General features: G+C 53.2%; 3 protein-coding genes and 3 pseudogenes across 3 annotated transcripts; 3 read left to right on the plus strand and 3 right to left on the minus strand.

Annotated features, from left to right (window-relative positions):
- The first annotated feature begins 19,210 nt into the window (after positions 1 to 19,210).
- LOC128069440 (melanoma-associated antigen 10-like) lies at positions 19,211 to 19,999 on the plus strand. The gene has a single exon (XM_052662640.1). It carries the CDS (start codon positions 19,211 to 19,213, stop codon positions 19,997 to 19,999), a length of 789 nt encoding a protein of 262 aa, XP_052518600.1.
- Positions 20,000 to 41,636: 21,637 nt separating this feature from the next.
- On the minus strand, positions 41,637 to 43,086 carry LOC128070586 (heat shock transcription factor, X-linked member 3-like; annotated as a pseudogene).
- A 15,220-nt stretch (positions 43,087 to 58,306) lies between these two features.
- LOC128069361 (melanoma-associated antigen 10-like) lies at positions 58,307 to 59,101 on the minus strand. The gene is given in 1 exon segment (XM_052662590.1): positions 58,307 to 59,101. A coding segment is annotated over 1 exon segment (795 nt).
- A 5,154-nt stretch (positions 59,102 to 64,255) lies between these two features.
- LOC128069441 (protein EOLA1-like) lies at positions 64,256 to 65,898 on the plus strand (annotated as a pseudogene).
- Positions 65,899 to 66,593: 695 nt separating this feature from the next.
- Positions 66,594 to 69,041, minus strand: LOC128069442 (heat shock transcription factor, X-linked member 3-like; annotated as a pseudogene).
- A 44-nt stretch (positions 69,042 to 69,085) lies between these two features.
- Positions 69,086 to 69,874, plus strand: LOC128069443 (melanoma-associated antigen 10-like). The gene has a single exon (XM_052662642.1). The coding sequence runs from the start codon at positions 69,086 to 69,088 to the stop codon at positions 69,872 to 69,874; it is 789 nt and encodes a 262-aa protein (XP_052518602.1).
- Positions 69,875 to 70,280: the final 406 nt, after the last annotated feature.

Here is a 70,280-nt window from a genome sequence, read left to right on the forward strand (position 1 = left end):
ATTAAGTCTGTGTCTCGGCAGGTGGAGGGCAGGCTGGTAGCCCTGGGTGTCCCTCCTGAGCCCAGCACCTTGCAGCCACAGGACGGCTTGTCACCCTGCCCTGAGGGTGCCCAGGAAACCGCGGGCCACCTGGAACTCGCCCCCACTACCCCCCTGGCTGGGACCTATGCCGCCCCTGCTGCTGGTCCGGGACAGAAGCCCTGAACCCCTTAATGGGTCCTGATGCCTGGCAGCCTGAGGGCACACAGGCTCCAGTTTCTCCTCCTCCTGTGGTGGTGGTTGGCCCCACCACTGTGCCCACCCAGATTTTCAGCCTGCTCCCTGGGCAGCTCCCAGTGGCCATGCTGGTGCCTCTGTGCACCATCTGGATTCCCAATCGTGGCTCAGGCCCTGAACCCCTTCTATTACTGCTTAGGCGGCCCCTCTTTCCCATAATCTCCAGCCATTCTTTCCAATAATCCCCACAGCCTTCAGGTGCGCCCCCAGAGGACCCCAAATATGCACCCTATTCAGACAGATAGAGGCAGTCCTGTGGTCAGAACACTGCATGGCAATAAGGAGCCTGAAACCATGAGGGATTTCCCGCCCGGCACACTTCTTCAGCGCCTCCATCCAGGGCCTGGCTGAGCATTTGAGTCCCATCAGGCAGCTGCTTGCTTGGGAAGGCAAGACAGATGGCCGCCTGCCTCCAGCACAAACAGGTACCTCGTACACACCCAGGGAAGCCCCTCAGATGCTTTGCACCCGCTCATTGGAAAGACCCATCAAGGGCTTGACAAGAGCCTGAAGGAGTGGCTTCATGGAAACACGGACACTGTCCAGCAGGCTCCTCACTTGACAGATGAGGAGAAATTAGGCCTCCCCTTGTCGGGGGCCCCAAAAGAGCCCTTCCTGTCCTGAGATGCACAGGGCTGGAGCCTGTGGTCCCTGCTCGAGGTCTGTGGGTGTTCAGTCTGGGGGCTCGCTGGTGTCTGGACAACAGGCCCGAGGACTGCCTTTTTTGCATGCCCCTGCCCTCAGCAAACCTGGGGATGCCCAAGTCTCATTCAGGCAGCACCTCCAGCCTCCGAGCAGTGCTTTGGGGGGTTCTAGGGGGGCTGGGAGCTGCCAGGCCATCATGGGGGCTGAGCTGGACTGCAGTGAGGCTGAGTCCTTGGCCCTCAGGGGCCCCAGGGGCAGGGCAGGTCAGCCACCCACCATCCTCCCGAATGTCTCTCCTTCCTGGTAGAAGAGTCTAAGGTCGCCCAACCAGTGAGGACTTAGAACCCAAAACAAAGGAGTTCTTGGCTTCCAAGAGCCCCTCTGACCACTCTGCACAAGAAGGGCCCGTGGAGGGGCATCCATGCAGAGAAGTGGAAGAGAGTCACCAGGAGACGACCCTGGAGATACCCCACAGAGGAGGAGTGTGAAGTCACTACGAGTGGCCAAGGCCATCTCCAAGCTGCTGAATTCTTGCTAACTCACCTGCCACTCCTCACCCTCTTTGGCTAAAACAACATCTTTAATGCAAAAGTTTACAAAGTCTGGTGACTGCTGAGGTGCCCCCATGGGAAGGTGAGTGGTTACCTGTGATCCCTGACTATCATGGGTGCAGAAGTCCCCCATCCAGCATCTGTGCTGGGACTGCAGCCTTCTCTCAAGGGTTAAGGAGGCCCCCTCCTGAGAGACGATGAGAGGGTCCAGGCACCCCGGAACATAGGGCCCCATAGAATACAACTCCACCCCTACTGGGCCTCCTGGGTGCCCCAGTCTGGGCTGTCAGGCTGAGACCCCAAAGCACCCTCACTTCCTCAGTGAATTCAGGGATTCAGAGGCTTGGTCTTTGGGGTGCAGTCTCAGGTGGGCAGAAGGAGGTGCCCATGTCCTGTGGGACCCTGAGGGTTCCCAGGGGATGCATGTGCGGCCCTCCCGACAGCCCTGGGGGACCCTGAGGCGTGGCATCCAGAGGTTATGTCACTGATCCCGATGGGAGTGAAGTGAGGGCCTGGGTCAGGTGCCCGGATTCAGGTCACCAGAGTGAAGGAGCCCAGCTGTGCTAGGAGTCAAGCTAGAACCCTGAGGGGGGCTCTGGGGTCCCAGGACAATCCAGGTCATCACTGCTCTCAGCCCTGGGAGACCCTGGCAGGGTTGGGGTAATGAGCCCCCTACTCCCGCTTGCCTCTCAGGGGTCCTGGCTAGGGAGGGCCTGATTTTAAGGGGAGAAAAGTCAGCATGAGAGGGTAGTACCCAGGCTTGCTGAGAGTCAAAGTGAAAAGCAGAAAGAAGGTTGAGGATGGCCAGGGGCATCGTCTCAGCTTGGGAAGCCCTGGGCTTGGAGCCCTGATGTCATGCCCACAGACTTCCCTTTGGGGTCTCAGTGAAGTGATGGCTTGGTGTGAGGGTCCCACCTCTGGTCAACACAAGGGGCATCCCTGGACCTGCCAGGGCTCAAGATGAGCACCTTGAGGGAGGACACAGGGAACCCCACAGGTCCAGGAACCTGCTGTCAAGCCCGGGGCGACTCTGGTGGCTGCGTGAGCACACGATCTCAGGGACATTGAAGACGTGATATAAGGGGCGGGGCCTCAGAGATTGGAGGGGAGACTCTTAGGTTCTGAAGGAGTTTAGGTGAGGACACTGATGGAGGACTGAGGGGACCCCTCAAGAGGAGACTTTTAAGTGGCCTATGTCAGACCATCCCAGGTACGATTCTCAGCCGAGGCCCGTGGTCCCCATCTGTCGCCTGCCTCACTCCTGTCTGTGGTTTGATCCCAGCCATCACGCTTGTGGTTGAGATGGGTGAGCTGAGCAAGCCAAGCAAGCACAAGGAAGACCTTCAGGACCCAGGCAAGGCCCAGGGTGTGGTGGAGGCGCAGCTCTCTGGGGCCAAGGTGGGGGAGGCTGCATCTCTCTAGGCCTCCTCTGCTCCTGGAGCGGGGGCAGCCACCCTGGCCACTATTAGTTCCTGTGGGGTCCCCGGGCCTATGGGGAGACCAGCAAGTGGCAAGTCATGGCGTTTGTACCCAGGGTCAACCACAAGGCTTTAAGGGCCTTCCTACCCCTGTCTGCAGAGGCTGCAAGGGAGGAGGAAGAGGGGGCCTGAGCCAGAGCAGCAGCCAAGTGATCCTTCCCTATGTGACTGAAGAGGGAGCAGTCAGCCTTCTCAGAAGTGAGGGCCCGGGCCAGCTGGGGGAACCGCTGTGTAGTATCTTTGTGTTCCTCTATCTACAATGACATGGAGATTCATCTCTGTTTTCTTTAGAAAAATTTCAAACTTTGATAGTTTAATAGAAGGCTGCTGCTACTGCTGTTGCTAAGTCACTTTAGTCATGTCTGACTCTGTGCGACCCCATAGATGGCAGCCCACCAGGCTTCCCTGTCCCTGGGATTCTCCAGGCAAGAACACTGGAGTGGGTTGCCATTTCCTTCTCCAATGCATGAAAGAGAAAAGTGAAAGTGAAGTCGCTCAGTCATGTCCGACTCTTCGTGACCCCATGGACTGCAGCCTACCAGGCTCCTCCATCCATGGGATTTTCCAGGCAAGAGTACTGGAGTGGGTTGCCATTGCCTTCTCTGAATAGAAGGCTAAATAACATTTAATGTCTTAGTTTGTGAGTGAGGATGATCAAAATGTTTGTAGTTACCCAGTTCAAGTACAAGAGAGTTTGCTCTTTTGTAAAAGAGATGGGGAAGTCTTCCATTTTGTTTTGTGACCCTGAAAGGGATACATTGGAACTACAACTGTTTTGGAAACGTGAGCTTACCTAGCAGCAATATTGATGGGGGAAGATTTAGATAATAATAAAGGTGATCATAGTGAATTCATGTTTCTGTCCTTTTGGGTTATCACTCTCAAAAACTAAGTTTTCTCTGTTTATTTGGATTTGTCTGGGTTATTTAAGGAAGTAGCAGACAATTAATCTGAGCCTTCCCCACTGGCTCATTTATTCTGAAAACCTTTAGAGCCTCTGCTCCCTGAAAGGCTGTGTTAGCAGTGAGGACACAAGAGGGAGCAGGACACACCCACACCTCAAGCGATGGTCTGAGCAAGAGCCACACAAGGAAGCTGGAGAGACGTCCCCTAGCCCCACAGAACAAGGCAACACAAGGTGGGGCTCCAGGAGGAGCACCCTGGGGTTGGTGCATGAACCAGGGTGCTTTGGGGCTTTGGGAAGTTGGGTTCTTTCTGTGAGAGGTGATTGTGATGAGGCTGCATGGTGGCACCCCTCAATATTGCATTGTGCCTTAGGGGTGATGGGAATGTCTGAAAGGGATCATTGCTGTAAGGTATCCTTTTGCATCTTGGATAAATCCCAAAGAGATCTCTTTCTGGGGCAGGAAGGAAAGGGGTCCTGGCTCTTGTCTGCTGGGGTCCAGCCCCGGTGGATCCAGGGAATTTGAAGGGTGGATGGAGTTGGTGAGGAAAAAACTTATTTATTTATTAATATAAGATTAGATTAGGAAGAAATAGTGTAGTAGGAAAATTAAGTGGAGGAAGAGGGCTGAATAACTTGGATTACACGGAAGACCAATAAAATTCCAGACAAGGAATTTGCACCATCTGCATTAGGCCACCAGCGCTCGCTTGAATATCTAAGGGTGCCTCGCCTTAGGCTCCCTTTTGCGCGGGTCTTAACAGCCAGGGCAAGTAAGTAGACTTGGTGAGCCTCCGCGCCCCAGATGGGAATTCAGCCTGAAATTAGAGTAAAGAGCAGAGGGAGGGAAAGGGAGAAAAGGAGAGAGAAAGAGACACAGGGGGGAGCCAGATTCCCAAGAAACTAGGCCGAGAGACTAGTCCGAGAAACTGGTCCAATCCTTTATTGTTCAGAAGGCTTTTTATATTTTTGATAAAACATGGGGATCAATGGGTAACACAAAGTTATGCAGCGTTAGCAGTCCAGACTCTTATCACAACCAGGCTTCTCTCTCTGCATACCTAATTGTATACACAAGTCTTAGGTGATTTACATCATCTTCTGGCTAAGAAGGGCCAATTAACATTTTACAGCCTTTTTTTCTGATAAGGGCTTGTTAACTAGAAGACTTATTTGTGTTGATCTTCCCAAAGTCTGGTGCCAATCTCAGAAAGCACTAAATAAAGTTACATTCTTACATAGCAAAGATACAGCAGTTTATAACAAGTGAAAGGAGTACAGTGATTTATAACAAAGGAAAAGTAATTAACTCAAAAGTCTAGTGTTGCTAACATCAAAATTACTATATTCCTTTTTCTATATCCCAATTACATTGATTAATATCCTTCAGGTGTTAAAAGATAAAGAATATGGAGGCCTGGCAACAATCATTGAGTCAACAGTGAAAACCCATCACCAATATGATTTTTAACTCTTTAGAAAAGGCTCTGTATCTTTAAGAGGCTTTTAAGCTTTGTGCCTCTGGCAGTTGGGGGTCTGTAAGCAATTCACAAGCTGTAAGAGGTCCGGGGAACCTGTTAGGCAAGCTAGAGAGCAATCAGAGGGGGTTTAACTGAAACATCCCTTTCAAATGCAGAAGACTAAAGCTCTGAGTTGACTTTTTTCCAGAGAATATCAGAAAAGTGGAAAAGCAGAGTACAAAGGCCGGCAGATTTTTGTTTTTTTTTTTTTTTTTTTTGGGGTACATGCTTAGGAATTTCCAGGGGGGCCCCTGACGTCTGATCACGCCTTGCGTATGTCAGCTTCCTTCCTCATGACCTTGCAATGGGCGGGATTCCTCACACTGGCTTCCAGCACTTGTCACATTGCTGTTGACCACAGGGGCAAAGGAGGTGTTTTCCACACCATATCTTCTAGGAATCCTGCAGAACTTTGGTCACACTCCCTTGGAGTGATGCCCAAAAAATCCATGGAACTACCCTCTCTTTCCTGGTACCGGGGATCCAGAACCCAAGGTGTTAATGAGCTTTAAAATACCTTCTTTTGTAATTGGCCATTAATCAAGGACTTGTGGGCCCAACAGAAGTAGAAGATATTGAGAAGAGGTGGCAAGAATACACAGAACTGTAAAAAAGGTCTTCACAACCCAGATAATCATGATGGTGTGATCACTCACCTAGAGCCAGACATCCTGGAATGTGAGGTCAAGTGGGCCTTAGGAAGCATCACTATGAACAAAGCTAGTGGAGGTGATGGAATTCCAGTTGAGCTATTTCAAATCCTACCAAATGATGCTGTGAAAGTGCTGCACTCAATATGCCAGCAAATTTGGAAAACTCAGCAGTGGCCACAGCACTGGAAAAGGTCAGTTTTCATCCCAATCCCAAAGAAAGGCAATGCCAAAGAATGCTCAAACTACCGCACAATTGCACTCATCTCACATGCTAGTAAAGTAATGCTCCAAATTCTCCAAGCCAGGCTTCAGCAATACGTGAACCGTGAACTTCCAGATGTTCAAGCTGGTTTTCGAAAAGGCAGAGGAACCAGAGATCAAATTGCCAACATCCACTGGATCATGGAAAAAGCAAGAGAGTTCCAGAAAAACATCTATTTCTGCTTTATTGACTATGCCAAAGCCTTTGAATGTGTGGATCACAATAAACTGTGGGAAAATTCTGAAAGAGATGGGAATGCCAGACCACCTGACCTGCCTCTTGAGAAACCTGTATGCAGGTCAGGAAGAAACATTTAGAACTGGACATGGAACAACAGACTGGTTCCAAATAGGAAAAGGAGTACCTCAAGGCTGTATATTGTCACCCTGCTTATTTAAATTATATGCAGAGTACATCATGAGAAACGCTGGACTGGAAGAGGCACAAGCTGGAATCAAGATTGCCAGGAGAAATACCAATCACCTCACATATGCAGATGACACCACCCTTATGGCAGAAAGCGAAGAGGAACTAAAAAGCCTCTTGATGAAAGCGAAAGAGGAGAGTGAAAAAGTTGGCTTAGCTCAACATTCAGAAAACTAAGATCATGTCATCTGGTCCCATCACTTCATGGCAAATAGATGGGGAAACAATGGAAACAGTGGCTAATTTTATTTTTCTGGGCTCCAAAATCACTGCAGATGGTGATTGCAGCCATGAAATTAAAAGACACTTGCTCCTTGGAAGAAAAGTTATGACCAACCTAGATAGCATATTCAAAAGCACTTTGCCAACAAAGGTCCATCTAGTCAAGGCTATGGTTTTTCCAGTAGTCATGTATGGATGTGAGAGTTGGACTATAAAGAAAGCTGAGCTCCGAAGAGTTGATGCTTTTGAACTGTGGTGTTGGAGAAGACTCTTGAGAGTCCCTTGGACTGCAAGGAGATCCAACCAGTCCATCCTAAAGGAGATCAGTCCTGGGTGTTCATTGGAGGGACTGGTGTTGAAGCAGAAACTCCAATACTTTGACCACCTGATGTGGAGAGCTGACTCATTTGAAAAGTCCCTGATGCTGGGAAAGATTGAGGGCAGGAGGAAAGGGGACTACAGAAGATGAGATGGTTGGATGGCATCACCGACTCAATGCACATGGGTTTGGGTGGACTCCAGGAGTTGATGATGTACAGGGAGCCCTGGTGTGCTGCGGTTCATGGGATCGCAAATTTTCGGACACGACTGAGTTTCTGAACTGAAGTGAGGATGTGGAATTCCTCAGTAGCAAACAGGATGTTTCATAAATACACTAAGAAAATTTTCAACTTATACTATAGGGTTAGTTCCTCAACCATGTCTGACTCTGTCACTCAATTGACTGTAGCTTGCCAGGCTACTCTGTCCACGGAATTCTCCAGGCAAGAATACTGGAGTCGGTTGCCATGTCCTTCTCCAGGGGGATCTTCCTGACCAGGGATTGAACTCGGGTCTCCCACTATGCAAGCAGATTCTTCATCATATGAACTACCTAGGAAGCTCCATTTCCAGTTAGAGCACCTGTGAAGTTTGGGTGTGGAGGAGTGTTCTAGCAGGACCCAAGTTGCTCCAGGAAATAGAAGCATGAACCACTCTTTGCCTGTGTCCCAGTTGGTCTTCCATCCCTACCCTTACTTTTCATCATTGCTCTACCAACAAAGTTTGAGTCTTTGATTTTAATGCCCAACTACAGTCAAGATAATTAAAAGCTACTTAACACCGATTTCTGGGCATCACTGCAAGGGTGTGTGACCTGAGTTCTGCAGGATGCCTAGCAGATATGGGATAGAAAACACCTACTCAATCCCTGCGGTCAGCAGCAATGCAACATGAGCCAGGACTTCTTCCATCCTACCCCAGAAAGAGATCTCTCTGGGGTTTATCCAAGATCCAAGAGGACACCTCACAGCAATGTCCCATTTCAGAGTTTCCCCTCACTCCCACAACACACCTCATGTGACTGTGCCTCCTAGATCATCGCTCCAGGTGTGGGGGTGTCCTGCTTCTCCCAGTGTCCCCACTGCTAACAAGGGCTTTTCATGGAGCAGAGGCTCTGTAAAGGTCTTTGGAATAAATGAGCTGGGGAGGAGTGGGCTGCTTGACTCAGATTAATTGCTACTTCCTTAGATAACCCAGGCGAATCCAAGCAAACCAAGATCCCTTAGCTGTACAAAATGACACACAAAAAGTAAAAGAAGAAAGAATTCACTCTCACTTTTTATTTTCTAATTCTTCCACCAACTATATCACTGCTAAATAAATTCACATTTCCAAAATCATTCTAACTCTAATTCCATGTTATTCTGTGCAGGACCACGAAATAAAATGAAAGCATTTCCAATTTCTTTTATAAAACAGGAAAATTCTTGTTCTTCAACTGGCAAAGTACACACACACTGTGATCAACGTCACTGACATAGTTAGAAACTGGAACACAGTGTCTTCTATCGAAAGGAATAACATTTGAAAAATTCCTAAAGAAAACAGAGATGAGTCTCCATGTCACTGTAGAGAACAGGAACACGAAGATGCCACACACTGGGTTCCCCCAACGGGCCCGGGCTCTCACTGCTGAGAAGGCTGACCGCTCCCTCTTCAATCACAGAGGGAAGGATCAGCTTCCCCTCCTGCCCCGCCGGACGAGGTGTTGGACGTGGGCCAGGAAGGAACCTCGCTGCTCCTCTGGCTCAGAGTCCCCCTTTCTCCTCCCTCACAGCCTCTGCAGAGGGGCTGGAAGGAGCTGGGACCCCTTCAACTGACTCTGTCCAGATACGTCAGGACTTTAAACTTGCCGGTCTCCGCATAGGCCCGGGGACCCCACAGGAACTCGTAGCGAGCAGAGTCACCGTCAAACACCTGCTGGCACTCCAGGTACACCTCCCGCACCCACACGTGGGTCAGCAGCTCCCTGGGCTCCCCATAGATGTAGTGCTCCCTCCCGGGACACACTCCCATCCTGCTGAGTGCTCCCCAGATTTCCTCTGTAGGGGCATGGTTGTCCTCCACAGTGATCAGGCACAGGATCACCACCAGGAGGCCGGCCTTGGGCAACCCCTGCCCATCCCTCGGCATCTCTTTGAGGGTGAGGCCCAGGGTGGGGACCAGGATATAGGTGTGCTCACTGGGGTCCACCTCCTTCACCTCCAAACCAAAGACCAGCTGCAGGTACTCTGAGGCTTGACTGGGGACCACAAGGAAGTAGTCCTGGTAATCTTGGAGGACACTCTTCAGCACTTCTGCCTTTGTGAGTGGCTCCTTGGCGAGATACCTGCTGAGCAGGAATCATACCAGCTCATTCTTCTTCATCCGTAGTGCATCTCGGACCAAGGGCCTGTCACCTCCCTGGTCACGTGAGCTTCCTGATACTTCAATTTGCCTACTGAGGCCATGGTCTTCAAATTGGCTCCCTAGAGTGGCAGCCGTGACAGTGGCAGAGGGCCAGACACCCAGAGGGCTCTGGGGGAGACTGGCTGTTGCAGCAGCAGCCACTTCCTCCAGGGTGCCCCAGACCAGGAGAGAGGAGGAGGGGGAAGCTGCATCTCCTTCCTCCACCTGCTCCTCCTCCTCGTCCTCCACCTGCTCCTCCTCCTCGTCCTCCACCTCCTCCTCCTCCTCACCCAAAATGAAGTGTGCCTGCATCAGACCCTCATCCCCTTTGGATCCTGAAAGAGTCTCTCAGGCTGGTGGAGCTCATGCAACCCAGGCACGATCACCGGGGTCGAACTGCAGATAGGAGTGAAGCAGGGGGACAGATGGGGACCATGGGCCTGCGGGAGAGGGGGGTTGTCAGTGGCCTCGGCTGAGAAACCCACCGTGGGTGGTCTGACTCAGGCCACTTATAGGTCTCCGCCTGAGGCGTGCTCTCGGACCTCATAGAGGAGTTCCTCCTGAGCACTCTGAACCCTGGCTACCCAAAGGAGGATGTGAGGTGGCTGCCCAGGGGGCAGCCAGCACAGCTTGAGGTTGAAGGGCTGGCACAGTTGGGGATTAGGGCCTTCTGGGGCCCCCTCTGTTCTGGGACGGGTAGTCACTGGTGCACACTCAGGGGAACCTACTCACCTTGACCCCTGGCACTGCCTGGACCTCCTCTGATTTCTGACCTGTGGACTCGGGCAAGTGTCAGAATTTTTTTTCCTCCTCTCTTAAGGGGCAGGAGGAAACAAACAACAAGTGTCAGGCTTTTTTTCCCTTCTATATACAAGAGTAAAAGGAGGATTCTTTTACAATTCCAGATTTCCATGATGATACCTGTTACCACCTGAACTTAACTTTTCTCAAACCTTTAGTTAAGCAATGTGTTTTTCCTATGGAAATATTTCTCTTAAGCAATGTTATTGAACTTATTTCATTATTTACTTTAAACTCTGTCTTTCTTCAAGTAGGTTCCACCCAAGACTCAGAGGGGATAATGGCTCAACAAACCAGTATGTTTTACTCATGGAAATGTTCACTTAAGCTATGTTAATGAAACTATGTATTTGTTTGGAAACCAGCCTTTCTTCAAGATTCATGTCAATTGTTTTATGGCCCAGGATGACTCACCTTGTGCCAATGCTATCTCCAAATGCATGTTGTGCCTGAGGGGCCTGGTGCCACTCTCTCAGTTTTGAGGCATTCCTGTCTCTAATGAGCAGCTTGCTGATAGGGCTTCCCTGATGGCTCAGAGGTAAAGCCTCTGCGTGCAATGTGGGAGACCCCGGCTTGAGCCCTGGGTCAGGAAGATCCCCTGGAGAAGGAAATGCCAACCCACTCCAGTACTCTTGCCTGGAAGATTCCCTGGGCTACAATCCATGGGGTCTCAGAGAGTCGGACATGACTGAGTGACTTCACTTTCACTTTTCACTTTTCAATAGGTATATAACTTCTTGCTATAAACTAACAAGAGTGTACTCTTTCTGCCCCCTTCTGATGTCTGTGTCAGAAGCTTTCTCTATCTCTTTCATACTTTAATAAAACTTTACTACACAGAAGCTCTGAGAGATCAAGCCTCCTCGCTGGCCCTGGATCGAATTCCTCTCTGCAGGCCAGGAATCCTGGTGTCATTCACGGCTCACAGGGACAAACTTTCAGTACTGGCTCAAGATGAAGCATTTTATGGCATGGCTGCAGTCAGGTCATCAGGCAGTCCGCCTTTTCCTTCTAGGGGTAGTTACAGTATCTGTAAAACTCAGAAATGTGGGACTTCCCTCATGATCCAGTGGTTAGGAATTTGCCTTCCAATACAGGGGACATGGGTTTGATTCCTGGTCAGGGAAGTGAGATTCCACAAGCTATACAGCAGCTAAGCCTGCATGTCACATCAAAAGATCACACATCCACAACAAAGAGCCCATGTGGCACAACTAAGACTTGATGCACTCAAGGAAATATTTTTCAAAAAGAAAAAAATTGAGGAAAAGGGAAAATGGTAGGGAGAGAGATGAAAAGAAATGGGTCATGAGTTAATAACTGATAAACTTCAGTGATGCGCATGTGAGTTTTATTATACTCTTTACTTCTGTGTATGCTTGATCAACTACCACAATCAAAAACTTAAAATATAAACTTAAAAAGACCAAAGGATAAGTTAACTGTAATGTCATCTAGCACAGCAGGCAGTCAGTAGAGAATGTCTAAAGTTGAGAACTACATAAAAAAGTTAATATAGATAGAAGCACAGTATCACAAAGGTTGAGGCAAACCATCAGACAAACTGAAACTAGAAACACTGAAAATGAGAAAGGGATGCTGATGGGAAGGGCATAGGACCTTTGATTTGTATTCTGTGCCTTTTATTCTCTCTGACTTCATTCCGGGTTGAATTGTGTCTGCCCACAACCCTCTGCCCCTAAAAAGAGTTGTTGAAGTCCTCATCCCTAATACTTCAACATGTGACCTTATCTGGAAATAGGGTCTTTACAGAGGTAATCAAGGTAAAATCAGGTCAGTAAGGTGGGATGTAACCTAATGTGACTGATGTCCTTATAAAAGGGGGAAATTTCCACACAGAAGGCAGGCACATACAGAAAGGAAATGTCCACCTGAAGGTGGAGGATTGGAATGATGCATCAACAAGACAATGAAGAGCAAAAATTGCCAGGAAACCATCAGCAGCTGGATGGGGTAAGGAAAGATCCTTCTCTTACTGGTTTCAGAAGGTGCGAAGCTCTGCGAATACCTTGATTTCAGACTTCCTGCTTCCATATAGTAAGAGAATACATTTTTGTTGTTCTAAGCCACCTAGTTTGTGGCATTTAGTCACAGTAGCCCTGAAAAGAAATACAACTTAAAAACATTTTAAAATGCAATGAGATTGATGAGCTATGCTGAAGGTAAGTTAAAATAGAAAATTTACTTGCACCAACTGGCATAATTCTATTGGTTTTGTTATTATTTTGCTGGGAAGTAGCAGCAGAAGGACAAGAGTGAGAGCGAATGCAGGGGACTCATGAGAGAGCAGTTTGGGTGACAGTGGTTAAGAGTGAGGGCATGAGAGAACTGATTTTAGTCAAAGTGGGATCCCAAAGTTTAAGATGTTTGAGGTGGAGCAGATCCTGAAAATGGAAAGTCTAGAATGTGGCCGTGCAGGTGGGGAGCTGAGGTGCAGAGAAGAGAGATTGTCAGAGGCAAGGAAGAAGTCAAGGAGCTATGAGTAGCATGAGCTGCCCAGGTAGACACTAAAATCACCCAGGATGATGGCAGGACTCATGACGCCAAGGACACCAGTGAGCCAGGTGCCTGAGTCTTCGATGAATGAAGAAGGACCAATAAGTGCTGTGTAACCACAGTCTCAGTGGCTGTAAAGACCACCCATTTATTAGCTCATAGCTTCTGGGTCAGAAGTCTGGGTGCAGCTTAACTGGGTCTTCTGCTCAGGGTTTCACAAAGCTGCCGTCGATGTGCTAGCCAGGGCTATGTTCTCATCTGAGGCCCTGGGTTCTCTTCCAACTTATTCATATTGTTGACAGAGTTCAGTTTCTTGGGGTATAGGACTGAGGTCCTCATTTTCTTGCTGGCCATCAGCCAAAGATTGCTCTCAGCTCCTAGATACCAGTTACAGTTCCTTGCCACACGGCCCTCTTACAGGTTCTCTCACATGGTAGTCTACTTCATCAAGGCCAGCAAGGGGAATCTCTCTAACTGCAGGGAAAGCCTGGCCCTCTTTTGTAAGATTCACCTGATGAGGTCAGAATCACCCAGGATAATCTCCATTTTGATTAAGTGAAAGTCATCTGATTAGGGACCTTAATCGTATCTGCAAAAATTCCTACACCTTCCCCACACACTATTGTTGACAAACAAGTAGTCCATTCCACCCATACAACATAGATTCAAGGAGAAGGGATTATACAAAGACGTATATACTGGGGGGGTAGAAAACTTGGAGGCCATATAGAATTCGACCTACCACAAACGAGCCCTATCTGGAACCTCGACTCCACCAGAGAACAGACATTTTAATTCCACATTGCTCCAGTTACTTCTTACTAATGACTAATGATTGCTATCCAGCAACTTGGGATTTCCTCCTCCTAGCAGGCTATCACCTAAATTCTGTCAGGCTCAGTTTCATGGCATCTGGAGAAACAGAGAATCTGGCCCCTGTCATTGGCCACTGTACACGCCAGCATCCACTGTACTGTGATGTAGCAGTGCATCCCACGTGGCCCTCAAAGACAGCACATCTTCATGCTGGCTTCCAATGGGGTGCCGTCATCCTAGCCTGGTTCCTAGCTACACCAGCCACAGCAACATCCTTTGGAGGGTGACTTTTTCTTTCTCTGCCACAATCACAACTTCTTCTTGGGGGCACAGGTAAATTCAGCTGCTTTCCTATGCTACTTTAGTGCCACAGGAAGCACAGGGGGCTGCCTCTGGCAATTCTGCAGCAGAGCCGTGCTGGTGGGAGAGGACTTCTAAGACTGAACACTGCCCAGGGTACAGTCCAGCAAGAGATCACAAGTTCTTCGGACCTGGGATTTCTATCATCCTCCCACCTTTGACCCTAACTCCTGGGGTGAGAGCAGAACACATGGGTCTGTTGGTCAACATCCCCAAATATCCTGCCACAGCAGAAGGATGAGGATTCGGGGAGAATTCAAGGCTTGTTTCAACCCGATCTGGAATCCTCAGATGGGCACTCCTTAAAGTCAGCCTCTGCCCCTTCCATTCACTGCTGTATGAGCAGGTCTGGCACAATTTGTTGGATTTCGAGGAATCACTGGGATGAGCAGCACAATCAGAAGTACTTGAGTGAGGAGGCAGAGCAGCCCAGGCTGTGCTCAGCGTGCTGCCAGTGAGGGCTCTCACCCTGCACAGAGCAGCAGGCAGCACCCTTGTCTCTGGGCATGTGAGCGGAATCTGAGGAGCCCGATGTGGACTGCAATTGCTACCACAAGTGCTGGGCACCGAGGGCCCCGTTCCAGGAAGTGGCTGTCTCAGGATGTGCTAGGCAGGTCTCTAACTGCCTGGGGAGTGGCTGGTGCACGGATCTGGATCTGGGCTGCCAGGAGGTGGATGATAGAGCAGGACTAGCCTGGTTTCTGCGGCTTCCCAGGTGGTGCTAGTGGTGAAGAACCCACCTGCCAATGCAGGAGACATGAGAGCGTCAAGTTTGTTCCCTGGGTCAGGAAGATCCCCCATTGTAGGAAATGGCAACTCACTCCAGTATTCTTGCCTGGAGAATCCCATGGACAGAGGAACCTGGTGGGCTACACAGTCCGTGGGGTCACAGAGTGTCAGACAGGACTGTAGAGACTTAGCACACACACAGCCTTGTTTCCAGATGCAGACTCCTGGAGGGAGTGAAAGTGAATTGAATTACAACCAGAACCTGATCCTGCTGAAGTAAAACCCAGTGGAACATGAGGGTGCAGAGGAAGGACTGGGCATCACTGCAGCCTTGACATTTTCTGAGCTTTGGGTTTCCCTGGTGAATTGATGCTTTTGAACTGTGGTGTTGGAGAAGACTCTTGAGAGTCCCTTGGTCTGCAAGGAGATCCAACCAGTCCATCCTAAGGGAGATCAGTCCTGAATGTTCATTGGTAGGACTGATGCTGAAGCTGAAACTCCAATACTTTGGCCACCTGATGCAAAGGACTGGCTTATTGGAAAAGACCTGAGGCTGGGAAAGATCGAAGGTGGGAGGACTAGGGGAAGACAGAGGATGAGGTGGTTGGATGGCATCACCAACTCAATGGACATGAATTTGAGTAAGCTCTGAGAGTTGGTGATGGACAAGGAGGCCTGGCGTGCTGCAGTCCATGTGGTCGCAGAGTTGGATACAACTGAGTGACTGAACTGAACTGAACTGATTCCTGAGTCTGTGCAAATAACTACCAGCCAGCAAAGGCCTGACCTTTCTTAAAAAAGTACTATCTCAACAGATACAAAGGAGAGACTAAATATAGGACGGGAGTATGAGATAGATGGAAGCATAGTAGCAGATACTCTGTAACAATTTAAGTATATATGTGGTGGCTCAATGGAAAAAGAATCTGCCTGCAATGCAGACGCTTGGCACGCTGCAGTCCATGGAGTTGCAAAGAGTTGGACACGATTGAGCGAATGAACAACAACCAACAGGTAATATTATCTAATCATCAAACCAACGGTTCCCCTAAATCACCTGCCATGATTCAGCCTCTTCACCTAAAACCAAATATTTTATACAGAATGTTTTCCAAGTACGGTGACTGCTGAGGGGCCCTCACGGGAAGATATGTGGTTCCCTGTGCTCCCCCATGGTCATGGGCACAGCAGGCCCCCATCCAGCATCTGTCCTGGGACTGCAGCCTTCTCTCGAGTGTTGAGGAGGCCCCCTGCTGAATGAGGATGAGGGGGTCCAGTCACCCCGGAACAGAGGTTCTCATAGACTACAACTCCACTCCTACTGGGACTCCTGGAGACTCTGGTCCGGGCTGTCAGGCCGAGCCCCACCTCCCCCACCACTTCCTCAGTGACTCAGGGAGTCAGAGTCGGTCTGAGGGCACAGTCTCATGTGGACAGAGGGAGGGGCCCACGTCTGGCAGAGACTCGAGGTGAGGACAGAGGGTCCCCAAGGGATACATGTGCGGCCCTCCCAACAGCCATGGGGGACCACAGGGTGTGGCATCCAGATGTGATGTCAATGACCCCGCTGGAGGGGGTGAAATGAGGGCCTGGGTCACAGAGCTTGTGTTTAGGTCAGCGGAGTGAAGGAGTCCAGCTCTGCTAGGAGTCAAGGTAGAACCCTGAGGGGGCCACTGGGAGCCCAGGACATACAGGTCGTCACTGCTTTTAGCCCTGCGAGACCCCGACAGGCTTGTGGGAACCAGCCCCCTCTCTTGCTTGCCTCTCAGGGGTCCTGGCTTGGGGGAATGCTGGCTCTAAGGCGAGCGAAGTTGGCAGCTGAGGGTGGTGCCTAGGTGAGCTGGGAGTCAAGGTGACAAAGAGAAAGAGGGTTGAGGAACCCCTGTGGGATCATCTCAGCTCTGGGAAGCCCTGGGCTTGGAGCCCTGATATCATGTCCACAGTCTCCTCCCGGGGTCTCAGGTCAGTGACGGCCTTGATGTGAGGGTCCTGCTTCCGGTCAACATAGGGACATCCCCGGACCTGCCAGGGCTCAAGATGAGGACGTTGAGGGAGGACACAGGTAACCCCACAGGTCCTGGCACCTGCTGTCAGCCCTGGGAGACCCTGGTGGCATCATGAGCACAGGGTCGCAGAGACACTGGAGACTGGATGTAAGGGGAGGGGCCTCAGAGGGTGAAGGGGAGGATCTTAGGTTCTGAAAGAGTCTGGGTGAGGACCCTGAGGGAGGACTGCGGGGACCCTGGGCCTGGGATAGGTTGAGCCCAACATGCGTGGTCTCACTTCCTGATATCCGGGTCTCAGCCTGGGCTCCTGAAACAAGGGGCAGACTTCCTGACATCCGGGTCTTGGAGACACTGGGCCCCCTGGTGTGAGGGGCCGGGGCTGCAGTTGGGGAGAGGCGAGAATCCCAGGTCCTGACTGGAGGCAAGGTGAGGTGCCTGAAGGAGGACTGAGGGGCCCCTGCGTGAGGACCGACGGAACCCCATAGATCCCCGCCCCGGTAGTTGGCCCTGGAGCCCTTGTGGTGAGAAGAGCGCACTAAGCCTGTCTGACTTCCTGACCTGCGGGTCTCAGAGAGACTGGGGACTTGGTGTGAGGAGCCGGGTCTCAGGTAGGGAGAGGACAGAGTCCAGGTCCTACCGGGAGTCAAGGTGAGGGAGGAGGGGAGCGCGACCCCAGAACAGAGGGGACCCTGGTAGTCCCCGGGCGGGATGACCATGTGCAGGGTTTCCTGACATGCGGGTCTCAGAGAGCCTGGGGCCCTGGTGAATGTGGCGGCGTTTCAACATGGCGGACGGGACAATCACGGGTCCTGCCTGGAGTCTAGGCTCCATGCGGTGAAGGACTGGGGAAGGACCCCTAAGGCAGGGAGGGATCCTTGCTCTTGGGCGGGGGGTGGGGGCGGTGGGGGCCGGTGGGGGGGGTGGGGGCGGTGGGGGCGGTGGGGGCGGGGGGGGCCGGTGGGGGCGGGGGGGGGACGGTGGGGGTGGGGGTGGGGGGGTGGGGGCGGTGGGGGTGGGGGTGGGGGGGGTGGGGGCGGTGGGGGTGGGGGTGGGGGGGGTGGGGGCGGTGGGGGTGGGGGTGGGGGTGGGGGCGGTGGGGGTGGGGGTGGGGGCGGTGGGGGCCGGTGGGGGGGTTGGGGGCCGGTGGGGGGGGTGGGGGCCGGTGGGGGGGGTGGGAGCGGTGGGGGGGGTGGGGGCCGGTGGGGGGGGTGGGGGCCGGTGGGGGGGGTGGGGGCGGTGGGGGCCGGTGGGGGCGGTGGGGGCCGGTGGGGGGGGTGGGGGCGATGGGGGGGTGGGAGCGATGGGGGGCGGTGGGGGCTGGTGGGGGGGTGGGGGCGGTGGGGGCCGGTGGGGGTGGGGGTGGGGATGGGGGCGGTGGGGGCCGGTGGCGGCGGTGGGGGTGGTGGGGGGGGTTGGGGGGGGTGGCGGTCTTGGAGGCCCCAGAGTGAGGTGAGCAGCTTATTAACCTCTTAGCGGGCTTAAGGTGAGGTGTTCTGGTAGAGGGTGGAGGCTTCGGGTCTGCAGAAGCTGGACTCCCCGGATACCGAGGGAAGACTGAGCAGACCCCGCCCCTCTGTTCACTGCTAGGAGACCAGGTAGGACGTGAGGAGAGGTGACCCAGCATCTCCCCAGCCTAGGACCCCTGGGAGGCCCTAGGCAGGTGCGGCCATATATGGGGCCCCTCAGCACTTTCTGTCCGGACTTGGCACTTGTTCTGAGTTTCCCTGCAGGCCCCCAAAGGGGGAAGGTCCAGGCCATTCCAGTGGAAAAGTGAGCACTACATGTGAGCCCCAATGGGACTAGCCACTCCAGATCTGGGGGGACCTCATAGAGTCAACCCCTCCTACCAGCACAGAAGGCCTAGGTCTGTGCCACAGTCTACCCCCGAGGTGCCCCCTCCATTTGTCCCATAGGGGCTCCAGGAACCAGGAGGCGACGGCGGAGATCTGAGGTCTGTGTTTGAGGTCACGGAAGTGCCAGGAGTCAAGGTGAGGCGGGTGTCCTGAGTGTGCACAGGGGCTCCCAATCCCAGAACAGAGGGGATCTCAAAAGGCCCTAAATCCCCCACCTCGTCGGCCCCAGAACCTTGGGCTGTACTGGCTGCACCCTGAGCCAGAATTTCTCTTCCTCACTTGACAGGGGACTGACCACCAAGGAGGAGCGCCCCTGTAACGCCCAAGAGCAGCCCTCAAGGAAGACCAGTAAGTGGCCTCAGTCAGAGCCACCCGTGGCGCATTTCAGAACTGAGACCATTTACACTCTCTTCTCTTTCCCAGGTCAGCGGTCTCCATTTTCCCTCTGCCACACCCCCACTGGGCACAAGACCCCAGTCATCATGCCTGTGGTCCCGACGAATGAGCTCTGCACTTCTGAGGAAGACCTTCAGGGCCAAATCCAGGCCCAGGGCGCAGTGGAGGCGCAGCTCCTGGGGGCTGAGGCAGAGGATGCCTCAACCCCTGTGGCCTCCTTCCCTCCAGACTCATCTTCCTCTGCCGCTGTGGATGCGGAGGTCTTGTTCAAGCAGGCTGTGAATGTGATGACGGCTGAACTACTGGAGTTCCTGCTCCTCAAGTATGGCACCAAGGAGCCGATTTTCCAGGCTGAAATGCTGAATAGGGTCCTCAGGGATAACCAGGCCCACTTCCCACTGGTCTTCCGTAAAGCCACACAGTGCCTGCAGCTGGCCTTTGGCGTGGATATGAAAGAGGTGGACGACAGAGAGCACATCTATGTCATGGTCCCCACCCTGGGTCTCACCCTCAATGAGATGCAGAGGGATGGGCAGAGCATACCAAAGGCTGGCCTCCTGGTGACGGTCCTGAGCCTGATTGTCGTAGCAGGGGACCAGCTCTGTGAGGAGAAGGTCTGGGGAGCACTCAGCATGATGGGGGTATTTGCTGGGATAGAGCACTGCATCTATGGGGAGCCCAAGGAGCTGCTGACCCAAGTGTGGGTGCAGGCAGGGTACCTGGAGTACCGTCAGGTGCCTTACAGCCGCCCTGCTCGTTACGAGTTCCTGTGGGGTCCCCGGGCCTATGCAGAGACCAGCAAGCAGCAAGTCAAGGACTATCTGCACAGGGTCAATGGAAGGCGTCCCAGGTTCTTCCCACCCCGGTGTGCATAGGTGTGAGGGAGGAGGAAGAGGGGCCCTGAGCCAGAGCAGCAGCCAGGCTCCTTTCAGGCCCGCATCCAGCAGCTTGTCCTGGGGTTAGGAAGGGAGGCTGATCCTTCCCTCTGTGTTGGAAGAGGGAACATTTAGCCTTCTCAGTCGTGACAGCCTGGGCCAGTTGAGGGAACAGGTGTGTAGCAGCTTTGGCTTCCTCTTCTCTACAATGACATGGAGATTCATTTCTGTTTCCTTTAGAATTGTTTCAAATATTATTCCTTTTAATAGGAGGCTTAATAAGCCTCAGTGTCTAACTATGTCAGTAACGTTGATCACAGTATGTTTGTGCTTACCCAGTTCAAGAACAAGAGTTTTGCTGTTTTGTAAAAGTGATTGCGAACACTTTCATTTTATTTTGTCACCCTGAATAAGATTACATGGACTTGGAATATAACTATTTTGGAAATATCATATTACTTAGTAAGAATTAAGAGACAAAATACATTTGAGGTCAGTTCCTCTGTACTTCTTGTCTGTCATTTTATACAGCTAAACTATCTCTGTTCAATTGGAGTTTTTCAAGTTATTATTTAAGAAAGTACAAGAAGCCTGAGTTGACTTAATGAGTGTTCCGCTCTGGCTCGTTTATTCCACAGACCTTCATGGAGCCTGTGCTCTGTGGAAGGCCCTGTGTTAACAGTGGGGACACTAGGAGAAGCAGGACACCCCAACACCTAGAGTGATGATCTGAGAGCTGCAGTCACATGAGGAAGGTGGACAGACATCCCCTAGTTCCACAGAACGAGACAACCAGGGGCAGGGTCCATGGGGAGCACTTGAGTGTCGGTGCCTGGTCCAGGGTGGTTTGGGGCTTTGGGAAGCTGGGTTCATTCTGTGGGAGGTGATGGTGATGAGGGTGAATGGTGGCAGCAGCCAGGTATACACAGTGTCTTATGGGTGAGAAGAAAATCTGAAATGGGACATACACATTAGAAGATCCGCTTCTGTCCTAGATAAATTTCCTGGGGCAGGAAGGGAAGTTACGCTGCGGTCAGGGAGAGTTAGACACCTGTTTATGCTGCTTGATCTAGGTGCACCAAAAATTTGCCAAATGGGGAGGGGTGAGTGGACTTTGGTTTGCTGCACAATCTACCGAGTCTTGGAGAATATAGTTGAAGACGTCTTGGTAAGCATCCCCAAACTTTTGGTAGGATTTTAATGGAGTGTCTTCTTTAAAACTGGTGGCTGTGCACTTAACCTAATGGATCAGTTTAACCAGGTGGTCAGACCCTAAAGCCATAGATGAGGAGGGATTACGGAAACCACAGTGGCAAAATCTGCACTGAACTTGAATTCACACACTTCAGAATTCTCCTTGGAGGTGGAAAGTGCGGCATTGTGCATATCCTAGCTAGAGTTTATGAATAAAACGCCCACTGCCCTTGTCCTCTCACTGTCGCTTGTCTGATACCTGCCCTCATGAAGCTCATGGCTGTCGGGAGCCTAAGGGCACCTGTGGAGGTGCGCAGGCAAGTCCCAGCGTGTGGAGGCAGCCGGGACTCCCGGGGGAGACTGTGCCTGGCATCAGGAGGCAGGGGCACAGCCTCAGCTCACTGGGACTGTGGGCAGCATCACTGCAGAGGGAAGGGCAGAACGAGCACGGGAGGGAGCCGGGGGACCCCTCCCTGACATTCCCAGGAGCCTTGAGGCTAAATCAGATCTTGCATTTGAAAGTGCCAGCACAGAGGGGTGACTAGAAATAGTTGGGGATTCAAGGCACTTTGGCTTTCTCAAAAACTCCTCAAACATGAAGGGAATCATCTTCATCACAAGCTACCCCTACAGGCTGCTGTCTGTTGAGCACGGAGCACACTGCAGGGCGGGGGAGAGACTCCAGGTCCTTGCTCACGTCTCTTCTCCTCTGCTTCCTGGAAGCTGCCTGCAGAGAACATGGGATCCTAGGTAAACCTCCAACAGTTTGGGAATAAATACATGATCAACTCACCAGTTTAAATACAAAGACAGAAAAAAATCTTTTCAGATAAAGAACAGTAGCACATTGTTTGGGGAAAAAGCATCCCATTTGTGCTGATATCTGGGGTGGTGTGGAAAGATATTCTGAAGGAAAGTTGTGCCACTTCCATGGGGCTGAGGTCCCAAGAAGCAGGAAAGGCTTCTTCCTGACTGACTGATGGAAGCTCTGGCCAGGCGCCGTCCATTCAGGGCCAAGGTGAAGACCTGGGCTCCTTCCAATGGCACTGATCTCGGGAGGCAGCAGGGAGCGGTTGAGTGAAGTGACATCTTAATTCCCTGCCCAGGAATTGAACCTGGGTACCCTGGATGAGAGCCCGGAATCCTAGCCAGGAGACTAGCAAGGGCTAGAGGCTGAATGCTATTGTTTCATGGATCATTGCCTCCAGTGAAAAGTGCATTTATCACAGAGGCAGAAACTGTAAATGCAGGTACAGACTTTATTATTAGAAACATAGCACAAGTGGGAGAGCACAGAAAGAAATGGTTCAGTTGAGACAGAAGCAAAGCAGAGATGCAATCCTGGAGAGAAAGTGTGTGGATGTCATCCCCGGTGAGCAGGAGCACAGTCAAGAGCTGGTCAAGTCATTTATATGAGGCAGTCCTTCTGGATTTTTGTCTTCCTTCAGGCCTATCAAATGGTTTCTTTTTCCACACCTGACCTCCCTGGGACACTCCCCTGGATTCATACACACATCCCTCAGCCAAGATGGATCTCAAAGTGAAGGTTTCCGTGAGGAGCAAGACAATTATGGTCTGGCATTATCCCTTGACTTTTGACCCACAAGGAGCCTTGCTTCACATGTCTGCTGTCTCCCTTGTCCCGAAAGATGCGGGAGTGGAGATCCCTTTATCCTTTACTCAAACGAGGTTTTGCCCCTCTTTGTCCTTGCCATGACGGTTACATTTAGGTATTTATAAGAGACAAACACTGGCTATTTATGCTGTCTCTATTGTTTTATTCATTTCAGAGAGCAAGCAGGAGGCTGATTGTAAGTGCCTCAACTGCAGCCAATATATCTCTTGGCACAGAGAATACTAACATTTGTAAGTACCCAGCCTGAAGCCCACTTCTTTGTGCCCTACGAAATGCACACAGGAGGCCAGGTGAAAATGTCTAACTTGGAGTCCATCCATCCATACTCCTCTGCCTTACTGTGTGATGCATAAATACTTTCTTTTTTTTAATTTTTTTTTAGCTGTATATAGTATACCATTTTATTTATTTATTTATTTTTACTTTACAATATTGTATTGGTTTTACCATACATCAACATGAATCCGCCACGGGTGTACTCATGTTCCCCATCCTGAACCCCCCTCCCACGTCCCTCCCGATACTATCCCTCTGAGTCATCCCAGTGGGAAATGCTTACTAATTCTGTTCCGTGTCTTCGCCGGGACAAGAAGATGATGTGACTTGCCAAAATAACCGTCAGGGCACAGAAGCCTTGAGATATATATAGCTTTGTGATTGAGTCCAACACAAATACTTGGAAGTCATACTCCTTGAACTTCAGACAGGGCACAGGTATCCCCCATGCCCATGACTTCAACCTCCAAAGGCTAAGTTTCTGTGTCTAACTTGCCTTTCATTCAGTTGTTCACTTCTGGTGCCATTTCAGAGCACGGTGGCTGTAGTAATTTTCAGAAGGCAGACATGAAAAGGGAAGACCCTGCAGAGATCAACCTAATCAAGGTGAGAGGGTCTGGCCACTGTATGCTCCCCACATTGATCCCATGAGTAGTCTCTCTCAATGAGCTTCCCCCAGGGAGGCAGCTCCTTCAGTGGAGGCCAATTCCAGAGAAGACTTTTGCTCTGAGTCCTCACCCACCAACACCTGTGGCCCTGGGCAAATGAGTGGGCTAGTGGCAAAGAGGAGATCTGGGTGGCACCACGGCATCCACTCTAATCCACCCCTCCCGACTTTGACATACGCTCCCTTATCTGGTGAGTGCGCCTCATCTGAGGACAGCTCCTTGAGGATTCTGGTTGGTCTCCTCTCCTCCTAAAGAAGCTCCGAGAGAAAGACTGGACAAATGCTGGGCCCTCACAGTTGCAGCAGCTGCTGAACCACAACTGATGGTCACTGTCTCTTGCCTGAGATCCGTTCTAAATCCCCTGTACTCTCAGCCAGGACCTCGGCCATTTCCAGTGGCTTCCCTGGTGAGGTAATACAGACTTTGTCCCTCAGGGTTCTGAAGGCCTGGGCCCGACGCCCTTCCCAGACCCTTGCTCTTGGACCTGTCAGTTCACCACTGAAATGGGGCAGGAACCAAGACACATCCCCTGGCTGTTAGAGATGTTTCTTCGCTGTTCCCCCTGTGCCAGAGTAACCCACACACTCCTTAGGAACAAGGTCAGCTCTGCCTGCTGGGATGGGAACTGTTCTCTGTGTGTGCTGGTCTCCTAGCAGGAGGAGCCCAAAGTGCCCAGATGGGAACCATGGCTGATGGGTCAGTAGGACTGTTATTGTGTCTCCTGGGGGAACCTTCTTGCTTTGGGAACAGCCTGTCTTGTGTCACCACCAGCAATAGGGTAACCAGTAGCCACATGAGGCTGGGTATTGTGAACTCAAGTGTGCTTAGTGTGTCCCAGGGCCTGGCCTTCTACTTTAACATAAGTGAAGTGAAGTAGCCCAGTTGTGTCCGACTCTTTGCCACCCCGTGGACTGTAGCCCACCAGGCTCCTCTGTCCATGGGATTCTCCAGGCAAGAATACTGGCGTGGGTTTCCATTTCCCTCTCCAGGGGATCCCCCTGACCTAGGGATCAAACCCAGGTCTCCAGCACTGCAGGCTGTGGCCCAGATAGTAAACAATCTGGCTGCAATGCGGGAGACATGAGTTCAATCCCTGGCTCGGGAAGATCCCCTGGAGAAGGGAATGGCTGCCCACTCCGGTAACATAATGTGAAGTCAAATGTAAATAGCTAGATGTGGCTACTGTGGACATCCCTGCTGTGGAACTACAGAAGTTACTCTTAAGAACTGGAAGCACAACTTCCCTTGTGGGTCACTGGGAGTGGCGGCAGGTGGGGTCATGAGTCACTGGGAGTGGTCATACAGGGAGTCATAGATCTCTGGGAGTGGTGGCAGGTGGGGTCATGGGTCAGTGGAAGTGGTGATCAGCGGGGTCACTCTACCCTCTGGTTCAAGGACCATGCACCTTACCTCATGAGAAACTAAGGATGGCAGATGTTGAGCATGTCCGATCCCTGGAGGGTGACACCCCAGCACCACGGGCTCTCATATCCCAGTGTGCACCCCACGTGTGCTTTGTAGAGGCCGTTCCACTGTTCCAGAAGAACAGCAGCTTCTGGATGGTGGGGGCTGAGATAGCAACTTTGGATCCCATGGCCACTTGCCCTCTGAGCCTGGTGTGCTGTTAGAGGATCTCTTGGTCTTGCATGGTTTTCTGAAATACCCTGTGTCAGTCAGTTCTGCTTGCTGTGAGCCCTCAAAGAGTGGTGCCAGACAAGGTGCTGCAAGCAGGAAAGCGAAACCCACATCTAGAATGTGTACCTATCAATTTCAGTAAAGATGAACCTCTCCTCCTACAAGGATGGAACTGAGATGTTGTGATCAACTCACCATTAGTGGCTCAATGATCTTCTGGCGGGACGGTGCCACTGAGGGATCGGCATCACTCTCTGTCCATGGTAGGGCAAACACCTGGTAGGCGTCGTAGCTCATCTGGCCTGCTGGTGGCGCCTGTGCTGCTGAGCCCAGATGCAGCACCACCCTCGGCCCCATGGCTCCTCCACGCATGAGAGCACTGTGCAGCCCTGAGGGACCACTGACAGAGGCTGGGCGCTCTCAGTTCTTCAGGCATCGGGTCTTCAGCCATGTTTCTTGCCTCTTGTATGCTGCATGCTTTTGTGAGTAGTAAGAGGCAACGCAGATATCTTCCTTTTCGGTGTCCCTTCCTATCGGTTCGTTGATGTACCCCTTCTCCAAACCTACTTGTGGCAATCTACCAAAATGTCTCATTCTAAGTATCTGACTGACTGGCCAATCCATTTTCCATCATCTTTAAGCCCAGTCTATTCTTGACGCAGGCCATTTCCTTTATCCATATATAGTGGATCCCTAGAGGCACCCTCAGAAGTTGCATCCACTGGGAGCGGATTTCTGCTCGCCCCCGTCTCTATGGCCACGTCTGGTGGAGGTGTACTATAGAGGAGTCCATTTCCACCTGCGGTTTCAGTTCATCTCCACTCAGCATTTCTACACCCCAGCACCTGGTCAGGAAAGAACTTCCTGGTCCATTAATCTCCAGGAATAAACTGAGGCAGAGCTGCTTGTGACACATTGGCAGGTCATATTGGGGTTTAGCTCACCTTCTTGTAATCGATGGCCCTGCTTGGGTCTGGTCTCCTCAGAGACACCACTTCTGTTTTGTGGTGGATTACTGTTGCAGTCGCCTCCCTTTGTGGGTCTGACAGAACCTAGCTCACGAGGACCAATGGCTGCATGCTGTATGCCGAGGAGGTGGCCATGTGTTCCAGTGAAAAAAAAAACAAACCTGGCAAAGCAGTTGCTATCAAGTGGGTGGTGGTCCACAGTCCTCCTTCGGAGCCTATAGGTTTGAGTAGGGTCCAGACCGCTGAGGAAGTATGGTGGGGCCCACCTGCCTGCATCCTTTTGGCGTTAAGGGTGTCATTAATGTTGCACATCTCCCAAACCAGAGGGAATCTTGGTTTGTATTTACTCTCACAGTCAAGGTGCAGGGAGTGCACTTGGTCTCCCCCGCTCTGATAGCTGCTATACTAATGGCCTTGTGTGCATTCAGGGCTTGTGCCCATCATCAAGCACGTCTGTTCTAATCACACATCTGCAGATGGCAGGCAGGAGCTCTCTGGGCCAGAACTCCATATGTTCCTGTGCACACATGCTCCCCGTCCACTGTGGACACTGACGGAGTGAAGGCCTGACTATCACTTCCCACAGCATCGCGTTTCTTGAAGTCTTTACAATGTTTGCATCTTTTTTGTCTTGCCCGTGTTCAGTCATGAAGGTGAATGATGTGGGTCTCTTTGTGGGACAGACTTGGGGAATGATGGCTTTCATACATCTGCCAGAGTGTTTCAGAGTCTTTACTCATGAGGATCCCTCCTTCCCTTTGGTCAATGGATTCTGTGTCTGACAACTGACTCAGGTCTGGGAACTGGGGAAGACCTCATGACTCTTTTGGAGCCCTCTCCTGCATCCTCCTGCTCACTCATCCTTGTTGTCTATCAGAAAGTAAGGAGTCTGCCTGCAATGCAGGTGACCTGGGTTTGATCCCTGGGTGGGGAAGATCCTCTGGAGAAGGGAATGGCAACCCACTCCACTATTCTTGCCTGGAGAATTCCATGGACAGAGGAGCCTGGCTGACTACAGTTCATGGGGTCGTAAAGAGTCAGACAACAACAATTGATCCATCCATCCCCCCACCCACCCCATCCATCTATCTATCTGTGTCCCAAATAGAAAAATGCATAAAGGAGACAAAAGGCAACTAACAAAAGAAATATAAATGACTAAAAACCTTGAGAACCTTAATGTTTTTAGAACTCAAAAAAAGTGTGTATTAAAACATTGAGAACATCCAGTGAACGTGGACAGTAGTTAATGTCATGTAGGAAAAGGGAAAACAGACTTGCTCAAGCATTACTGATGGTGATGCACACTGATCTGACCTTTCTGGAGGGGAATCTGGCAATAGGTAGGGAACATCTAAACAGGCATACCCTTATACAGCAATTTCACATCCAGGAATTTATTATTAGGAAATAACTGGACAACTCCACAAGGACATATGTACAGGGATTTCCAGGGAGAACAACCTAAACCTCCATTTAGAAACCTGGTTAAATAAGTTATGCTTCATGGATATCATGAAATTGTCTTTAGCTACCAAAAATGATATAAAGCCATATTATTGATATAGAAAGAAGCCTACAGTATAATAAGTACAAAAGCTAGACTACAAAAGTGTGCAGTGTGATACATTTCTTTTGTAAAATTCTGTGTGAAATGTACAAAAAAAAAAAAAGTCTGGAGAATATATAGGCCAGAAAAAATATTTTTGGTTACCTCTGAATTATAGGATTTTGTTGGAGTTTTACTTTTTCATATGTTTCTGCATTCTCTGAATTTTAGGTAATGAACATGTATAACTTTTGAAATCCGATAAAATCAGTAATGCTGAAATGCTCTGAAAAGTGGAATGGAATGCTTGGTCAGGAGACTTCAGTAGAAAGGTGATTGCTCTTCCCTTCCATTCCCACCTGAAGCCAGTGCAGCAGAGCATCTCCAGATGGAATTATGCTTCAACTGTGTCAGGCAGATGAATATCTATCCTCTTCCTTAAAGTTTCCAGAAAAAGAAGCTTCAAAATTCTCTAAGACAATTCATTCCAGAGTTTCTCAAATCCGTCTGAAAAAGAAATCTCACCTAATGTTTAATCTGAAACACCTGTTCTGTGACTTAAGCCACTGCATTTCTGCTTCAATTTGCAGTGAAAATAGGATCTGGTGGCTGCCATTGGTTCTCAATCAGTTCAGCTCAGTCATGTCCGACTCTTTGCAAACCTACGGACTGCAGCATGCCAGGCCTCCCTGTCTACCACCAATTCCCGGAGTTTACTCAAACTCATGTCCATTGAGTCAGTGATGCCATCCAACCATCTCATCCTCTGTCATCCCCTTTTCCTCCCGCCTTCAATCTTTCCCAGCATCAGGGTCTTTTCCAATGAGTCAGTTCTTTGCATCAGGTGGCCAAAGTATTGGAGTTTCAGCTTCAGCATCAGTCCTTCCAATGAATATTCAGAAACGATTTCCTTTAGGATGGACTGCTTGGATCTCCTTGCAGTCCAGGGGATTCTCAAGAGTCTTTTCAAACACCACAGTTCAAAAGCATGAATTCTTCAGTGCTCAACTTTCTTTATGACCCGACTCTCACATCCATACATGGCTACTGGAGAAACCATAGCTTTGACTAGATGGACCTTTGTTGGCAAAGTAGTGCCTCTGCTTTTTAATATGCTGTCTAGGTTGTTCATAACTTTTCTTCCAAGGAGCACGTGTCTTTTCATTTCATGGCTGCAGTCACCATCTGCAGTGATTTTGGGAACCCCCCAGAAGTCTCTCACTGTTTCTATTGTTTCACCATTTATTTGCCGTGAAGTGTTGGGACTGGATGCCATGATCTTAGTTTTTTGAATGTTGAGTTTTAAGCCAGCTGTTTCACTCTCCTCTTTCACTTTCATCAGGAGGCTCCTCAGTTGCTCTTTGCTTTCTGCCATGAGGGTGATATCATCTGCATATCTGAGTTTATTGATATTTCTCCTGGCAATGTTGCTATGCCAACAGGAAGCTGCTTAAAAACAGTCCCCCGAACCCCAGAGGGACACGATTGCAGGCTGGAGACAAGGTGTCATGGAGCACTTTTTTTCTGCCCTTGTCAACCAACGGTAAGTCCCCAAAGCAGATGAAAGGCCCCAGCATAATTTTCCTGGTTCTCTTCCCCATAACATCTTTGTGCACCAAATTTATCCCAGCCTTTCAACTCATGGAACCCTCCCTGCTGTCCCAGCGACTGTGCACTGTTACTACACCCAGAATACAGATGTGAAAACTGAGGCTGGAAAAGAGTCATCACTGGCTCAAGATCTTAACCCTGGGCTCTGCACCATGACGCCACAAAGCCAAGGACAAACCCAGGCAAGGACACTGATCTGGGCTGCTGAGCCCTGCACTGTGAGGCTGATGGCCATGTACCCTCATGGTTAACCGGAGTACCTGGAGGGTGACCAGGGCACAGAAGCTGGGGTGGGCATTCAAGAGACAGCTTCCAGATCATGGGCTGACAGAAAACCACAATTTTGCTCAGGGAAAACATGGCTTTTGCAATTTGGGGTCCAGGTTAATCTTAAGAATATGATTAGCTACCAAGCATGTTGCAAGTGAGGCCCGGGTGCCACTCCCTGAAGGCAGCTTTCCATCCTGTCCAAAGTTAACGCACAGGCTTCTCCGAGACAGAAGAGGCTGCCCAGCAGGGCAAGCAGCACCAGCAGCAGCACAATGCCCTTTCTGCTCGTCTCCTCTACCTGCTTTTCCTATCAGCGCTTGAGAAGTGTGCTATGAAAGCAAGTCAACGAGGTGAGCTTAATGCTGCTGAGCTTCAGGTGTTATTGACTGTATCTCAAAACTAGAGACTCCTGAATCACATTAACACCCCAGGATTGTGTTGCTGGACCCAGGTTTTGTGAGGCTGTAGTGGGAGACCGCACAGGGCTCCGGATATCCTGAAACAAGATGGTGTATAGGTTTCCGGAATTACAAACTAGTGAATACACGTGCTTGCCAAGGGTCCTTCCTTTTTTTAGCTCTGCTAAGTCTTTTCAGTCGTGTCCTACTCTGTGTGACCCCATAGACAGCAGCCCACCAGGCTCCCCCATCCCTGGGATTCTCCAGGCAAGAACACTGGAGTGGCTTGCCATTTCCTTCTCTAATGCATGAAAGTGAAAAGTGAAAGTGAAGTCGCTCAGTTGTGTCCGACCCTCGGCAACCCCATGGACTGCAGCCTTCCAGGCTCCTCCATCCATGGGACTCTCCAGGCAAGAGTACTGGAGTGGGGTGCCATTGCCTACTCCCTTTTTAGCTCTAGGTTCCTCCCATTTCTGCCACAGAAGAACATGGTTGGTACCAAAATATTCCACATCCTGAGGCAGTTTGGCAGATGATGGTGTGTATAGTCATCCAGGTTGACCGGGGGCTGGTACTTAGTCCTGCCTGTCCCGGAAGGGCATCCTTGTAGGCCAAACGCTGGAAGAAGGCAATGCATCCAATATCCCTGGGCCTCTGTCAGTCCTCTGAAAGTGTTGGTTCTTATTGGGGCTGGGGTCACGTGTGCCTAATGTTTTGTCCAAAAGCCTTGGGGACCACAAGAGTTTAGAGATTTAGAAATCATTAACAGGGACACAGAGATCATCAATATGCAGGCAGGGTCTGGCAAACACACTGACATGGCTGCAGTGAACCATGAGACTGTTAATACCAAGTGGAATACATAGAGAAAATTCGGGATACTATAAATAGCTTCTTGGTATCATCCACTTTTGGTGTGACTACCAAAAGGGTTTAGATCAAGTTGCTGAAAGCACTTGGCTGCTGAAATGTTCTGGGTGATGAAATGGTGAACAGAAGGTCATGGACCTGAGGCAGCAGGCAGATGTTAACTCTTGCAGTTCAGGGAAGAGGCTTCCAGCTTTATGGATTCCTGGTCATGGTACAGCCCCCAGTTCACAAAGCCTGTCAGTTTGACTCAGCTCACACTGCCTTCTGTCCCCAGGGGCCACTATATACATCTTTGCTCAAAATCCACCAGTGGCCCTCAAGTCCCAACCCAGGCCACATCCTATAGGACCTTTGGGACTGGGGGCCGATGGTGTCCATGTTCTCCTCCTTTCCGAGTTGGAGGCTCTTCACTGTCTGCTTGTCTCCCAGTTGCAGGTTTCAAGGCACAAGCCTGCATTCCCACTCATTCTGGGGGAAGTTCTCTTGGGAAAAGAGATGCCTCTTCAACCACTATTTGTAGTAGGTGCTTTGTGTTTTATAGATTGCTTTCATGTGCTTTCATCTTGTGACCTCCTCACTCCTATCAGATGCACCGACAAATAGGATTATTCCTAATGGGGACATTTCACACTGTGCTCATGCTTCAGATAAAGAAAGGGAGACTCATAGAGGGAGTGATTTGCTGAGACACACACTCCGGCAGTGGTGGTGCTGGGGATCACTCCAGGTTTGAGATGGCAGAACGGAGTGTCTGCTTCCTCCCACACTGCCTCTGTGGAGGACCAGAGCCTGCCCAGCCTACCTGGGTAGTGCTGCACATACCAGCAAGCAGCCTTGCCTCTGCAAGCAATGGATGAAACTTCACAGCACATCAGTCTCTAGAAATCCTTTGCCAAAAATCCCTTGGGGGACCTGAACTGATGGTGTCAGCTTGGCGACCCTACACAGGCTTGCCTGTTCCAGCCACAAACCTGGGCTCAGTTCCCTCCATGGGTCTGACCTATCGGGGGGCCCTCCCCCCGTTTCCCAGCCAAGGAGACCATCTTCACTACAAGGCCCGATCCAGATGGCCCTCCCGTCTAAAAACCCCTCCATGGTCCTTTGATGTTAGTCAGAGGTTGGTTCCCCACTCTTCATGCTCCCCAACATCTGCCTCGTCTCAGGCTCTGCACTGCACAGGTCTGCCTGGAAGATGCACTCCAGCCTCCCCACCCCCCAGCCCTGAGTGATGCAGGAGTGAGTGGACACCTGAGGCCCTGCACGGTGGAGGAGCCTCTTGCAGGACGGGTGTCCTTGGACTTGAATGCGCTATGCCTCATGAGGTCTGGCTCACAGACCTGCCCTCTCCCATCAGGCTGTGCTTACACCAGAGCTAGCAGATGGCTGGGTGGCCAGTGCACTGGAAAGAGTTTTCCTGCCCAACCCAGCAGCTATCTGCTGCAAAAGATGCTAAGAGCCCTTCCTCCCAGGCTGCAAGCAGGGCAGAGCATGGCACCACCCAGGCAAAGCACTTGGCATCCTGTGTGTACACACAGCCACCGCTCAGGCACCAATTCCTGGTTTTAGTTCTCCCGCTCGGTCAGTAGCGATCACGAGCCTCAGGCACTGAGAGGGCCAAACCACCGGGGCCCACCGTGGACACCTCCAATGCCTGTCTGTGCTCTGCACCTCTCGATGGGCTGGCAGGAACTGTCAGGTCAACATCGCAGGTGCAGGGATGCCCTGCCCACCCTGCCTGTTCCCTGTCCCCTTGGTGGTGAGTCCCCAGCCAGCCTCTGGCACCAACTCCCCCCTACCCCACCCCTGGGAATAGCCTCACGAAGGACCCATCCCAAGAAGGTTGGCCCGAGTGAGAGGTAGCGAGATGGTGCCTTGGTACGGGGTTGACATCCCCGTCCCACTGTTTATGAGGACCCATCCTGGGGGTAGTCCGTGTGCATTCAGCCCTGGGCTCAAAGCCACAGCCTAGCTGCTAGAATTCTGCTGGGCTGGCATGGGAAAAGGAATTCCCTGGCAAGTGAGAAGATCCAAGCCTGTGGATCATGGGAGGAATAGAGAGAAGTGACATTTTTGCTTTGCTGTCCACAGGGGATGAACAGCTCAGGGTGAAGAACAATGAGAACCAAGGGGTGGCCCAGGGTCTCCCCAGTAGCTGACAAAACCTCAGGCAGTGGACAAACATTGGCCCAGGATTCAACAGGAATGGCTGAACCTCAAAGATATTGAGCATTCCGCCAAGGCAGGCCTGACCCGCTGGCATCAGAGGTCCTCTTGGGAAAAGCTGCATCCCTGACATGAAGGCCAGGGAGACCGGGAGGCAGGGCCCTGAAGACCAGAACTACCCAGACATCTCTGAACTTCTGAGCTTGTGGCAGCAGCCCACCCACCCCACCCCACAATGAGCTGAAGAACCCCCACCCCCACCCCAAGGGAGCAAATGGGACTGGAGCCCTCCCTCACAGGTGCCCTCCATCCCAGGAAGCAGGGGAGCTCCCCGCCCCGAGTTGTGGCAGGACCCACAGCACTACCAGCAGGAGAGCCAAGGAACCATGGGAAGAGGTGGTCACATACTGCCCGGCCAACAAGCAGAGCGAAGTCACCACACAACATAGGCTGAGCTCGCCGGGCTTGGTGATGGAGGAGACGGACGACACCTCCTTCCCCCCATTCCCACTGCCCAGGGACTGTAGCAGAGGTCACAGGTTTGTACTGAGTGGCCAGAAGCCAGGGACCATGACAAGGGTTGCCACTGCCCAGGAGGCCAGATCCTCAGAGCGGGGAAGGTGATCAGTACAACATGGCCTCTTTGGGGCTCGATGGATGGGCAACAGATCAAGGTACAGTCCAAAACAACACTGAGGCCAAGAGCAGCTGCCCCAGTAGACCGGTCAAGATCCCTCATTCAGGTTGGCCCCTGAGCCAGTTCTCAGATCTGGAACTGAGGAACAGGGATGGGGTGGGCCCCAGGGGAAGGACCACTGCAAACAGACACAGGAACAACCTCAGCCCCTCTCAAAAGGACCTTGGGCTCTGCGTCGGTGACCCCACGCAGGGAGGTGGGACCACCAGAGGGGTGGAAGTTGCCGGACCCAGGGTCAACTTGACACTGATGTGAGAGACCCAGGTAATTCTGACTCTGCAGCCACTTCAGGACGACCCCCTGGGCTGGGGTTTCTGGGCACAGGGGGTCAAGGGGCAAGGAACACAGGGCCAGTCCCGAGGAGTCATCAGTCTGTCTTGAGCTGGGAAAGCCTGGAATGCAGTATCCCCCAGAGCCAAGTGCAGTGCTTAGTGAGACATCTGTTGAAGAGTCCTTCAGAACCTGGGGGCACGTGTTATGTGAGGGAAAAATGGTAAGGCCAAACAGAAACCCTGCATGAACTCCAGTGAGTAAGAGAGAAACACACAGAAAAAGAGGGGGGATACATGCCCCACTCATGAACCAGAGAACCTTCTCAGCTCTGGTGGTGCCTTATGGGCATCCTCTGCTCCTGACTTCTCACATCCTCTGGGTGCTTCGCCAAGTCACCATGGTGGGCTCCTTGGTGGGCAAGTACTCAAAGGGTAGCTCGATGGGACTCCCACCCAGAGCATGAGAGTCCACTCACTAAAGTCCTCTCACCATGAGTATGGGATGGCAATGCACACTCGAGACCACCCTCCCTGCTCCTCGATCTCTCATACAAAGCACCTGGACCCATTCAGTGGCCCTCAACCTGGTGTCCAGAAGCCCCCTCCAGTGCTGGGGGGCCTGGTGCCTGCGTTGTGGCCAACTTGCCCAGACAGAAGACACTGAAGAGCCCATAGACCCCAGAGCTTGGGTGTGATGGAGACGCGCAAAGCAGCATCTCCAGCTCCCAGGTCAGATGTGATATAAAGGCCTGCAATGTGAGTGCGAGCGGGTCAGTGCCAGAGTCTCAGAGAAGGTCCTGAGGTCCCCCTGGCCAGTGTCCCATCCCCTGGGCAGGCAGCACCCTGAGAAGTGGCAACAAAGTGGCCACTCACGTCTTCTCAAGATATTGCAGTGAAACTGAGATGAAATAAAAACATGTCCAGTTCTCAGGCTGGCCCCTCGATCTGGGATGTATGGAGAGGGATGCAGCCAACAGGAGCTGCCCTGGGGACAGAGGGGAAGGTTGGCCAACCTCCTGGAACTACACTGCCATGCCTGGGCTTGTCCAGTGTGCGGAAGTCCAAGGCCCAGAACTAAAGCTAGGCAGGGACCGAGGGACTGACATGGACGTGAAGGAGCCCTCTCTCATGGGCAGAGTGCTGGACGCCAGGGCAGAGTCTCCTCTGGTACTATTCGGCCCAGGTGCCAAGCCTGGAGGTGGATGGCGGCCCCCAGCAGGAGGGCCTGAGGGACACGCACTGACCTCTGGGGCACTTACAGCTCCAAAAGACCAGGTGACTACTGAGTCTGCCACTAGCCTGCAAACAGAAGAGGACGAATCTGAAACACAAACAACCAGGGCAGGATGAGCACCCAGACCCAAAAGGAGTGCCCAAAAGTCAGCACAGAAAGGACACACAGCTCAGTGGAGAGATGAGCAACAGGCATTTCAGAGAGGAAACCACATCGGCCAAGGAGGACACGAGGGAAACCGAGAATCTGGGTCAAGCTCGTCCCAGGTCAGTGCTGCCCACAAATGCACAGCAGGAGCAACGTGGAACCCTCCCCAAGCCTCAGAGACCCAGGTGGGGTGGGAGGCAGCACTCCCCATGGCTCGGTCCTCACATCTGGGCACGTGAGGAGAGCTGGGGCCAGCAGCAGGGAAGGGACAGGTGTGGAGAAATGCCACGGAGCAGGGCCTCACAGCTTCCCCATCAGCAGCCACACGTCATAGGTCTCCAGTTCACTGGGCAAGGTCTCGTTCAAAACCAGGATTTGGAGGAACAGCAGCAGCCCACAATCTGTTCAAAGGACCCTCCCTCATGATCTGAAACCACTACCGGGAGGTTCTGGGGTTTCTGGAGATAGCTGGTAACCACTCTTGGGGAGAGGAGCAGGGTGCCACCATGAGGGAGTTGGGTGTGGTGATCGCTCGGGTTCCTGCAATGCTGAGGCCTCAAATCCAGGAGGCAGCCTCTGCTCCTCAACTTGTGCCTGGGAGGCTTCTGCAAGGAGAGAGCAGGCTGCATGCTGGAAGAGAAAGCACTGCTTCGCCACTCAACATTCCCACGGCAGCAGCTGTGTGGGTGCCTGGCTAATGGGAACAGGGAGACACCGACCTTGCCTTCCTGGAACTCGGTGACCCTCAGGGGGGTCCAGACTCGTGCACAGCAGCCACAGCCCGGGAGGAAGAGGGGGGCAAATACGGGCAGCAGGAAGATGCGGAGTGCCCCAGAACTCCCAGATGACAGCACCTGGCACCTGAGTGAACAGAGAAAGGAATGTTACTGTCATACCTGGAAGGAGGACAATAGGTTGTCAGGACAAGAGGAGCCAGTGGTCCAAGGACAAAACTGCATGAGAAAGCGTGGGGTCCTGGATGTGCTCTGTGCAGAGTGCAGGGCCAGCGCAGCTACCCAGAGTGTGGGGTGATGAGGAAGGAGACCTGAGACCACCGGAAGCCTCCCCCAGGGCACCACAGACAGGTTGGGGCTTAAACAGGAGAGGGCTCGGCTGCACTTTAAATCCGGGGTTGACAAGGACCGAGTGCGTGTGGTGTGGCACAGAACCTATGGTGTACAACTGGAGGAGAAGAGACAAGAGGGGTCCAGGCAGGCGGGGAGCCTAGGCTGACCGCACTGGCCCCAGGCCATGAGGCCTGAGCTCAGCTACTAGCAGTGGGGACAGGGAAAGGAACATTTACTCTGATCAGGCACTTGGGAGGCAAGGAGACAGTAGGGAGGGCGGTGGTCAGGAGCAGAGTCAGGTGGCTGCCCTGGGTGGGCTGAGCCCCCAGATGAGAGCAAGAGTTCAGGAAATAGTTTTGAAGGTGAAGCTGTCTTTCTCCGAGACATCTCAGGTCCCAGGGGAAGCAGGAGACACAGTGAGGATTTTCCTTCTCATCTGCAAAAAAGACAGAGAAAAAAAACAAAACAAAACAAAACGGATAGACTGTTGCTGAGCACTGGGCCAGCAGCCCCAGGGTGGCTTGGAGGGGAGCTGGCCTGGGCTTTCAGCCCAGAGATGGGGAACTCCGCCCAGAGGCCCCGCCTCTCACGGCTTCCCTGGCCCCTGAGGAACAGTATGAAGGTCAAATGTGATCGCTGTCACTTTGACTCTCACCAAGTCTCGGGGAGTGGACGCCTATGGCAAGGGCTCAAAAGGGCACAATCTGGCCTCCTCCAAGGAGCCGCACAGGCCCAGCCTCCATGGGTTCCCTGGGCCCACAGCTCCATCCCTATCAGCTCTGCCCTGCTCCACCCCAGCCCAGCTCCCCAGGGGCACCACCCCACCCTGCCCCAGCCCCACCTCCTTCTCCAGAATCTCCTCCTCACCCAGGTCTTTCCCACACTTCAGCCCCAGACTCCTTGCCCTGCTCCTCTCACCTCCGCCCCTCTCTTCTGCCGGCTGCTCACTTCCTGATCCTCCTTCAGGTCTCGCTCCAGGCCGCTGGTCTCATGGCTCCTTCCGGCCTGATCTTCCAGGCTCCTCAAGAGTGTGGAGGCTCCTATTTTGTCTCCTAATGGACAAGACCAGCAAGGGAATGCGCCTTTGTTCCTACGTGCGTGCCTACATGAGGATGGGAAGCCATACACACCGGAAATCAGGGGCTTCAGTGCCTGTGGGCAGGACAGGACCAAGGCCAGCTTGCGCTTTCACCTGTCAGAGGTCTCAGGTGTCAGTGGCGGGTCACTGTCCTGCCTGGTGGCCACAGCCCGGCCATCCCAAAGCGCCCATGACTCGCTCTGCTTGCAGGCAGGCGGGACCTGCTTCATATGCAGAAGGTACTTCCGGGCAGGCCCTCCAGGCTCTGCGACCAGGAGCACCTGCCAGGCAGCCAAACTGCACCTTCTGGTCCCCTCCACGGCCACAGTCCCTGCCCGCCATCCTTCTAAGTGTGTGTCCCGGCACTGCCCTGGGCCACATATGAAGGCATCCTTGACTTCCTTCCAGCCTCCTGCTTGTCCCTGGACTGCGACCTCACGCAAGCGCCACCTGACCCCGGCGAGCCAACCCCACCAGGCCCTGACTCTGCAGGGCTCAGCTGCTTGTCCGTGGTTCCCCTCCTGGTGGGGCCCAACCACGAGTCCATGGAGGATGGCCCACTCACTCGGCGGACCCCCAGATCCTTCCAGAGTGGTAGTGTGAGGGGAGAAGTCATTTTCTCTTGTTCCTTGTGGGGTCTCCTGGGTTGTAAATCACCATCACTCCTGGGGGATGGGTTTCTGTGCTGCGGGCTGAGGCATCATGGGGTCCCTGTCCCAGCCGCATGAGGACACGCCAGCTGCTGTGATGAGCAGAACCAACCCTGAGGGAACCTGCACATGTGTTTCACATTGGTTGGGCCCTCCTGGGTCCCTGTGGTCTGAGGCTGCTGCCCAGAAGAAAACTCTGGTGGCTTGTTGTCCAACATTGCTGTCTTGCTACAGGTGATTTTCTCCCTGTTGCTCTGGTCCTTGCGCAGGTGAAGACGCCCAGACAAGCAGGCAGAAGAGTGTTTTCTCCCCTGGCCACCAAGCAGGCACCCTCTGCTTTGAGAGGTAGGAGTGCTTGCAGCCCCTTCTTGCTCAGGGATGCCACCCACACAGCTGAGATTTGGAGGCACCCAGGAGGGAGGGGCTGGGTTGGCTGAGACACTGACTGGTGGAAACTGGGCAAGCCAGGGATCCAGTCACACACCCCAGTAGAGGACATAGCAATGGCCATGCCCCAGGGGCCAGCCAGGCTCCCTGGTACCTAGCTCAGACCCACTGAAGAGGGTGACCCTTTGTCACCCAGCAGGTGAACAGAGATTCAGTGGGATGATGATGCTCTGGGCCAGCCAGTGTGTGAGGACGTGGCACCCTTGTCTGTGGTTTGGGGCGTGAACACAAGGGAAGCCTTTACAGAAGGCGGTTTGCTGGCATGTGTCAGCACCTCGGGTGTGTGCCCTGTGCCCCAGGCCTCCTCCTGCACAGCCCTTCAGTCAGTGAGTGTGTGGTCACATCGAGTGGCTCTATTGCCAGAATGAGTTTTCCCTTCTCTTCCGTCAGGAGGGAAGTATCAGTAACTTGTGGGATCCCCAACACTGGGAGGTGAAAACAGACAACGTGTAAGGTTGAAAACAGACACATGAAGTTGTGCAGACGTGGAGGAGTGTGCCCGAGATGCTGGGAGTGGAGAAGTCATCCCCCCTCTCCCCGACTACAGAGAGATGTCCGGATAGGGCTGACCTGTCTTCAATTGCTTGCAGTCGTGTCAGGGTCAGAGGCCAGGTGGCTCAAACCACAAACCGTGTTGGTTTCGGAGGCCGGCAGCCAAGGTTGAGGTGTTGACACAGAGTCTGTCCCATCTCTCCTCCCTCACTTCTGGGACATTGCTGGCCATGATGGGCATGTCTGGGCTTGGAGAGTTCTGCCTTCCTCTTCACCCCAGTTCTCCTGTATGCCTGTCTTTAAATGTGTCCTTTGTATGGGGACAGCCATCCTGTTAGAGGTGGGCCATCCTAATGAGCTCACTAGACCTCTATTAAGACCTTTCCTTTGTCTATAAGATCACATTGATGTGCTTGGGATTGAGACCCCAGCACTTGGATTTGAGGGGATATGATGTGGCTCCTCACACCCTACAAAGGCGCTGAGGAACACACTGGAATGTTCCTAGGATGGAAGGAGGGTCCTCATGGCTGCAGGGGGTGGAGGGAATCCAGGGGCGAGGAGAGCAGGCTGCCAGGGTAGGAGCCACATCACGTGGGGCCTCATGGGCCTGCGAGAACTGTGACTCTGCTGTGCTTGGGGAAGGAAAGGCCCAGGAGACCCTGGGCTGATTGCCTCAGGGACCTTGTCCCCACCCTCACAGCCATGTGGAAACAGAGGCTCTGCGAGGTGTTGAGAGCCTGCTGAGGTTCCGGGCCATGGCTCTGCTCTTCCGCCTCTCCCCGACTCCGGTAAACAGGGACCCCCCTCTAAGTACAAGGATAGAAGTGAAGATGGATTGCCTGTGATCAGGTCCCATGTAGTCATGGGCTATCTCTCTATGCCTTGGCACCTCCTCAGCCGTGGAAAGATGTGACAGTAACGTAGCAGGTTCTCTGAGGTTTAAATTCTGTGATCCCGGCATGGTTCCATCCCAGGCCCTGGCAAGCACAGGGAGCACACCCGTCACTGAAGTCCCTGCTCTCCTTTGTTCTTTCTGTAGGCTCTGGGCAGGGCCCAAGGCATCTGATGACAGTGGAGGCAGTGGTGTGGGAAGGGCTGCAAGGAAGGTGCCTCCCAAAGGCTTGGGGAAGACACCTGGCAGGGTCGTCCAGGGTGGCCCCGGGGCCAAGGCCAGATTGGTTAGTGCAGATCTGCCCTCAGCAGGCCTAGAGTAACATGGGGTATCTTCAGAGCATGGGCAGTGATGGGGCCTGGACCTGAGGGGTGGGGTGGGGGTCGGGGGGAAGCCAAGCCCAGGACTGTGCCTGTCTGTGCAGAGAAAGGACCAGAGGCAGGCTACTGGGCTGCAAAGCCAGGGGGACCCACGTTCCCTCCTCAGTGCTCCCAGAGTTTCAGGACCCTCTGTCTTGGAACTCACCAAGTGCCTCTCTCCACCTGTCCTGCCCTCCTTCCTGCCTTCCCCACAGACTGCATGTGATGGCCGGGTCCTCTGTGTCACCATGCCCCTGTCTGCAGACAGCATGGAGATAGATGGAAAGATCCAGCCCTCTGTGACCCCCTCTTCCGTGTTACCAGGCTTGCAGGATGCTTGGGCACTTGGGCCTACGTCCAGACCAGGGCATTGTGTCGGACGTGGTGCCTAGATCCTAAATACAACTATGAGGGCAGAGCAACAAGGGCTGGTGTTCAGCTTGTGGAAATCTTGTACTTGTCTTTGGGTTTGGTGTCATGTGTTTGCAAGGCCCTTGGCAGGTGGAGTGACCCTGATTTCCAGTGGGCCTCTTGGGGATGGCCCTAGATTGGGAGCTGGAGACACTCAGCTGCTGATCAGAAACTTGTGGCATCGTCGGTGGACCCAGGAGGAGCCCCTTCTGCTTCAGGGTGCATGACTCATGCAAGCTGACACTCCCATCATCAGGAGCCAGACTGAGTCTTCTGCTGTGTGACAGGCAAGGCCCAGGGACCCATCCGTCCTAGGCTGGCCTCAGCGCATGGCTTGGGAGCCACACTCTTGGCTGAACGTGTGAAATGCTGCCGCTTCAGATGAAAAGGGACCATGGGGACCAGACTGAGGCCTGCTTGGGGCGTGGGCTTCCAGCCTTATTGGGCTCACCCAGTGCCGTGTGTGAATAGCATAGACAGAACACAGACTCACGCTTCTCATTCGATTCTTTATTTACTCCCATGTTGTTTTTGCAGTCATGATAGCCCATGACTCCAAAACAACAAAGTTTTGTTGTACTTTATTAGAGCTAGAAATAGATTTTTGCTTACAAGAGAATGCTTTTGTGTGTCCCTAGGGACCTGGCAGCTCAGGGATTGGGATTATCCTTGAACTGCTCACAGAGGGCACACGTGTAATCTAAGGACTCCTCCTCCTCCTCATCCGCCTCAGGGGCCTCACTTGGGGCCACAACTAAAATGGCCACCTTCACGATGGAATCATAGGTGTTGTACAAATTCATCGCCGAACCATAATCTGGGTACCTTGGGGGGCTCCTGGGCAGTTGCCCTGCGCTGTCCCTTCCAGCAGTAGCCGGGAATACAGACATGGAATTGCTGGACATACCCTCTCCCCTGGGGCCACCCAGCTCCCTGGGGAGATGGTTTTCCTTGGCCTGCCTGGCTACACTGCCTATAAACCAAAGGCCACAAAACAGAAATGAGCAACGGCCGGGGATTCTGTGAACATTTGGGGTTCCCTTCTGGACCTTCTTGTCAGCCTCTTGGGTGGACTCATTGTGACGAAATCGAGGAGAGTATCTGGTCACCACCACTTGCTTCTTTCTCTTTGGGGCCGCTATCGAGCTGGTGGCGGGCTGAGCAGTTGTTCTGGGGTCACCTTTCCTCTAGATGTTCTGCAGGAGCAGAGGCTTGTCTCTCTGAAACTTGGAGTTGCGATAGATCTGAAAGGAAATGAATCACTTTAGCCACCGTGGGGGAGAATGGCCATTGCTCGCCGCCCTCCTCCCCACCACTGTCATGGCCTTGGTTAAGTATGGAGATAAGGTCTCTTCGTTCCTGGCAGGTTATGAGGCCCTAGCAAGTGCACTCCCTAGAGCTCCCCCAGTGCTGGCTGTACTTGATGTGTTACTGGCCCTCCCTGACATCAAGTGGCCCCTCAGGGTCTGGAGTCACCCCTGTGGATCCTGTCTAGGGGATGGTGGAACAAGACAGGCCCTGCTTTCTCTTCTTTCCTTAACCACCCTCTCATGAGAAAAATGCTCTCCTGGGAAATGAAACCTGTCCAGCACTCAGCTCATCGAGTCTAGTCTCCCCAGGGCTCTCTACATTACCATCATCCTCTTCTTCCCTGCAGAGCAACCTGAAGGGCAGATTTTACTGAACATACAGGTTCAGTTTGTGAATGAAAGTCTTAATGCTGTCTGTCGAAGATCCTGTCTGTGCCCCTACGCTGGAAGACCTCCATCTGGAAGAGATCTGCCTCGATGACCACCATGTGTCCCTCATCGTTCCAGTGCACAGAGGTGAAGGCCGCATTCTCCACGATCATCCAGAGCTTCCTTGGGAAGGACAGCCTGAGGAGGGCATTGTTCTCTTCCTCATTGGCTGTTTCTGGGTTCAGGCCCTGTCGGGGTGGGTTGTTGGGAGCCCAGGTCTGGACTTTCAGGTTGGTCCCATAGCTTCTCCAGAGCCTCCCCTGAATCCACGTTTGGATCTGGGGAGACCTGCTGTGGCCTCTCCATCAGTTGATGGGGCGAGCGGGGCTGTGCATGTCTCGTTGGAACTCTGACTAATCATGAAGCCAGTCTAGCTCAGGAGCATTCACCACCCAAGCAGTGAACGCTCATGGCAGAAGGGCCTCAGACCACGGTCAGGGTGCCCAATAAATACTGTCTGGAGATTCTAGAATCTCGGCTGTGGGCCATGCAGCCAATTAAGTGGTCGGCTTCCTTAATTCCTTTGTGATATCACAGAGGTGATGTGGAGAGGCAGCCCTGGCCCAGTGTTGGGGAGCGGGGGATGGGAAAGGAGATGTGATCCCCAGCTTGTCTCTTCACTGAAAGTACAGAAAAGTATGTTTCAGGTTTCCTGAAAAGGCTTCCATCTGCTGCCAGGCTCCTTGTTTCAGGAGGCCAGGCCCTGGATGGGTTGACAAATGTGCTCCTGGCTTCACCCCCCTCCCTAGTAATGGGCAGACCTGTGGCTGGCTGTTCAGAGCCAGGCCCTGGTGAGTCCTAGCTCGGCTAACACTGAGAGAGACTCCAGGCGTCAGATGGGACCCTGGCAGCTGTCCCTCCCAGAAGATGGGGTCCAGAGTGTCCTGGTTGGCATAGCCTGAGTTGGTGGGTCCCCCGTCCTTCCTCCTCTTCTGGCTTTGGCCTCCTCCATTTGGTGCTGCTGGTTGGTAGGTTGTGTTCAGATGGCCCCAAAGTCAAGAGTCCTATTGTCCTGCCCGCGCCGCCCCTCGGGTTGAATTCTCCCCAGAGTAGGGCTGTGCTCAAGTACAGTGGGAGCGACCTCACGTTCCATTTGACTGTTCCCAAGCACCTGAGACAAAGACTCCCAAGGAGGCCGTGTGGGAGGGCATAGCCAGGCACTCCGCTTAGCTTGCAGCCTCCCGGGCTCTGCCCACCCCCAGACCTCCCCCTGCTGCAGATCACAGACTGTTGTCTTCAGTTTCCATTTCTTCCCATAAAGACTGCTCTTGTGGCCCTAGAGTGCTCAATATGGGAAAACCTGTGTGTGTGCTTTCCCCATCCCCTTCCTGGAGCCTCAGATTCAGCCTCCCTTGAGGCTGCCTCTAAAGCCCTATTTCCTTTTGTCAGTGGGGTGGTTGGGCTTCTGCTACCCCCAGTCCTGGCCTCCCATGTCCAACGTGGGTCTCCATGGGTACTTGCCCTTTGAAAGACTTGATTGGGGCCTCAGGGTACAGCCTGTTCTACTGAAAACAAGCATTTCACTGGTCCTCCTCTCTGCCCCTGCCCCTGTCCCCACCACCACTGTGGACCTGTTCTCCCTTACCCAGATCCAGGTCCATCAAATGATTTTGCTGGCTCTTGGGTTAGGCGCTTTTCAATGGGCCTCCTTTACATACACTCACTCTCAGGGACATGTGTGACTTGTTGAGTTAGATGTGACCAAAGGAAACCCCTGTCTACCTGTATCTGAAAAAGGGTGAGAGTCTGGGTGTGGGACTGGAGGAAATCCTAATGGAAGTCACCTGTCTTCACTGTAAATGGACAATTGAGCACTGGGTTTGGAGATGCGTGTTCTCTGGCCTTTGTGGGCCACTGTTCTTCAACATCACCATGTAGGGGACAGACTGGCACCTTGGAAAGGCCTATGTGCAAGGACCCTAGGGCACTGTCCCTCAGTTCTGCCACACGGCAGGCTCTTTTGCCCCGTGTGAGGGCCACAGCCTGCTGTCTAAAAGAGACTGCTAAAAGGGTATGGAAGAGGCTCTCCCAGGGGTAATTCAGGCTAAGGACTGGCAGCGTGGATGGAGCCTTGACTTGGGCTTGCTCCCTGGCCTTTTGGCTTCTAAACAGGCTTACAAAGCATTCCTTCAGGTCAGTTACTCCGGTTGGGACATGACCTTGGAGGCTATGAACGTCGGTGGGGGCCCCTGGTGGCTCCTCAGAAGGGGACGGAAGGCCATGGCATCTGTGGGCAGCCTGGCTAGGTGGCCTTTCCTGCCGCTGCACCCTCCCACTGCCACACTCGGGGCTCCTCCTTGCCCCCTGGGTCCTGAGGGAGCTGCCTTTCCTGGTTTCCCTCCCCGAGGCACCACCCAGACCCTCGCAGTGGGTTTGTGTGTCACTGAGGGGTCTTTGTCAGCCATGGCTCAGGACACTTGTGTTGTGCACACACAAGCCCTCATGATGTTCAATACCTGCCTTTCTCAGCCTGGCTTTCCTGCCCTTGTGCTTGGTGGCCCAGCCCCGGTGTTCCCAGCCCAGAGGCCCTCCAGCTGTTCTCCTCCCTCACTGCGGCTGGGGAGACCTAGAGCCTCAAGGGTCCACCCATGTTACCTTTCCTCCCATATTGGAGGAGGCTCCTGTAGGGACCTTATCCCAGTGGGCACTGGGACCATACAGTCAGGTCCTCCTCCCTCCTGCTCAGCGAGGAGCTGGTCAACCAGGCAGGTTCAGTTGGGCAGGAGGCCCCATGGCAGCAGCAGGGACAGGGTGCCGCCCTTATGCGTGAGGCGCTGGGACTGGACAGAGATGCCAGCCCCCGGCAGAGTCAGTTCTCAGCAAACCCCAGAGCAGCCCCACAGTGCTTCTGGTTTTCCTCATCCCCTTCCTTCCCTGGGCCAGCTTTTGTCACCTCAGGGGCATCCTGTAGCACTGAGAAGAGGAAGGCGTGAGAAGTTGGAAGGTCAGGCCTTGGCATGGGGTGGGTGGGAAGAGCGGGGGCTCCAGAGGAATTGAGACCAGGGCTCTGAGCCCACCCCAGCCATCACTAGCACGTGGTCCTGCAAAGAAGCCCAAGCCCCATGGCCTCAGTTCTTCATCTTGGAGGTGTGAGGAGCCCTGTGTGTTTGGCTGCAGGGTATGCCCGAGGGATGAGACTGAGCTCACAGGGCCTGAAGGCCGTAGACACTGTGATGGTGGGGCAGGAATCTCTCACACTGTTGCCCCCAGACGCTCCTCCACTGTTGAGTGGATGGGGTTGGCGTCTTTGTGATCCAGGGTATGTCAAACAATATGAACCTCAATAGGATGTGGAATAGCTAATCAGCCAAACAAGATGTTTCATAGATAAAACTATGTACCTTTTCCAGTTAGACCATTGTGGACCATAGTGTTAGTCACTCAGTCATGCCTGACTCTTTGTGACTCCATGGACTGTTAGCCCACCAGGCTCCTCTGTCCAGGGAATTCTCCAGGCAAGAATACTGGATTGTCTGCCCTCCTCCAGGGGATCTTCCCGACCCAGGGGTTGAACCCAGGTCTCCACATTGTGACCAGATTCTTTATTGTTTCAGCTACCAGGGAATGCCCATTTGCAGTTAGAGGACCTGTTAAATTTGGGTGTGGAGGAATGTTGCAGCAGGACATGACAAGAGGCTCCAGGAAATAGAACAAGAACCTCTCCTTGCCTCTATCTCAGCTGATTTTCCATCCAAACCCTTACTTTCCGTAACTTCAGCCCCAACCAATGTCAAATCCTTGATTATAATGGCCAGTTACAGTCTATAATTCAAAACTAATTAACACCTTGGGTTCTGGCTCCCTGGAACCAGGAGAGAGAGGGTCAGTCTATGGATTTCTGGGCATCACTTCGAGGGAGTGTGACCGGAGTTCTGCAGGTTTCCTAGCAGATAGGGGGTAGAGAAAACTCCTACTTTGCCCCTGTGGTCAATAGCTATGCAACAAGAGCCAGGACCCCTTCCTCCCCCAGAAAGAGATCCCTCTGAGGTTTATTCCAGCCCGTTTCGGTTTCTTCTCAGCCCTAAGACACACTTCACGTGATTTTAGCTCCTAGACCAACATCACTCTAGGTGTGGGGGGTCTCCTGATTCTCCTAGTGTCCCGACTGCTAACACAAGGCCTTTCACGGAGCAGAGGCTCCATGAAGGTCTTGGGAATTAGGAGCCAAGGAACAGGGGCTATTTGACTCAAATTAATTGTCTGCTATTTCCTTAGATATCCCAGGCAAATCCAAATAAACAGAGATCCCTTAGCTTTACAACATGACTCGCAAAAAGTCTAAGAAGCAATAATTCCAACTATCACTTTTTATTTTCTAATTCTTCCAACAACCAATGTGCTACGTAAGTTCACATTTCCAAAATTGTTCTAGTTCTAATTACATACTATGCTGTGTAGGACCATGAAAAACAATGGAAGAGTCCCCAATCTCTTTTATAAAACAGCAAAACTCATGTTCTTGAACTGGCTAAGTACAAACACACGGTGATCAATGTCACTGACATAGTTAGATACTGGGATGCATCGTCTTCTATAAAAAGGAATAACATTTGAAAAATTCCTAAAGAAAAGAGAGAGGAGTCTCCATGTCATTGTAGAGAACAGGAACACAAAGACACCACACAACGACTTCCCCCAATGGGCCTGGGCTCTCACTGCTGAGAAGACTGACTTGTCCGTCTTCAATCATGAAGGGAAGGATAAGCCTCCTTTCTTGTCCCCCAGGACAAGCTGCTGGACATGGGCCTGAAAGGAGCCTGGCTGCTGCTCTGGCTCAGGGTCCCTCTTCCTCCACTCTCAAGCCTCTGCGGAGGGGGTGGAAGGAGCTGGGACCCCTTCAGCCCATTCTGTCCAGATACTCCAATACCTTAAACTTGCTGGTCTCCACATAGGCCCGGGGACCCCACAGGAACTCATAGTGGGCAGGGTCGCTGTCAGGCACCTGCTGGTACTCCAGGTACACCTCCCGCACCCACACATGGGTCAGCAGCTCCCTGGGCTCCCCACAGATGTAGTGCTTCCTCCCAGGACGCAACCCCATCCTGCAGAGTTCTGCCCAGACCTCCTCCTCAGGGGCACAGTCTTCGTACATGATGATCAGGCACAGGATCACCACCAGAAAGCCAGCCTTGGGCAACCTCTGCCCATCCCTCAGCATCTCACTGAGGGTGAGAACCAGGGTGGGGAGCAGGACATACCTGTGTTCACTGGGGTCCACCTCCAAGCCAAAGACCACCTGCAGGCTCTGCTCAGCTTGAAAGAGGACCACAGGGAAGTGGTCCTGGTAATCTTTAAGGACACTATTCAGCACTTCTGCCTTTGTAATCGGCTCCTTGGTGATATACCTGCTGAGCAGGAATCACACCAGCTCATTCATCTTCACCCGTAGTGTATCTCGGAGTGAGGACCTGGCACCTTCTTGGTCACGCAAGGTGCCTGGCACTTCATCTTGCCTGCTGAGACCGTGCTCTTCAGATTGGCTCTCCAGAGTGGCAACCAAGGCATGGGAGACTGGCAGACACCCAGAGGGCTCTGGGGGAGACTGGCTGTTTCAGCAGCAGCCCCCTCCCCCAGGATTCCCCGGACCAGGAGGGAAGAGGAGGAGGAAGCTGCATCTGCTTCCCCTATCTGCTCCTCCTCCACCTCCTCCACCTCCAACTCCTCCTCCACCTCCACCTCCTCCGCCTCCTCCTCCACCTCCTCCTCCAGCTCCTCCACCTCCACCTCCGCCTCCTCCTCCACCTCCACCTCTTCCTCCACCTCCTCCACTTCCTCCTCCACCTCCTCCACCTCCACCTCTTCCTCCACCTCCTCCACTTCCTCCTCCACCTCCTCCACCTCCGCCTCCTCCTCCACCTCCGCCTCCTCCTCCACCTCCACCTCTTCCTCCACCTCCTCCACTTCCTCCTCCACCTCCTCCACCTCCACCTCTTCCTCCACCTCCTCCACTTCCTCCTCCACCTCCTCCACCTCCTCCGCCACCTCCTCTTCCTCCTCCTCACCCCAAAATAATTGTGCCTCCATCAGGTCCTCCTTCTCTCTTGGATCCTGAAAGACTCTCTCAGGCTGGCGGAGCTCATGCATCCCAGGCATGATGACTGGGATCAAACCACAGAGAGGAGTGAGGCAGGGGGACAGATGGGGACCACGGGCCTGCAGGAGAGAGTGGGTGTGAATGGCCTCAACTGAGAAACACACCCTGGGCTGTCTGATACAGGTCTCCTCTTGAGGGGTGCTCTTGGGCCTCACAGGGGTGCTTCTCCTGGGCAGGCTGTCCCCTGGCTACCCCAAGGAGGAAGGGTGGTGGCTCCCTAGGGTGCAGTCAGCAGAGCCCTGAGTTCCGTGGCTGACACGGTGGAGGGATTTGGGCCTTGTGGGGTCCCCTCTGTTCTGGGATGGGGTAACCCTGGTGCATGATCACGGCACCCTTCTCACCTTGACTCCTGGCACTGCCTGGACCTCCTCTGCTCCCTGACCTCAAGACAAGGGCCTCAGAACTACACCTTTGCCTCTTGGTTCCTGGAGCTCCTAAGAGAGAAATGGAGGGGTCACCTAGGGTGCACACTGTGGCAAAGCCCTAGGTCTTCTGTGCTTGTTGGAGGGGTAGACTCTCTGAAGTCCCCCTGCTGTGGGGTGAGAGGTTCCCTAGGGGCTCCCTTGTAGTGCTCCCCTTTTCCCTGGCACAGCCTGGACCCTCTCCTTTGGGGGCCTGCAGGGAAACTCAGAATAAGACCCAAGTCTGGATAGAAAGCATGGAGGGCCCCACTTGTGGCTGCACCTGCCCAGGGCCTCCTGCGGGCCCTAGGCTGGGGAGATGCTCAGTCCTCAGCTCCTCCTCACGTCCTGCCTGGCCTCCCAGCACTGACCACAGGGGCGGGTTCTGCTCAGGCCGGGGAGTCCAGCCCCTGCCGACCTGAAGCCTCTGCTGTCCACCTGAAAACCTCACCTGCCGAGGCCCCAACACTATAGGTGAATAAACTACTCACCCTGCTCACCCCGCTCTGGGGCCTCCGAGACCACCCCCCCGACAAGTGCTAGCAAACCTCCCTGCCTTGGGGTCCAATCACCTCAGTCTTTTTTCGCATGGAGCCTGGACTCCAGGCAGGACCAGGGATTTTCCCTTCCACCACTTTGAGGCCCTGCTACTCTCACAAGGTCCCGAGTCACTCTGAGGCCCGGATGTCAGGATATGCTGCACGTGGTCTTCCCTCCTGGGGACAACCCGGGTCCCCTCTGGTCTGGGGTCCAGCTCCACTCACTCCTCCCTCCGGATCCTCACCTTTACTCCCGCTAGGACCTGGGCTCCGTCCTCTCCCCAGCTGAGGCCCTGCTCCTCACACCAGGGCCCCAGTCTCTCTGAGACCCAGATGTCAGGAAGTCTGAACACTGTTCTAGGACCCCAGTCTGAGATCCGGATGTCAGGAACTCCGCCCCCTGTACCAGGTCCCCAGTCTGAGACCTGGGTGTCAGGAAGTCAGACCATGCCTGTTGCAGTCATCATATCCCAGGGTGTCTCAGGACTGACAGCAGGGATGGGCTTTTCTGAGGTCTCTTCTCATTGGGGTCCAGGGTCCCCTCAGTCCTCCCTCAGGCACCTCACTTTGCCTCTGGGTAAGACCTGGGATTCTCTCCTCTCCCCAAATGAGGCCCCGTTCCTCTTAACCAGGTCCACAGTCTCTCTGAGACCCGAATTCTGAAACTCAGGACCAGCCTAGAACACTAATTCTACACTGAGACCTCCAAGACCACCCGAATGTAGGGGGTGGGGGTCTGTGGGGTCCCCTCAGATTGGGGTCCAGGATCCCCCAAGTACATTAGTGCATGCCCTTTGAGTCCCATGAGGACCTGGACCCTTCCCTCTGCCCACATGAGACCCCACCCCTTATCCTCGGTCCCCAGTCTCTCTGAGCCCCTGATGTGGAAGTCAGGACATGCTGCCAAGTGCTCATCCCACCACCAGGGATGCCCAGGGCTGGCAGCAGAGGCGTGGAACTGTGGGGTCACCTGTGTTCACCCTCCGGGTCCTCATCCTGAGCCCTGGCAGGTCCTGGGATGCCAAAGTCCTCGGCAGAGGCCAGACCCTCACACCAAGGGCCTCACTGCCCTGAGGCCCCAGGAGGAGGCTGTGGACGTTGCAGCAAGGCTCCAAGGCCAGGGCTTCTTAGTGGTTGAGGACGCCATGGGCTGATACGATGTCCCACGAGTCACTCAGCCTTCCCTCTGCTCTTCGCCTTGACTCTCAGCTAGTCTGGGCACCACCCTCTACCCACCTGATTTTGCTTCCCTTAGAGACCCAGGCCCTGTCAAGCCAGCACACCCGAGAGGGAAACCAGAGTGGGGAACTCATTCCCACAACCCTGCCAGGGTCTCCCAAGGCTGAGAGCAGTGATGACCTGTATGTCCTGGGGCCCCAGAGCCCCCTTGGCCCCACTACCTTGACTCCTAGCGTGGCTGGGCGCCTTCACTCTGCTGACCTGAACCCGAGCTCTCTGACCCAGGCCCTCACTTCTCCACCTCCCAGTGGGATCAGTGATGTCACATCTGGACGCCATGCCTCGTGGTCCCCCAGGGCTGTCAAGAGGGCAGCACATATATTCCCTGGGAACCCTCAGTCTCCTCTGGTCCTCACCTCGAGTCTCCGCAGGACGTGGGGCCCTCCCTCTGCCCATCTGAGACTGCACCCCACAGACCCAACCTCTGGCTCCCCGAGTTCACTGAGGAAGAGTGGGCATGGTGGAGGGGTTCTTAGACTGACAGCCCGGCCTGGGGTCCCCAGTAATGGTGGAGTTGCATTCTATGGGACCCTCTGTTCTGGGGTGTCGTCCTCACTCAAGAGGGGGCCTCCTTGTCCCTTGAGAGAAGGCTGCAGTCCCAGCACAGATGCTGGATGGAGGGCAACTGCACCCATAGTAAACACGTGGGGTTTACTAAACTTGATTGTGTGGTGCTTATTGTCAAAGCTGGGAAATGGACTCACATTGTTCTCTGCACATGGGGGGAGAGGTGACGCTTTGTGAGTAATAAATCGTCGAACCAGGAAAGAATTCTTAACCTGTACAGTGTTCCTACTTTTCAGTCAGGGAAAGCAAGGGAATTTGAAATTAGAAAAGTACAACAACAAAAAAGAAAAGTACGACAATATATAGATGCCAACTTTATGTTTTTTATTTTAATTGGAGGCTAATTACTTTATAATATCGTATTGGTGGTTTTGCCATACATCAACATGAATCCAACTTTAAAAAACGGAAACAAGCAGAAAAGGATTCTGATCTGCAGAATGGTTTCCAGAGTGTCATGTGGGTGCTGTACCTGAGCCAGAAGAGACAGTATCGCCTATGGGACATTTAAAATTTCACGCACACTGAAAACTGTTTCTTCCTGAAATCTGGAAGCATCACATGGGTGAATGACACTACAATTGCAGTGAGGTTTACTCCACTTTTCTAGAAGCCTCGCTAGCAAGGAGGGATGGAGTTCAAGCAAAAATCTTGTCATGTTGATATGATACATGTATAAATGGTGAAATGATCACAGACATAGTATTAGCTACCACCTCCATCCTGTCACATTTCTCTTTTGTGGTGAGAATGTAGAAGTTCTGCTCCCTTTGCAACAGTCAAGTATTTGACAAGGAACTGTGAGCTGTAAGCTCCTGCTATACATTGGATCCCAAAATGTGGTAGTATTGTGAGTGGGGGCTAGTACCCTGTGAACAATCTCTCCCTATTTCCCCATCCCCTGATTCTTGGTAAACACTACTCTCTTCTCTGTTTCTCTGACCGTTTTACTTTTTAAATTTATTTTTATTTATTTTTTAATTTTTGGCCTCGCTGCTCAGCATGTGGGATCTTAACTCCCCAACCAGCGATCAAATCCACGCTCCCTGCATTGGAAGTGCAGAGTCTTAGCCACTGGACTGCCAGGGAAGTCCCAGTTTGTCCTTTTTAGACGCCGCATGTAAGTGATAACAAACCGTATTTATCTTTTTCTGTCTCCCTTATTTTACTTAGCATAATGCCCTCAAGCTCCTTCCAAGTTGTTGCAAATGGCAGGATTTCCTTCTCTCACATGGCTGCATACTGAATATGTCACCTCTTTATCCATTCATCCACTGACGGACGCTTAGGTTGTATCCATATTTTGTATATTGTGAACAATGCTGCAATAAATGTAGGAGTGAAGATATCTTTTCCATATCCTGTTTTCATTTCCTTCTGAATATACACTCAGAAGTGGAATTCCTGGATCATATGGTAGCTTCCTTGATTGTGTTCTTTGATGCACATAGTTTTTTTTTTTTTTTTAATGAGGTCCAATTTATCTGTTTTTTTCCTTTTCTTTTGGCTGTGTTTTTGGTGTCATATCCATGAAATCATTACCATCAAAGTATTTCTAGAGATATAAATAAACACAGGATAGGAAGTACACATATAATTCTTTCCTCTGACCACCAAGAGGTCCGAGAATCAATGACCCTTCAGTACCAATGAGCACACTTAGTGTACAGATGTAGTTTTGTCAATATCATTTGACAATAAAAGGAACAAGAGCTCCATGGCAAAATTGATGATTCTAGAATTGGGACGGGAAAGATGGAAAATGAGCCTAGAGCATCTTTGTAGGGTGTGAAAAAAAAAGTGCTCAAAAAGTTTCAAAAAAGGAAGCAAGGTTTTCAGGGATATGACAAAGGTATATACAAAGAGAGCTGACAGGAAGAGCTCCCACTGGTCAGTCTGAACAATTTGAAAATAAAAAATATATAAAGTTGTATTGCATTTTAACCCAAAGTGTAATATAAATACCATGAGTCCATACTGAGAAAAATAAATGATTTCCTAATTACACAAACAAGGACGGACAAATCTCCCACCGAGAAAGATTCCAGTTTATACAGACACTCCCACTTCTAGAAAGTGGAGCACAATTCTCCACCCCTGAAGCAAGACTTTCTTCCAAAGAGGACAGGATGGAAAGGGGGCATAAAACAATCACCTTATTGCACAGACACATGACAAGCACTATCTCAGCCAGATGATCAATGAGAGCATCATCAGTGATCAATTGTGCTAACAGTATATACACTTGATAGGATGTGATGAGAGTGGGATTTAACATCTGTAATATTCCTCCCTCAAACTCCTAATCCCAGACTAGGCACGAGTAAAATATCAGACAAATGCTAATCAAGGGACATTGTACAAAACATCTACTGAGTACTCCTCAAAACTGTCAAGATCATCGAAAACAAAGAAATGTTAAAGCTAAGAGGAACCCAAGGAGACATTACAACGAAATGTTAGGGTGGTTTCCTCGCCAGGATCCTGTGGGTAAAACCTATAGAAATCTGAGTAGAGCATGGGCTTTAGTTGACAATAAATAATGCATCAATACTTCCTCATTAACTGTAATAAATGTATCGCATTAAGGTAAGATATTAGTAACAGGGGAAACTGGGTAAGGGCATGTGAGAATTCTGCTATTTTCACAAATATTATTCAAATCTTAAAGAGTTACACAGGAAAAGGTCAAAATAAAGTCTATTGACAGTTTCAATAAAAAAGACAAGGAAACTCTGGGCAAAAGATGCTGAGTATGATAAAAAAGGAAATAGGAAACCAAACACAAGCACACAGAACCTGTAAGTGTGAAACGACCCTTGCTAAATTACCTGCAGCTTTCCCTCTCCCTTAACCTCCAATCCCATATAATATACTAACCGGGCCTCTCCCACCACAGAAACATCTCTGGATCCACTTTTTGTCAAGTCCCACAAACACTGCCCTGATCCAACCTCATAGATGTTTGCCTGGATGTGGCAAAAGCCACCAACCGAGGCCAGGTGTAGACCTGGAACCCTGTACTTGCTCAAAAACCACTTTAAGATGTTTGCCAGTGTTATTTGCCACAGAAGTCTGTCAAGATCCAGGCAGGGGCCAGTGTCTTGCCAAAGATACAAGGGTCCAGAGCAAACCTTTACCTTGGTGTACGTCTCAGTGTGCTCTGTCGCTCAGCCGTGTCTGACTCTTTGCGACTCCATGGACTGTAGCCCCCCTCGGGGCTCCTCTGTCCATGGGATTTCCCAGGCAAGAATACTGGAACGGGCTGCCATTTGCTCCTCCAGAGTATCTTCCCACCCAGGGATCGAACTTGCATCTCCCACATTGCAGGCAGATTCTTTAACACTGAGCCTCCAGGGAAGCCCTGAGGAAACACAGGGACTTCACAAAGGAGCAGAACATTCACTGAGAATCCTTAAGCCAGGGATGGCACCTGTCCAATCTGTGATGCCCTGGGCAAGATCAGCTTGGGAACATGGTGGTGTGTTTCTACACAGAGGCTGCTGCTGAAGATGCTGGATCCTGGAAATGACCTCCGTATAAGTCGGTTGTGGGGAGCAGTTTGGGCCCCCTAGCAGCCAAAGGCCTGAGGTTCTTATGTACCCAGAGCAAGATCCCAACTACACCTAGCAGGCACTTCCAATAAGGCGCGTGAGGAGTACCTGTTATGAAGGTGTCATGTATCCATCCTGGAGTGGCCCCCGGGGCTGTGGTCCCGGAATTGGCCCCAGAGCACGGATGTCCTCATGGAGACCCGGGCAGCAGCTCACCTGCAGCGGCATCTGCTCCCCACTCCCTCTCCCAGCCAGGTCAGATGGGATCTCCAGAGGCTTGCTGCTCCAAATCCTCATTGGAGTCTGGGGCCTCTTGCACCTAGGAGAGCATCCTGGGTACCAACCCTGCCATCTGCTAGAGCCTGTCCTCTGCTCAAACAGCCTGACTGGCTCCTACCTGGCTCTGCGGATGGCTGATTAGATACCCCTCTGCCTCTCACACTCAGGCTCAAAAGCGAGGACCGCACAGCCACATTCACAAGACCCCGAGTTTCCTCCAACACGTGGGATTCCACAGCGAATGGTCTAATACACCTCAGGATCTTAGACATGTGCCCTGCACTTCTATGGCAATCAATACTACTGACCCACCATGAGGAGATCACCCAGATGCTGTGTCAAGTCCTGTCGGCTCCACCTGAAGCACTGTGGAAGGGGATGCTGCCCTGGGACTTCCAGATAAATATACACGCATGAGGTCATCAGGACCAGGGCCTAAGCGGCTCCTGTGGCAGGTAGGGCAAATCCCAAGGCCAGGTTCTGGGGAAGAAGGGGTGCTGTGGGCAGCAGGGGTGGTTGGCCTCGGGGCTGGGCCCCACAAGGAGGATGCCCCCAGTCCCAACAGGGAACTTTGGCACCTAGCTGCTGGCCTCCTGATGGAGACTGAGCACAGCCCCGAGGGGGCTGACAGTGCAGCTCAGGGAGGGCAGCAGGGGTGTGACTGTGGGTGTGGTAGGAGGAATCCCTGCAGCCAGCTCCTTGCGGGGCAGCCTCTCTCAAGGGTCAGAGACGCAGGACTTTAGTCTCTGGGAGAGCAACCACACTCCGAGTGGTCTATGTCTGTGTGTTGTCCTGACTTGAGGATCAACCCCCAGGCGCCTGTGTCCCTTCAAAACAAATGGTCCTGACAAAAATGCTTCTGCTCAAAATTCATTGGCCCCGGGTCATCACATGACCCTTCCTAAGTGAAGAGGCCTGGCAAGGTCGTGTCCCCATGTGTGCAGGGAGAGAGGAAGACAAAGGTGACGGAACACCTGACATCTCTTCAATTCCACACTTCCAAGCAAATGCTCAACAAGAACAATGGTTAGAATTTATGACAAAATCTCCTTTGTTTTGGGGAGGAGAGTCTGAGCAGGTCACATGGGTCTTGAAATTCTCCACCTTTTCCAAGAGTCCACTGACTATCTGGCAGCTGCCATATATGTGGGCAGAATCACATCTCCTGTTCCCGTTGTTCTCTGGCACTCAGCACAGAGCTGCCCCCTCGCCCCCTGCACCCGTCTGCACCCCCCACTGCAGTGACCCCCACCACCTCCTTAGGGCCGGAAGTCGCTCCTGCCCTTTGATGCCAGGCACAGCCTTAACCTGTAAGTCCTCTGCTGCCTCCACACTTCTCAACCTGCCTGAACCCAGGGATTCTGGCAGATGTTACATCTTTACTGGCGAGTAGTTATTTCTAGTGTGATTCAGATCCAGACTCTGTCCCTCTCTCCTCAGGAAACTGTTTTGTTTTCAAGACACCTCAGAAAATCGGCAGCTCAATAGGAAACAGAATAGAACACCAGGCAAAATTGCTGCTCTGAGTGTTTTCCTCTTGGAGGATATATTATTCAGTTTGGGCATTGTGTGTGCTTGTGGGTGGGGAGCAGTGTCTTTCTCAGCTGTGAAACCTGTTCCCAGGATTCCAGACACCCAGCATGTCCTGTGCACATTTGCAGCTTCTCCTCACACATTTCTTCCCACTGAAATCTAGACCATGCTCACGAGTGGCTGAAATATAGTCCAGATGACCAAATAAATTGTCATTTCAATATACTTGGTAATCAGCTTTCCCAGGGCAGAGAGGATGGCTAGCCAAGGGAACACAGTGAAATACTTCAAAGAGCAAGATTCGCATTTCTCCAGGATTCATAGCAGATGGGGGGTGGTAGAAAACACCTCCTTTGCCCCTGTGGTCAACAGCAATGCTTCAGGAGCCAGGAAGGACCCCTTCCTTCCTGCCTCAGAAAGAGATCTCTCTGGGCTTTATCCAAGATGCAAAAGGACACCTCACAGCAATGATCCATTTCAGACTTTCCCATCAACCTCATGACACACTGCCTGTAAGTCTGAGGGCTGCCACCAACCAACCTCATCATGATCACCTCCCACAGAAGGAACCCAAGTTCTCAAAGCCCCAAACCACCCTGGCTCAGGTACCGACACTTGAGTGCTCCTCCTGGAGCCCCACCACCCCTTCCGGTGCTGCCTTGTTCCGTGGGACTAGGGGACGTCTCTCCACCTTCCTTGTGTGACTGCGGCTCTGAGACCTTCACTCTAGCTGTGGGGGTGTTCTGCTTCTCCTAGTGCCCCCACTGCTAACATGGACTTTCATGGAGCAGAGGCTCCATAAAGGTCTTCGGAATAAATGAGCCAGTGAGCAGGGGGCTCAGATGAACTGTCTCCTACTTCCTTAAATAACCCAGGCAAATCCAAATAAACGGAGATAATTTAGTTTTTGAGAATGCTACACAAGAAGGACGGAAGCATGAATTCACTACGATTACTTTTATCATCTAATTCTTCCCCCATCAATACTACTGCTCAGTAAGTTCACATTTCCAAAACAGTCCTAATTCCACTTCCACTGTATCCTGTTCAGGACCACAACACAAAATGGAAGAGTTCCCAATTGCTTTGACAAAATAGCAAAACTCCTGTTCTTGAACTGGGTAAGCACAAACACACTGTGATCATCATTCACAAAGCTGAGACACTCAAGTTTATTTAGCCTTCCATTAAAACAATCCAAGTTTGACAATTTTCTAAAGGAAAGAGAAATGAATTTGCCTATCATCATAAAGAACAGGAACCCAAAGGTGCTACACAATGGCTTCCCCAACTGGCCCAGGCCCTCAGTTCTGAGAAGGCTGACTACTCCCTCTTCAATCACAGAGGCAAAGATTAGCCTGGCTGCTGCTCTGGCTCAGGCCTCCTTGTCCTCCTCCCTCGCAGCCTCTGCAGACAGGAGTGGGAAGGCCCTCAAAGTCCTCTGTCGGACCCTGAGCACAAATGCCATGACTTGCTCTTTGCTGGTCTCCGCATAGGCCCGGGGACCCCACAGGAACTCATAGCGAGCAGGGTCACTGTCAGGCACCTGCCGGTACTCCAGGTACCCCCCACCCACCCACACTTGGGTCAGCAGCTCCCTGGGCTCCCCAAAGATGGAGTTCTCCCTCCCAACATACACCCCCATCCTGCTGAGTGCTCCCCAGACCACCTCCTCAGGGGTGGGGTCTCCATTCCTCATGATCACGCTGAGGACCAGCACCAGTAGACTGGCCTTGGGCAGGCCCTGCCCATCGCTCAGCATCTCATCGCAGGTGAGGCCCGGGGCAGGGATCATACCGTAGGTGTCCTTCCTGGGGTATACCCCCGTCACCTCCACACCAAAGACCAGCTGCAGGCACTCCAAGGCTTGTCTGAAAACCACCGGCTAGTGCTCCTGGTTATCCTTGAGGACCTTCTTCAGCATTTCCGCCTGGGAAGTCAGCTCCTTGGCTCGATACTTGAGGAGCAGGAAGTTCATCAGCTTAGTTATCATCTCCTTCAGAGTTTCCTGGGGCAAGGCCTCCCGAGGGGCTGAGGAGGACACTGTGGAGGAGGAGGCCGAGGGGGATGCAGCCTCTCGCACCTCAGCCCCCAAGAGCTGCACCTCCACCAGGCCCTGGGCCTCGCCTGGGTCCTGAAGGTCTTCCTCGGGCTTGTTCAGCTTACTCATCTCCACCAGGAGGACGATGCCTGTGATCAAACCCCAGACAGGCGTGAGACAGGGGCTTAGGGGAGGAGGGGGTGGGAATGGCCTGGGCTGAGAACCCCACTGCCCCTGTGGTCAGTGCACAGAGGCCAGGCGGGACATGAGGAGCAGCTGAGGACCAAGCATCTCCCCAGCCCAGAACCCACGGGAGGCCTTGGGCCATCTGATACAGGCCACTTACAGGTCTCCCCTTGAGGGTTTCACTCAGACCTCACAGGGGCGCTCATCCTGGGCAGCCAGTCCCTTGGCTACCTGAAGGAAGAAGTGAAGTGGCTTCCCAGGGTGTAGTCAGCACAGCCCGAGATTTCTGGCACTGACAAAGCGGGGCGATTAGGGCCTTCTGGGGTCCCCTTTGTTCTGGGATAGGGAGCCCCACTCAGGGCACCCTCCTCACCTTCACTCCTGGTACTGCCTGGGCCTCCTCTGCTCTCCGACCTCAGGACATGGGCCTCAGACTTCTGCCTTGCCTCCTGGTTCCTGGAGCTCCTGTGAGAGAAATGATGGGGACACCTTGGGGGTAGTGTGGCACAGCCCTGGGCCTTTTGTGCTGGGAGGAGTGGACTCTGTGAGGTCCCCCCAGTTGTGGCATGGGAGGTCCCCTCGGGGCTCCCTTGTAGTTCTCCCCTTTCCCCTGGCACAGCCTGGACCCTCCCCTTTGGGGGCCTGCAGGGTAACTCAGAACAAGATGCGAGTCTGTACAGAAAGCGCTGAGGGGCCCCACATTTGGCCGCCCCTGCCCAGGGCCTCCCGGGCGTTCTAGGCTGGGCAGATGCTTGGTCCTCAGCTGCTCCTCATGTCCCGCCTGGCCTCCAAGCACTGACCACGGGGCAGGCATCGGCTCAGTCCGGGGAGTCCAGCCTCTGCCAACTGGAAGCCTCCACCCTCCGCCCGAAAACCTCACATCCCAAGGTCCCTGAGCCAGATGTCAAAAAACTTCTCACCCTGCTCACCCCGCTCTAAGGCCTCCAAGAGCCCCCCCAAGGGCCAGGATCCCTCCCTCCGTGTTGGAGTCTAACCGCTTCAGTCCTTCCTTGCGTGGAGCCTGGACTTCAGGCAGCACCCGGGACTGTCCCGTCCGCCATTTTGAGACCCTGCTGCACTCACGAGGTCCTATCTCTCTGAGACCCGCACGTTAGGAAGTCAGACAGGCCGAGTGTGCTCTTCTCACTGCAAAGTGTCCCAGGGCCAACTACAGGGGCGGGGATCTGTGGGGTTCTGTCGGTCCTCACTCAGGGTCCCCCCCAGTCCTCCTTCAGACACCTCACCTTGCCTCCGCGCAGGACCTGGATTCTCGCCTCTCTGGAACTGAAGCCCCGCCCCTTATACCGGGACCCCGGTCTCTTGAAGACCTGGATGGCAGGAAGTCAGCGCATGCGTGTAGTGCTCATCCTGCCCCCACGGTTGCCCTGGACTGACAACAGAGACGGGCTTCTCTGAGGTCTCCTCTGCTTGGGTCCAGGGTCCTCTAGTGCCTCCTCAGGGTCCTCAATTTGACACCCCGCAGGACCCTTTCACTTTTCACTTTCATGCATTGGAGAAGGAAATCGCAAGCCACTCCAGTGTTCTTGCCTGGAGAATCCCAGGGACGGGGGAGCCTGGTGGGCTGCCATCTATGGGGTCGCACGGAGTCGGACACGACTGAAGTGACTTAGCAGCAGCAGCAGCAGGACCTGGGAATCGCTCCCCCCCGAGGCCCCGCCCTATATGCAAGGTCCCCAGTCTGAGACCCAGATGTCAGGAAGTGAGACCATGCATGTTGGGCTCATCCTACCCCAAGGTCACCAAGGGCCAATAGCAGCTACAGGCTTCTTTGAGGTCTCCTCTGACTGGGGGTCCAGGGTCCCCTCAGTCCTCCCGGAGGGTCCTCATCTTGAAACCCTAGGGGAGCTGGACTTCTTCCCTCTGCTCACTTGAGGACATGCCCTCTCTCCCAGGTCCCCAGTTTCTCTGAGACCCGAATGTCAGGAAATGCAGCATGTGCTCATCCACCCTGTGCTCCTTGAGCGTTGATATGAGGGTCCCGCCTCGGGTCAACACAAAGGGCATCCCCAGATCTGCCAGGGCTCTAGATGAGGTCCTTGAGGGAGGATGTAAGGAACCCCACAGATCCCTGCCCCTGCTGTCAGGCCTGGACGATCCTGGTAGTGGGATGAGCACTTGGCAGCCTGTTCTGATTTCTGCATCTGTGTCTCAGAGACATTAGGCAACTCTTAGAAGGGGCAGGGCCTCAGATGGGCAGAGGGGAAGATCTTAGTTCTTTTGAGAGTCAAGGTGAGGATGTGGAGGGAAGACTGAGCGGACCTTGGACCCCAGAGCAGAGTGGGCTCTGGGAGGACACAGGGCAGATGAGCACATGCTGCATTTCCTGACATTCTGGGTCTCAGAGAGACTGGGGTCCTGGTATAAGGGCTGGGGCCTTAGTAGGAGACAGGAGAGAATCCAAAGTCTTACCTGGAGACAAGGTGAGGTCCTGAGGGAAGACTGGAGGGACCCCGAGGGAGGACTGATGGAAGCCCATAGATCCCCGCCCCTGTTGTTGGCCCTGGGAGCCCCTGGGGTGAGAAGAGCACACTAGGCCTGTCCTGACTTCCTGACATCAGGGTCTATGAGAGATTGGGACTTAGTGTGAGGAGCAGTGGTTCAGGCCAGGAGAGGACAAAGCCCAGGTGAGTTGGCTCTTCCCATCAGGTGGCCAAAGTATTGGAGCTTCAGCTTTAGCACCATCCTTTCAACGGATATTCGGGGTTGATTTCCTTTAGGATTGACTGGCTTGATCTCCTTGCTGTCCAAGGGGCTCTCAAGAGTCTTCTCCAGTGCTACAGTAGTACTATTTTATACGTAGTAGTGTGCATCTGTTAATCCCAGACTTCTAATTTATCCCTTCCCCTGCTTTTCCCCTTTGGTAACCATAATTTTATTCTGAGTCTTTCTGATTTGTAAATAATTTCATTTGCATCGTCTTTTTAGATTGCACCTATAAGTCTTACCATAGAATATTTCTTTCTCTTTCTGACTTACTTCACTTAATATGATAATCTCTAGGTCCATCCACAGAGAAGGCAATGGCAACCCACTCCAGTACTCTTACTTGGAAAATCCCATGGGCACAGGAGCCTGGTAGGCTGCAGTCCATGGGGTCGTGAAGAGTCAGGCATGACTGAGCGACTTCACTTTCACTTTTCACTTTCATGCATTGGAGAAGGAAATGGCAACCCACTCCAATGTTCTTGCCAGGAGAATCCCAGGGACGGGGGAGCCTGGGGGGCTGCCGTCTATGGGGCTGCACAGAGTCGGACACGGCTGGAGCAACTTAGCAGCTTAGCAGCATTCTGACCAGTGCAAGGTGATATTTCATTGGAGTTTTGATTTGCATTTGTCTAATAATTCAGAATGTTGAGTATCTTTTCATGTGCCTGTTGGCATTCTGTGTCGTCTTTGGAGAAAGGGTCTTCTTTGGAGAAAGGGTTTCATGTCAGGGTCACACAGGCTGGGTGGCTCAAACTACAAACCGTGTTGGTTCAGCAGGCCAGCAGCCAATGTGCAGGTGTCAACTGACGTTGGCTCTTGTGAGGGTTGTGGAGACAGTCTGTCCCATCTCTTCCCTCTCACTTATGGGGCATTGCTGGCCATGGTGGGCGTGCATGGGCTTGGGCTTCCTCTTCACCCGGAGTTGTCCTGTGTGTCTGTCTGTCTCTAAATGTCCTTTGTATGGGGACGCCCATTTTGTTAGAGGAGGGACCACCCTAATGAGCTCACTGGACCTCCATCAGCTCTGTGAGGACCTTTCCTTTGTCTGTAAGGTCACGCCGAGGTGCTTGGGATTGTGACTCCAGCACCTGAACTTGAGGGCACATGATGTGACTCCTCACACCCTACAAAGGCTCTGAGGTAGGAACACACTGGAATGTTCCAAGGATAGAAGGATGGCCTTTATAGCTACTGCGAGTGAATCCAGGTGCGAGGAGAGCAGGGGTAAGAGGTGGATCATATGGGGCCTCATGGGCCTGTGAGAACTGTGGGTCTGCTGTGCTTGGGGAAGGGAAGGCCCAGGATGCCCTAGGCTGGGTGCCCCTGGGACCATGTCCCCATCCTCATAGTCTCGTGGAAACAGAAGCTCCCTGCTAGAGGTGCTGAGAATCTACTGAGGTTCAGGCCAGCGGCTCTGTTCCCCTGCCATCACCCCACTCCAGTAAACAGGGACGCCCTTCCAGGTACAAGGAAAGAAGTGAGGAAGGAGGTACATGTGGTCAGGTCCCCTGTAGTCATGGGCTATCTCTCTATCCCTGGCACCTCCTCAGCCGTGGAAAGATGTGAGAGTAACCTAGAGGGTTATTTGAGGTTTGAATTCTGTAATCCCTGTATGGTGCCATTCCAGGCCCTGGCAATGACACGGAGTGCACCCATCCCAGTAGTTCCGGCACTCTTTCATTCTTTCTCTAGGCTCTAGGTGGGGGCTGGGGCATCTGCTGACAGTGGAGGCAGTGGTGTGGGAAGGGCTGCAAGGAACGTGGTTCCCAAAGGCATGGGGAAGACACCTGGCAGGGCCATCCAGGGCCAAGGCTAGATTGGTTTGTACGGATCTGTGCTCAGCAGGCCTGGGCTAAGATGGGGGCTCTGCAGAGCATGGGCAGGGATGGGGCCAGGGAGTTAAGAGGTGGGGTGGGGGCAGTGTTTGGGCAGGGGGAAGCCAAGCCCAGGACTGTGCCTGTCTGTGCTGGGAGAGGACAAGAGCCCGGCCACTGGGCTCTGAAGCCAAGGGGCTTGCCCTCCCTCCTCAGTGCTCCCAGGGTCTCAGGGGCCTCTGTCTTGGAACTCACCACGTGCCTCTCTCCCGCTGCCCCGCCCTCCTTCCTGACCTCCCCACGGACTGCATGTGATGGACGGGTCCTCTGGGTCGCTAACCCCTGTCAACAGACAGTGTGGAGATGGATGGAAGGAGCCAGCCCTCTGTGACCCGCCCCCTCCCCCCCCTTCTGTGTCAGCAGAGTTGGAGGATGCTCGGACACATGGGGCTGATGTCCGGCTCAGGGCTGTGAGCTTGGAGGCTGCTGTGTCAGGCTCCCGGCCTTTGTGGTTCTGTGTTTCCGCACCCACGTGAGGTTCTGGGAGCCCTGGGAGATGAAGTGCGGCTGTCTGTCCTTCCGACAGCCTTATGGTGTCAAGACCGTGGAGATGTGGTGGCGGCCTGTGCTATGTGGACCCAGCACTCTACCCTGGCTGTCCACATCAGGCACTGGGATTGGGAGGAGGTGGACTGGCAGAAGCTGCCGGAGCAGAGGCTGGGGATGAGCCCTGCCCAGATCCAGGCCTTGCTGCAGGATAGGGAAAAGTTTGGCCACGGAGTGATCGCCTGCAAGTGACACCCTGCCCCGTGCTGCCCGCATGGCCCCTGGTGCTGCCCTGGATCTCAGCTGGCTTGTGGTCATTTGTTTTCTGTTGAACCGATTGGTAGGGGGAGGAGGGGTGGGGCTGAGGTTTCTTCAGAGGGGCAATGAGGGTCCCTGGGCTGGGAAATGGTGACCTGAGGTACCTGACCCCCTCTCTGGGCCTCAGTCCCCATTTGTGCTCTGAGAGGCAGAGGCATATCTGGGTCTGCATGTGGCACTTGCCTCTGTGTGTGTGTGGGCGGGGGGTGTGCCCAGCAGAGACTATAAGAGGTAGCACAGCACCCAGCCTGGGTTCCCCAACCCCGATGCCTGCAGCCGGGCCTGAGCAAGTCCCCTGACTGCCCAGGGGTGAAGCCCCACAGCAACTCCTGTCTGCTGGTGAGTCGCTTGGGGACCTGATGTCTGTAGGCTCCCCACCGGGGCCCTCCTGTTCTGTCCCTGCAGCCTGCAGTGGGCAGACTGAGAGGTGCCCATGGCCTGGTGGGTTCATGGAGCACCAGGCCTCTCCCTTTCATTTCACTCCCTCCCTCGCTTGGCCTCAGCCCGAGTGCCCTTTGTTGAGGTGAGCCCACCTGAAATGCTCAGCCAGAGGACCCAGTTCACCCTGGGTCTCCTCTGTGATGCAGTCTTAGACTCTAGCAGGCATGACTGTGAATCACCTTGTTCTCCTTCCATCTCCTGTCTTTGCACACAGGTCCCGTGGATTGGGGTCACTTTGCTGTGCCCAGAAAACTTAGGTTGTGATGAGGTGGAGGAGCTGGAGAATCAAGCCATGCTGCCCGACCTGCAATGGAAGTACCTGACTGCACTGGCCGACCCTCGCTGGCTGCTACAGCCCGTCCTGGGGAGGGCCGGGAAGGACATCTTCCAGGTGGACATCCCCAAGCACCTGACCCCCTTTGGTCAGGAGGCCTGTCCAGACTGGGCTCTCGAGAGGAAGGTGACCGAGAGACCAGCTCATGGTGACACCATCCGGTCGCCACCATGCCCTGGACATGCTCGTCTGGTTCAGTCTGAATTGGCCCCACCCTGCGGTGAGCTGCCCACTTGGTGTGGGGCCGGGGGCCGGGACTCTGGACTCAGCAAGAGTCTCCAGGACTTTACCTTTACAAAAAGATGTCACCACTCGTTTTGGCCCTGCTGGGTCTGGGTGCTTGAGAGAAATGTGTTGTTAGGAAACCGGTTAGTGTTTTTCCCCTCTCTGTTCTGGTCCAAACTCCCCGATATTGGAACAGTGTCCAGGGGACTGATGGGGGAATGCTGGGGGTGAGGCTGAGTGTCAGCAGCTGGCTAGGACTCTGGCACATGGAGAGGCCAGCAGGCCCAGAAACTGACCGTGGTTTGTCCTTGCAGTTGACCCTTGCCCTGCTGTAAAGTGTACCTTGGCTCACAAAGCTTGTGTGTTGAACATGGTGCCTGGCTGCTCCGTATCCAGAGTTAGGCTCCTAAATACAGCTGTGGGGGCAGAGCAACAAGGGCTGGTGTTCAGCTTGTGGAAACTTGTACTTGTGTTTGGGTTTAAAGTCATGTTTTTGCAAGGCCCTTGGTGAGTGGGGTGACCCTGCTTTCCAGTGGGCCTCTTGGGGATGCCCCTGGATGAGGAGCTAGAGAGGCTCAGCTGCTGACCAGAAACTTGTGGCATCGTTGGCGGACCCAGGAGGAGCCCCTTCTGCTTCAGGGTGCATGACTCATGGAAGGTGACACCCCCACGGTCAGGAGCCAGACTGGGTCTTCTGCTGTGTGACAGGCAAGGCCCAGGGACCAGCCCGTCCTGGGATGGCCTCAGCGCATGGCTCGGGAGCCACACTCTTGGCTGAATGTGTGAAATGCTGATGCTTCAGATGAAAAGGGACTGGATTTGAGGCCTGCCTGGGGCGTGGGCTTCCAGTCTCATCTGGCTCACCCAGGGCCATTTGAATAGCATGGACAGACAGAAAGAACACAGACTCGTAGTTCTCATTTGATACTTTATTTACTCCCGTGGAGTTTTGCTGTACTTTATTAGAGCTAGAAATAGATTTTTTTTATTACAGGAGAGTGCTTTTGAGTGACCCTAGGGACCTGGCGGCTCAGAGATTGAGATTGTCCTTGAACTGCTTACAGAGGGCACACTTGTAAACTGAGGAATCCTCCTGCTCCTCCTCCACCTCAGGGGCCTCGTTTGGGGCCACAGCTGAAAGGACCATCACAATGGAATAATAGGGGCTGTACATAGTCATCACCGAACCATAACCTGGGCACTCTGTGGGGCTCTAGGGCAGTTCCCCTGCGGCCTCCCTTCCCGCAGTAGCTGGGGTACAGATGGAGCATTGCTGGACATGCCCTCTCCACTGGGCCCACCCTGCTCGCTGGGGAGATGGTTTGCCCTGCCCCCCCAAGCTACACTGCCCATAGATCAAAGGCCACAGAACACAAATGAGCACAGGCCAGGGGTTCTGTGAGCTGTTGGGATTCCTTTCTGGGCCTTCTTGTCAGCCTCTTGGGTGGACTCATTGTGATGGAATTTAGGAGCGTCTGGTCAGCACAGCTTGCTTCTTTCCCTTTGGGGCCGCTGTTGCACTGGTGGCGGGCTGAGCAGTTACTCTGGGGTCACCTTTCCTCCAGATGTCCTGCAGGAGGAGAGGCTTGTCTCTCTGAAACTTGGAGTTCCGATAGATCTGAAAGGAAATGAATCACTTTAGCCATCGTGGGGGAGAATAGCAGCTCCTCGCCGCCCTCCTCCCCACCACGTCCGGACCTTGCCTAAATATGGAGATAAGGTCTCCTCATTCCAGCAGCTCATGAGGCCCTAGTAAGTGTGCTCCCAGAGCTCCCTCGGGGCCAGCCTCGCTTGAGGTGTTCCTGGCCCCCCCTGACTTCAGGTGGCCCCTCAGGGTCTGGAGTCACCCCCGTGGATCCTTTGTCAGGGGGTTGATGGAGCATGACAGGTCCTGCTTTCTCCTCTTTCCTTAACCACCCTCTCACGAGAAAAAATGCTCTCCTGGGAAATGAAAGCAGTCCAGCACTTGGCTTGTCTAGTCTAGTCTCCCCAGAAGGGCTTTCCACGTTACCATCATCCTCTTCTTCCCCACAGAGTGACCTGAAGGGCAGATTTTCCTGAACCCATTCAGGTTCAGTTTGCAGATGAAAGTCGATGCTGTCTGTCTCGAAGATCCTGTCTGCACCTCCGCACTGCAGGACCTCCGTCTGGAAGAGATCTGCTTCGGTGACCACCGTGTCTCCCTCGTCGTTCCAGTGCAGAGGTGATGGCTGCATCCTCCACTATCACCCAGAGCTTCTAGGGAAGGACAGCCTGAGGACAGCAGTGTTCTCATCCTCGTTGGCCGTTTCTGGGTTTGGGCCCTGTGGGGGCAGGTTGTCTTGGGAGCCCGCATCTGGGCTCTCGGGTTGGTCACCCTTCTTCTCCAAAGCCACCCCTGAGAATTCACATTTGGATCCAGGAAGGAATCATGGCAGTCCCCTGCTGCGGGCTCCCCATCAGTTGATGGGGCCGGCGGAGCCGCAAGCGCCTCGTGGGAAGCCAGTCTACCTCGGGAGCATTCTCTACCCAAGCAGTGAACGCTCAGGGCAGAAGGGCCTCAGACCAGGGTCTCAGTGTCCAGTACTGTCCGGAGATTCTAGAATCTGGGTCATGGGCCAGGCAGCCAATTAAGTGGTCCGCTTCCTTACTTGTTTCATGATGTCACAGAGGTGATGTGGAGAGGCAGCCCTGGCCCAGTATGGGGGAGGGGCAAAGGGAATGGAGATGGGATCCACAGTTTGTCTCCTATCTGAAAGTACAGAAAAGTATGTTTAAGGTTGCTTGTAAAAGCTCCCATCTGCTGCCAGGTGCCTTGTTTCAGGGGGCCAGGCCTTGGATGGGTTGACAAACATGCCCCTGGTTCCACTCCCCTCCCTACCAACTGGCAGGCCTGTGGGTGGCTTCTGCTGAACGGCCAGGCCCTGGTGAGTCCTGGCTCGGCTACCACTGAGAGAGACAGCTTGTGCTGCCAATGGTAGGTCCTACACAGATGACCCCAACCTGAAGTCCTGACGGGACTAGCCACTCCAGATCTGGGGGGACCTCACAGAGTCAACCCCTCCTAGAGCACAGAAGGCCTAGGTCTGTGCCACAGTCTACCTCCGAGGTGCCCCCTCCATTTGTCCCAGGGGCTCCAGGAACCAGGAGGCAAAGGCAGAGGTCTGAGGTCTGTGTGTTGAGGTCACAGGAGTGCCAAGGTGAGGCGGGTGTCCTGAGTGTGCACAGGGGCTCCCAATCCCAGAACAAGGGGACCTCAAAAGGCCCTAATTCCCCCACCTTGTCGGCCCCAGAACCTCAGGCTGTACTGGCTGCACCCTGAGCCAGAATTTCTCTTCCTCACTTGACAGGGGACTGACCACCAAGGAGGAGCGCCCCTGTAACGCCCGAGAGCAGCCCTCAAGGAAGACCAGGAAGCGGCCTCAGTCAGAGCCACCCGTGGCGCATTTCAGAACTGAGACCGTACACTCTCTCTCTTTCCCAGGTCAGCGGTCTCCATTTTCCCTGTGCCACACCCCCACTGGGCACAAGACCCCAGTCATCATGCCTGTGGTCCCGACGAATGAGCTCTGCACTTCTGAGGAAGACCTTCAGGGCCAAATCCAGGCCCAGGGCGCAGTGGAGGCGCAGCTCCTGGGGGCTGAGGCGGAGGATGCCTCAACCCCTGTGGCCTCCTTCCCTCCAGACTCATCGTCCTCTGCCGCTGTGGATGCGGAGGTCTTGTTCAAGCAGGCTGTGAAAGTGATGACGGCTGAACTACTGGAGTTCCTGCTCGTCAAGTATGGCACCAAGGAGCCGATTTTCCAGGCTGAAATGCTGAATAGGGTCCTCAGGGATAACCAGGCCCACTTCCCAGTGGTCTTCCGTAAAGCCACACAGTGCCTGCAGCTGGCCTTTGGCGTGGATATGAAAGAGGTGGACGACAGAGAGCACATCTATGTCATGGTCCCCACCCTGGGTCTCACCCTCAATGAGATGCAGAGGGGTGGGCAGAGCATACCAAAGGCTGGCCTCCTGGTGACGGTCCTGAGCCTGATTGTCGTAGCAGGGGACCGGGTCTGTGAGGAGAAGGTCTGGGGAGCACTCAGCATGATGGGGGTATTTGCTGGGATAGAGCACTGCATCTATGGGGAGCCCAAGGAGCTGCTGACCCAAGTGTGGGTGCAGGCAGGGTACCTGGAGTACCGTCAGGTGCCTTACAGCCGCCCTGCTCGTTACGAGTTCCTGTGGGGTCCCCGGGCCTATGCAGAGACCAGCAAGCAGCAAGTCAAGGACTATCTGCACAGGGTCAATGGAAGGCGTCCCAGGTTCTTCCCACCCCGGTGTGCATAGGTGTGAGGGAGGAGGAAGAGGGGCCCTGAGCCAGAGCAGCAGCCAGGCTCCTTTCAGGCCCGCATCCAGCAGCTTGTCCTGGGGTTAGGAAGGGAGGCTGATCCTTCCCTCTGTGTTGGAAGAGGGAACATTCAGCCTTCTCAGTCGTGACAGCCTGGGCCAGTTGAGGGAACAGGTGTGTAGCAGCTTTGGCTTCCTCTTCTCTACAATGACATGGAGATTCATTTCTGTTTCCTTTAGAATTGTTTCAAATATTATTCCTTTTAATAGGAGGCTTAATAAGCCTCAGTGTCCAACTATGTCAATAACGTTGATCACAGTGTGTTTGTGCTTACCCAGTTCAAGAAGAGTTTTGCTGTTTTGTAAAAGTGATTGCAAACACTTTCATTTTATCTTGTCACCCTGA

The sequence above is a fragment of the Budorcas taxicolor genome, chromosome X (genome assembly GCF_023091745.1).
Source record: "Budorcas taxicolor isolate Tak-1 chromosome X, Takin1.1, whole genome shotgun sequence".
Lineage (NCBI taxonomy): Eukaryota > Metazoa > Chordata > Mammalia > Artiodactyla > Bovidae > Budorcas > Budorcas taxicolor.

Bases quoted from the DNA above. Each gene is read 5' to 3' on its own strand.
- LOC128069440 (XM_052662640.1), top strand. From the start codon at position 19,211: ATGCCTGTGGTCCCGACGAATGAGCTCTGCACTTCTGAGGAAGACCTT.
- LOC128069443 (XM_052662642.1), top strand. From the start codon at position 69,086: ATGCCTGTGGTCCCGACGAATGAGCTCTGCACTTCTGAGGAAGACCTT.